The sequence below is a fragment of the Chenopodium quinoa genome, unplaced genomic scaffold, assembly GCF_001683475.1.
Source record: "Chenopodium quinoa cultivar QQ74 unplaced genomic scaffold, ASM168347v1, whole genome shotgun sequence".
Lineage (NCBI taxonomy): Eukaryota > Viridiplantae > Streptophyta > Magnoliopsida > Caryophyllales > Amaranthaceae > Chenopodium > Chenopodium quinoa.
In genome coordinates this window covers 2329925-2402013 of record NW_018743032.1, presented here as the reverse complement: position 1 = coordinate 2402013, position 72089 = coordinate 2329925, and the positions used below count along the sequence as shown (strand labels likewise).

Sequence of the window (72089 nt, the reverse complement as noted above, 5' to 3'; positions counted from 1 at the left end):
CAAAACCCGCTCGTACCGCATGCATAATTAATACAATTAAACAAACAAACATGCAATTAATAGAGTGATAAACACATAAAGAGGGAGAGAGAGAAAGTAGGGAAAAGACATTCTTACCCTCGTAGTGTGCTTCACACGAACCCCAACACGACCCCTGGAAAGCTCAAGACACGTACGCGCGAATCCTCCTACTTCGCACACCCATGCGCCCGAACAAGGTTCCTACCTCGTAGCTTAGACGAGGCTAAACAAAAATCTGAGTTTTACGAACTTAAAGGATTTCTCACACTTTTGGGAGATGCCTTATTTAGTTCAATTCAAAGTGTAAATTTCCAACTCCTAGAGTTGGTATTTATAGGTAAAGCATTCCCAAAAACTACAATCGTCTTTCCATGTGGGAAAATTGGTAAAATGAGAAAAATAAGCATATAATTCAATTCTTAATTAAATTAATTAGCATAAACAGTAAGCAAATGACAAGAGTCAATCCAAGGGAGGGGTTAGTTAAGAACCACAAACCCTCTCCTTGGAGGGCAAGCAAGCCGTCACATCACCCAAAGGCAAGGCAAGCTGGCCGGCCAAGCCTTGGGATCCAAGGCACGCCCAGCTGGCGGCCTTTCCCTTAGCTGAGCTTGCCTGCACATCGCAAGCCCAAGCGAGCTTGCTGGGCGCTAGCGGGACGCTAGCTAGGCCTGCTCGCGTGCTTGCGGGTTGGTGCTAGCTTTGCTAGCATTGTCCTGCTCTCATGCTTGCAAGCTGACGCTAGTGCTACTAGCTCGACCACCGGGCGTGCTTTGCGAGGCTAGTGCTGCTAGCTTGTCTGCTCGGCGAGCTCGCCTAGCCAGTGCACATGCGTGGGTGCTGGGCTTGTGGCCGAGGCTAGCACATGGAAAGCAACCTTGCTAGCCTTGCGCGCCTAGTCCTCGCTAAGTTTGCCAATGCGAGGCTAGGTCTTTGCGCGTTGACTTGTCAATTGACTAATTTTCTTGTCTTCTCGATTCGTTAAATTGACTCGACGTTCGACACTCAGCTTCGATGCTCTAAGCTCGGAATCCGATGTCTGAGTTCGTGAAATCTCTACTGACTTATTCTATCCTTCGGATTCGTCGCCTTTGTTCGGTTACACGATTGGGTGTGACCCATAGGGTTTGAAGGATTTATGTCTTCGTCAAGTGAAATTACTAGATATATCAAGGATCACTATTATGGAGATAATTAGTTCATTCTTTTGGGTCGAAATTGTCTGTTGCTAGATATGATAAATGATCTTTGGGCTAGTTAAATAGTCCAAAGCCCAATAGAATCTCATTAGGTAATGACAATCCATGAAAGGAGTAGGGCTAGTGTAGTTAGAATTGGGTTAAGTGTTTAGGCTTCACATGGACTCTAATTATGTATAGGATATATAAATAGAATCCTTACCTAGGTTTTACAGTAAGTCACAATTAATCATACAGTAAATTGTGAAGCAAGGCAACCAAACTCCCTAACCCTAATCTCTCTCTCACGCACGCCCTCCTCTCTCTCCTCCTCCCTCCTCCCTCCTGTCCGTACGGTACGGACGCCACAAGGTGGTGGCTGGCGGTGGTGTGGTGGTTCGTGGCTCACTCATTCCTCTACTTTCCGTAGATGGTTGATTATAGTTCTCAATCACGACTAACAAGCTTTAGTGGAGGTTCAATTTGTGCCCGTGGACCAAGTAGAGGAATCACGTTTGGGGTTCTAGTTCTCTTATTGTTTTTGCTCGATCACACGTGGAATCACGCTTCAAAGGTACAATTATATGTTCTTTATGTGTTGTGCATAGATCTTGATTATTATATGCTTATGAATATGATTCATGCAATTCCGCTTAGAGTATCTAAGTCCTACAGTGGTATTAGTTAGCCTAATGCATGTACACATTGATATTAATTCTTTGTTGTCCACAAATTTTAATTCAATTAATAGGTTGAATAATTTAATTATGGGTCAATTATTATTTTAAATGTGATTTAACATATGGAATCATTAATGTTGATTTATTTTGCTCGATTTTAGCCTAGAATTGGATCGATTTTCGCCCCCTTTTGTTCGAAAATTTTGACTCCCCCAAACCCTAAATCGAATATTTTCGAAACCCTTACCCTAAAATTTTGATTTTAGGTTGTGGTTTTTTGAATTATTTCGAAACTTTTATATTTCATGAATTTAATTTATTTGATTTCATATATAAATTATGAATTTTGAATTAACAAATTATTTAATTTAAGTGTTAAATTGAATTGGGAATTTATTTCATGAAGAACCCTAATTTTGAGATTGAATGAGATTTAATTTTGAAATTAATTGGACCAATTTAATTTAATTATAACAAGTGTTGTTTAATTAATATTAAAACTAAAAAAAAAAGCGTTGTTTTGGGCGGCAGCCGCGGCTAAGTGGCGCAGCCATGGTGGCTGCCACCGATGGTGGTCCAAGAGGGAGGGATAGGGGCGGGTAGCAGGTCCAGTCCGGGTGGGCAGCAGGTTCAGTCAGGGGTGGTAGCAACAACAGCACCATGGCTTCGGCTGGCCACGCCACGGCGGCTTGGCATATTTAAAAAAAAAATTATTTTTTAAAATTCAGATCTTATTTTTTAAAATTCAGACCTTAAAAAAAAATAAAGAACAGTTTTTTTTATTTTTGAAAGATAATTGTCAAAATTAAAGTTGTTAATTTTGATAAGTTTTAAAGAAATTTTGAGCAAAAGATTTTATATAGATAATAATTGATTAAATAATGAGATTATCCCATAATTATTTTTGGAAATAATTGATTTAAAATTATGTGATTGGCTAAGTAATTAGGATAGAATCTCCTAAATTAGTTAGGAAAATCATGGAGAATAAATATGATTTATCTTTCCTAATTAAAATAAGATTTGATTCTATCTCATACTAAATTAAAATATATGATATTTTATAATTGTTCATGAATAATATATGATATTATCTAATTACAGTTTAAAAATATGAGATATATATTTAGGTACCATGTTTCCTTAATTATGAACATTCGATGTTGTAGTTTAGGAAAGCATGATGAGTGATTTATTATATGGAAATTTTATAATATATGATATTATTTTCTTGTTGTATATAGATAGTATGGCCCATAGATTCTAAATACGATCTGCGCATCGTGATGTATTTTTGTAAACTAAATACAGTCTGCGTACCGTTAAGTATTTTTGTAATTTATTTTATTTTATTTAAGTAGTAGATAGAATAGAATAGTATTCAGGTTGTAGTTAATCCAAGAAGCCAATGGAGTAAAGGCCCAAAGGAGGAAGGTGGATGAGATCCATGAAGGTTCAAGTGGGAGATTTTTGCTTTATTAGTTTTCTTAGGATTAAGGGGTCATACTATGTCATGTTTTATTTATGAATTAGTAGATTATGCATGTTAGATTTTATTGATGCTTGTGATGATGCGCTAGAGTTCACTAAATAATAACAACATAATAAATCTAGGCTCTGGTAATATTGAGATTGTTTTTCCAGTTAGATACCCAACAACCCTTCGATCGTGAGTGGTGGGTCTGCCTCCGCAGGGTGTCACTTGTTATCTTAGGTGATTTGGGGTATATCACGTTCTACACATTTAACTGGTTATGCTCAACAAGGTTGCCTAATGCGTTTAGAACCTTGAAGCAAAGGGTAATATTTAAACATATGATGGGTAATTATTCAACCAAGAGTTACAAGAGTTGTAATCAGTAAAGAGTTTACTCACCTTGAAAATGTAATGCTTGATGTTAAGGCCTTAGTCCGATCAACTATTACACAAATAAAGGATCTTGGAATCACTTAATTCAATTGAGGTCAATTATTATTGAATAGTGTTTTAAAGTAACTAGTTAATTCGCTTTATGGTGCTTTAAATTTTATTAAACATAATTATTGAACTTTGCCTCATTTTTGTTTGTAAATGAATAGCTTTAACAACAACAGTAACTTGCCAACCAAATTGAAAACAAGGCTAAATCTCATAAATTACAAGGATTGGGAAAATGAGCTAAAAAATGTTCTTAAGAGCCACAAGCTCGAAGCTCGGTTATACATTCCCATTGAAAGTAGATTCACAGTGGGGTTAACTCCTAAAAGGCATGCAAAAGATGTTTCAAATGCAGAGAAAATCAGGAATCTCATGTTAGCTTCTATTCCAACCTGTTAGAAGAGAAGGTTTAAGGATTATGAGCCAACCTTACTGCGAGAATGCCTACATGTTATCTGTAGAGGTGGCATAGGGGAATTAGGAAGCGAAGGCATCATTGATAAGAATGTCAAGGAAATTGTTGATTCGATTCCAACGTTATATTACTCCTGGACTGACAATGTAAGGTTTGAGACTTATAATATTCATTGTAAGACAATGGCTAAGAAACTCATACCTGGTCATTCAGTTAGGACCCATGTCAAGGAACTGATTGAGTTACTCAATTAGATGGATATCCTAGGGAGACCGTTTGATGATGATACTGCTCATGACACTATTATGTTTTCACTCCATGCTGGATTTAATCTCGTCAAGCTAATTCATGATGATGAAGGATCTACAGTCACGCTTGTCGATTTATTGATTACCCACACAGAGGAGTACTTGAAGAAAGAAGGAAGTCAGTGCTTTTATTGTGGTAGGTGGTCTTACCACTTACCAGGATGTCCCTACAACATGCCGTTGAAAACGGAAGGTAAGGAGTTACCTAATGTTTATGTTGTAGAAATTAACCTTACTTCCTCTTCCACATGGGTATTCGATACCGGTTGTGGTGCTCACATTGTTAATGACATGCAGGGCTTAAGAGTGAGTAAAGGGCTAGCAAAGGGAGAGATAATGCTTCGAGTAGGAAATGGAGCAAATGTTGTTTCACTTGCTATTGGAAGCTATGAACTCAAGCTCACATCTGGACTTGTTTTGGTTCTTAATAATTGTTATTATGTTCCTGCGATTACTAAAAACATTGTTTCAGTTCTTGTTTTAGATACTGAAGGTTTTTTTGTTGAAATTAAAAAAAAATGTTGTTTTATTTTAAGGAATAATATGTTATATGCTAGCACAAAATTGGTTAATGGTTTATATGTATTGTATTATACAACCCATGTCTATAACATAGATCATAAAAAGCAACGAATAGATGGTTCAAACCCAACTTACCTATGGCATTGTAGGTTAGGTCATATTAACCAATCGCGCATCCAAAAACTACAAAAGGATGGACTCCTTTCATCATTTGATTATGAATCATTTGAAAATTGTGAGTCATGCTTGTTAGGTAAAATGACCAAGTCACCTTTTACAGGATTAGGTGAAAGAGCTAGTGACATTTTAGGACTTGTACATACAGATGTGTGTGGACCAATGAGTTCAAAAGCTAGAGGTGGATTTAGCTACTTCATTACTTTTACTGATGATTTAAGTAGATTTGGTTATATCTATTTAATGAAGCACAAGTCAGAAGCCTTTAAAAAGTTCAAAGAATTCCAGAATAAAGTTGTAATACCCCGTATTTTTTTCAAAGATATTTTCTAAATTAAAGAGTATTTTAGTCTCGTATTTTGACGTATTTTTCTAAATTAATTATTTTTCTAAAGAGTATTTTAGTTTTGGAGCCAAAATGATATTTAAATTTTGGCGCCTAAATCATTTGTCTTATTATTTTACAAAACTAATTAAAATGGATAATCCAATAAATGAAACTATTTTATACCTATGTTATAATAGTATTTTTGATTTCTCAAAAATTAAATAGATAAAACAAAATTATATCAATTCGGTTAAAATAAATTAATTAAATTAATTTCCTTAAACTAATTAAATTGTATTTTCGGATTTCATATAAAAAAAATCTTAATTGTTTTAATACCTTTCCAAATTAATTATTTTTAGGAAATATACCTATAAATTAATTAATAAAATTAATTTCCTAAACTAATGATATTTTCGGATTTTTCATAATGAAAATCTAATTTTATTTATTTTCATAAAATAAACTAAATAAATGTTATTTTCGGATTTTTACAAAATAAAAATCTGATTTTATTTAATATCCTTCTAAGTAAATTATTTTCATGAAATAAATTAATTTTCTAAACTAATTAAATGTTATTTTCGGATTTTTCATAATAAAAATCTTATTTTTATTTGATATCTTGCTAAACTAATTATTTTTATGAAATAAAATAATTTCCTAAACTAATCAAATGGTATTTTGATTTTACATAATAAAAATCTGATTTAATTAATTATTATAGGCCATATTTTCGGCCACCCCAATAATTTAGTAAGAAAATTGATTTTTATTCTTCCAAATATTATAAACTTTATTGAATCATTAATTTTAGACAAATAACTTATTTTAAAAAATCCCTAAACTAACATAAGAGGACCAAAAATATTGAACAATATTTAGCTCAATATTTTCGGCCACTCATGAATTTTCTAAAGGATTTTTAATTTATTTTATTAAAAATAAAACCCTTTCAATTTCCTTATTTCTATTATTAAATCTAAAAATTATTTGATCCTATTCTATACTTGCACTCCAAGCTCAAAATCTACCAAATTAAATTTCATGATCAAATAAAACAAATATCCTTCCATACATTTAAAACCCTAGTTTATATTCTTCAAAACTTCCATAAATCATAAACCCTAAATTGTCATAAACCCATCACCTAAACACCTATAAATACCCCCCTCATACCTCTCATATTCTTCACATAAAAACTCGATTCCCTTCTTTTCTTTTACTCTTCTTTTCCCTCAAACTTTTCCTATTTTTCTTTTCCTCTTTTCTAAAAGAAAATTTGCCCGTATATCTTTGGAGCCAATTTTTGGACACTTCTGGTCAGTTTTTGGATTTTTCTATTTCGCAAAATATTATTCCTCTCGGAAAATAATTGAGTTTAGGCTCAAGAATCACCCAATTCGGAGTTATATCAAACGAGTTATGACCTCTGCAAGTTCTGCCTATCCTTTCCAACGCAAATTCAATTTCCTTTAATCTTATTCCTTTATTTTCTTCATGGTTAGTTTTCTACAATATAATTACCTATTTCACAGTTATAATTTTATATTAAAGTATTATTTTTAAAAGATTTTTATAGTCCATGCACATTAGATTTGGGTTTATGTCTAAAGATGTTGTGATAACCGTATGGTTATGTTAATTGCAAGGTGTATTCGTGATTGAACTTTGAAAGTGTGAAGTGTTGATCGATATTCGGAGTTAAGGTACGTTATGTGGTTTGATACCTTCGAAAGTTGACTATGAAATTATGTTTTAATATAGTTCTTATGAAATTATGTGCCGTATGAAATTATGTTTTACTATATGAAATTGTGTTTTATGATGGCTTGAAATTAATGATTTTGGTTAATCAAAGGGGCTTTGAATTGCGATTAAAATTATTAAAAGGATTGGATTAAAAATGATTTACAGGTTTATTGATGTCCAAGTATAACGGATTTTTTTTTAAAAGGTGCTTTTAAGCAATCAATCGATATGGTTATGAATCCCACTTAGGGAATGGATAAGAGAAGGCTATGGACTTTGCATGACCTAGCCTTTCCTCAAGATTGGCCTTTGTTCATAAAGTAAACCACTTGGGGGGTGTGCACACTTAGTGAGGAAATGGTTTTGGAACGTAATCGATTGAGTTTTAAATTTGTCTTGAAAGCATTGAATTAGAAAAGCTCTTACATGAGTATGGCATTGGAATTCTTTGAATTAAACTTAAATGATTTAAATTATGTTTTACTTATCTTACACATAATCTACTTAGCATAATTTGCTAATACGTGCTTTTGTTTTGGCTTTGCCCTATTTACCACTTATGGTAAGCAGGTGAATGTTTCAAGTGGAAGTTGATTGATGCATACGGGAGTCCACGGGAATTTCATCTAGCTTAGGAAAAGTTGGAGCCGTTTTTGTGTCACAAATTATGAACAAGTTTTATTTAAAGTTTTATTAATAAGAATAAAGAATTTTCCGCTGCAAAAGTATTTTTAAAGTATAAGCCTCGCGTTATCACGCGGCGGTAATACGCCCAAGTCTATCTCTACGGTATTTATACGTATTTTCTACATATTCCGTAGAGGGAGATTTGGGGGTGTTACAAAAGTAAAAAATTAACTTGCGAAGACAATTAAAGCACTACGATCTGATCGTGGTGGTGAATATTTGACTCTAAACTTTGATGATCATCTGAGGGATTGTGGAATAAATTCACAATTAACTCCTCCAGGGGCACCACAATTAAATGGTCTGTCAGAAAGGAGGAATCGAACCTTGCTAAACATGGTTCGATCCATGATGAGTTTTACTGATCTTCACATATCATTCTGGGGATATGCATTAGAAACAGCTGCAAAAGTACTAAACAGAAGCCCGTCCAAAGCAGTTGAAAAGACTCCATATGAGATGTGGAATGGAAAGGTTCCAAAGTTGTCTTTTCTCAAGATTTTGGGTTGTGAAGCCTATGTAAAGCGTTTACAAGGTGATAAACTAGGCCATAAATCAGATAAATGTTTCTTCATGGGTTGTCCCAAGGAAACAAGAAGGTATTACTTCTATAATCGCGAAGATAACAAAGTGTTTGTTGCTCACGATGGTGTCTTTCTAGAAAAGGAATTTCTTTCTACAAAGCCAAGTGGGAGTAAAGTGGTTCTCGAAGAAATTCGAGACGAGCAACAAATGGATGTGGATAACACCACGTCAGAGACGACGACACATGAGTCAACTATTTTGACAAATCATGCGTCGGAGCAAGCTAATTCAACTAGCGATACTCCTATCGTCCCACTTGAATCTAATTCTTCAAAAATCTTCAAAGATTGAAGAGAATATTTCTATCGTTGCTCCTACCCTACGTAAATCTAGAAGAATCAGAAACAAACAGTTCGTTGATGTTCTGTTAACTGAGGATTCCCAAATCTTCCTATTGGAGAATGAGGAACCCACAACCTATAAGCAGGCTTTAGCGAGCCCAAACTGAGAGAAATGGCTTGAGGCCATGAAATCCGAAATGGACTCCATGTTTGAAAATGATGTGTAGGCCCTAGTAGAATTGCTTAATGGGGTCAAACCTATTGGCTGCAAATGGGTCTACAAGATCAAAACAGACGAAGATGGAAATGCCTACATCTATAAAGCAAGACTGGTTGCAAAAGGGTTCATACAAATTCATGGTATAGACTATGATGAAACCTTTTCCCCTATATCAATGCTTAAGTCTATTCGGATTCTTCTACCGATTGCTGCATTTTTTTATTATGAAATCTGGTAGATGAATGTTAAAATCGCCTTCTTGAATGGGTTCTTGACGGAGGATGTGTATATGACACAACCTGAGGATTTTGAAGATCCAGAAAATCCTAGAAAGGTATGCAAGCTTCAGAAATCCATTTATGGATTGAAGTAAGCATCGAGGAGTTAGAACATTCGTTTTGATGAGGCGATCAAATAGTTTGGTTTTCTCAAGTGCGAAGAAGAACCTTGTGTATACAAGAAGTCTAGTGGGAGCAACCTAGTTTTCTTAGTCTTGTATGTAGATGACATACTGCTCATGGGGAACGATATACCAATGCTTGAGTCAGTCAAGGAATGGTTGAAGAGTTGTTTCTCCATGAAAGACTTAGGTGACGCCGAGTACATTTTGGAAATTAAGATCCATCGAGACAGGTCTCGAAGGATGATTGGACTTAGTCAAGAGACTTATATTGATAAGATCCTTGACAGGTTTGACATGAAAGACTCTAAGAAAGGATTTCTTCCCATGTCTCATGGTATTACGCTTAGTAAAACTCAGTGCCCTCAAAAGCCAAAATAGTTGAAGTGTATGGCTAGTGTACCTTATGCCTATACAATAGGGTCCATTATGTATGCCATGATATGTATAAGGCCGGATGTTGCATATGATCTAAGCATGTGCAACAGGTTTTAGACAAATCCAGTGCTCAAGAAGGAATCGAGTTTTTGTGTGACAACAATGGCGCCATTGCTTAATAAAAGGAGATGAGATGTCAAGATGAGAAAAGTTCATACGGATGAGAATATTGTTGATCCACTTACTAAACCCGTTCCACGGCCCAAGAATGAGGCTCATACTAGGGCAACTGGATTGAAGCAAGTGATGTAATTTAAGTTGTATTTGTTTTGAGAAACTTATTACATATGTAATACATTTACTTGCAGAATTATGTTTAATCAGAAATTTATCATTTCTCTTATTTAATTATGGTTTTTGATATTAAATAAAATGTCCAACAAAATTATGAATTGATGGGTTCATCAAGTTGATGACTTGGTGAATGAAACCCCACAGGTGAACTAAATTCATAAATTATTTAAGTTCTTAGTTCGAAATCATTAAATTAGACATAAATGATTTCAATAAATGGACTAACATGTTAGATTGATCAGATAGCGCAGTTTCATGGGCTATAAGGGCATAGAGATGCTCGGTCAATCACATGGATATGCATGATCGAACTATTGACCTACTTTGAAGTTCAAGTATAGAGCTTCCAGATATATTAGTGGGTTTTCATTCAATGATTGATTTAACTGTGGTACATCCAAATGTCATTCCGTAAAAGGGGATTATAAAAGGTGTTTCTTGATTACTTTAAAAGTTGAGTGGGAGCTTTGGTTGCCACAAGATTGGATTGAGTCTACCTATTTAATTAAGAATGGGTCATGGCCCCTTAAAAAGAGAGAATTCAAAAAATGCATGGTCGTGCTCAAATAGATTACATAGTAATTATTTGTTTTGTACTTCTAACTCAGTTTTCAAGATAAGTTTTGTAGATTAATATGATCTTGATATGAGATGCAATCATATTATCAAATTGACACACATTGACTTAAGGAATTTTAATATTGCACACTTGTCTCAGACAAGTGGGAGATTTAAGGATTTTATGTCTTCATCAAGTGCAGTTACTAGATATATCAAGGATCACTATTATGGAGATAATTAGTTCATTCTTTTGGGTCGTATAAGATCACTATAATGGGCCTCATGAGTTAATGACAAGCCGTGAAAGGAGTAGGGATAGTGTAGTTAGAATTAGGTTAAGTGTTTGGGCTTCACATGGACTCTAATTATGTATAGGATATATAAATAGAGTCCTTTCCTAGGTTTTACAGTAAGTCACAATTAATCATACAGTAAATTGTGAAGCAAGGCAACCAAACTCCCTAACCTTAATCTCTCTCTCACGCATGCCCTCCTCTCTCTCCTCCTCCCTCCTGTCCATACAGTACGAACGCCATAAGGTGGTGGCCGGCGGTGGTGTGGTGGTTCGTGGCTCACTCATTCCTCTCCTCTTTGTAGAATGTTGATTTTAGATCTCAATCACGACTAACTAACTTTAGTGGAGGTTCAATTTGTGCCCGTGGACTAAGTAGAGGAATCATGTTTCTCCTATTGTTCTTGCTCGATCACACATGGAATCACGCTTGAAAGGTACAATTATATGTTCTTTATGTGTTGTGCATAGATCTTGATTATTAGATGCTTATGAATATTATTCATGCAATTCCGCTTAGAGTATCTAAATTCCTACAGAGTTCAGTCAAGAGCAAGTTGTAAGATTAATTATACATTAATATTACTGATCGAAAGCGGCCTCCAGATAGGCATTCCGATCACTTGAATTCACTGAATAATTAGCTTTCCTAATTAATTTCGAACTCTCTATCGAAATAATACACTTGTACGAAGGACACCATTCCTTTCAAATTTAATGTACTTGTGCATGTTGATGATCTCATTATTTTTGGTAATAATTGCCCTACTTTAAGGGAATTCAAAGCATATCTTAGTGACTGCTTTCATATGAAATATCTTGGTACTCTAAAATAATTTTTGGGTATTGAGGTTGCTCGTAGTTTTTCGGGCTTGTTCCTTTGTTAAAGGAAATATACTCTTAATATCATTTCAGAAGAAGGATTATTGGAATCAAAGCCAGTCGGCTTCCCTATAGAGAAAAATCACAAGCTTGGTCTAGCTAGCTAGTGGTTCCACCCTCTCTGATTCAGAACCGTATCGCGGGCTTGTTGGTAGGTTAATTTACTTAGCAGTCACTGGAATGGATCTAGCCTACTCAATCCATATTTTGTCCCAGTTCATGCAAGAACCAAAAACTGAGCACTGTGAGGCGGCTCTACAAGTCGTTAGATATTTGAAGGGTACTCCAATTTAAGGTTTTTTTTCTACGCTCTGACAGTGATTACTTAACCTTACAAGGCTAGTGTGATTCACATTGGGCCGCGTGTCCCATGACTCTTAGTTCTTTGACAGGATGGCTAGTACGTATTTCTTGGTCATTCACCTATCTCTTGGAAAACCAAAAGGCATAATACAGTTTCTAAAAGTTCCGCTGAAGCAGAATACCGCTCCATGGCCGCTATTACATGTGAATTGAAGTGGTTAAAAGGACTTCTTTTGAGCTTGGGCGTGTAGCATCCTAAGGCTATCAAGCTATTTTGTGATAGTTAGTCGGCTTTGCACATTGCAAAGAATCCTGTTTTCCATTAACGAACGAAGCATATTGAAGTTGACTGTCATTTCGTTCGTGATACCTATGTTCTTACCTATGAGCAATTGGCCGATACTTTTATCAAAGCACTCGGCAAGTCGCAGTTTGATCTATTACTTCACAAGTTAGGCATCTTCAGTCCACCTGCTCCAACTTGAGGAGGATGTTGGAAAATATTATGAGGATATTTCTCATATATTTATCATATAATTTGGTTATGGTAATTTCCTAGTTTATAGCTACAATTGTTTACAAGATATTATCTTGTGCATCTTTTTTATTTTATCTCGTATCTTTTGGGAATCAATTGTATGCTATATATTTATCAATGAATGAGATGAACGATAATCTTTGAGTCCTTACCGATTTCTACAAACCTCCTTGACACGTTCTCTATAAAAAAATTTTAATATACACCCGGATGCAAGCAAGAAGCACCCAAGGTTATTCTATGCTCATCTATCTATACTAATCTATTAAAAAGCGTTCCTAAGAAGATCCATGTGCCACGTAATCCCCCTCATTATGGCATGTCATGCACTCAATTCCTTATTATGCTACATGATCCACTCAAATCCTCATTATGTCACGTCACCTACACAACCAACAATATTCCATATTGTCTCAACTATATTAAAAAAAATGGATGAGGAGGTTTGAACACTTAACCTCTTAGAAGCTTCATTATTGTTTAACCATCTAGACTAATTACCAATTATACTTAAATTTACACACAAATTAATGTTATATTACAAAAGCATTGAAGACATATAATACGTACAAATTATTAAATTCCTTTAAAAATTAAAGTAGTAGCCTGGGGAAACGCCTGAACTACTCACTAATTTGATGATTAAATAAACTCGTCCAGTCATCAAAATAAGCTAAAAAATACCCCTGGGTGCACTGCGCACTCGGGTATATATAACAATCTTTACACGCTATTTATTTAATAATTGCATAATTAATTTTATAACTTTTAATATGACAAGCCTCCAAAAAAATTTAAATCCTATTATTATTGACTTCTTTATTTTTATTTATTTTTAAAAATAATATCACTTCTCATCATAACTTCCACTATCATCCTCACTTCCAACTACAGTGTATACAATAACTTTCCCTAAATATACGATAATTATTAATCATATCTTTAAAAAATCTAATCATATTTTTTAAAAAAAATGATAATTATAACAAATGTATATGATGATATATACAATAAAATAAAAGTCATGAAATAATCAAAGTAGTCCCAATATAAAAAGGTAATAAGAAAAGGTAAATAGACGGATTAATCTATATATATCAAATCGTAACAATTAAACACTTACTTCTTATTATTGGTATTGATCTAATCTAACCACTTTCTTAATTTGCATGTCAAAAAGAGTGCTGCGTGTTAAAAGAAATGGAGGAAATATAGTTTTTACTAGTATATTTCTTTTGTAACACGTAGCTTGAGAAATTTTGATTACAATATTGTATTGAAAAGGAAAAATTCACTTGATTAATCCCAACTATTATTAGTGTTCTCATACTAATCTCAATTATGGGTTATTATGAAATAATCCCAACTATGAGGTATCTTCGTGAAATGATCCCTGACCTACATTAACTGTTGTAGCAGGTTACTTGGGCTCCATGGCATATCATGATTAGCTTATAATTTTATTTTACCTGAATTTATCAACTAAAAAAAAAAAAGCATTGCCTTAGTAGTGCTTGCTGTTCAAATTGGTATCTCTCAAGCGGTAGTGTCTTTCTTCTTGAATTAAAATTCTGAAAGCTTTTAATATTTTTGGCTGCATCATTAAAAAAAATAAAAAAATAAAAAAAATAAATTAAAGTCGATCTTGACTTTTTAGTAGTTAGTTCATTGTTGAGCTCAGTTCATCAAAAAAATTATGTACTCTTTTCCTGATGTAATTTGAAAAATAAAAATTCTTATATGTGGCTGGTCACATCGTTTGGCCAATTATAATAGGGGTTACTCGGTCAGTAATTGTTGGGCCCGCATTTTCCTAGAAGCCCAAAAGTCACAAGCTGCGCCCTAAAGACTTAGAAGCGAGACAAATAAGGAAGGATCAAAGCAACGACTTGATTGGCACAATTATGGCAAGAAGATCAATCAAGAAGGCAACAAGGAAATTACACCAAAAATACGAAGGGAAAGTCAAAGCAAGGAAATCAATTACGATTATTCTCTTCTTGATTAGATTACGGAATATTTGTGTAAACCCTATGAATCCCTAAGTATAAATAGCTGAAAAAACGATGTAAAGCTCATTCATACATAATCACTCGAATATTTTACTAGAAAACTGAATACAAAACATAGGCATTCTGACCATTGCAGTTGTCCATACTCAGTATTTTCACTTACTTTCTCTAGTTCTTTCTTTAAGCTTTGTTCGTTTATTGTAGTATTGTTCTTTGTTGTTTTGATTGTCTTTTGCATGATTGATTATTAATACCCCTAAAACCTTAAACAGATTCCTAGAACTACCCTTTTAAGGGGGCGTTTGGTTCGAGTATTCTAGGTATCAGGTATGGGTTAAAATGAGTAAAACTCATACCTTGTGTTTGATAAGCAATTTTATAAATTTCAAACTCATACCTCAAACCCATGAGGTATAAGGTTTTGAAACCTTGGGGGGAGGTGGGTTTAGCCCATACCATCCCTCCAAGTATCAAAATAAAAAAGCAGGGGATGAAGAGGATGGGAAAAAAAAATCACATTTGCCGTCAGGTATGCTTTTCAATTTTTTCAATTTTTTTTGCTTAGAGCTATTTTTTACTAAGAGATTTGCGTGAGTTTCTTTGTTGGGTGTATAATATACCAGTTTTGCCGGCGAGATTTCGCAAAAGAGGAAGAAGAAGCATTAATTGTTTAATTGGAGTTGAGTTGTGAACTACAATGGAAAGCAAAAGGGGGTTTTAAGAATGGATATTTGTTACAACTAGAACTAATGTTGAACAAGTTTCCAGGTTGTGGTTTAAAAGCGATCCCTCACATTGAATCAAAGTTCAAATGGTTCAAAGACAAATATGCTATAGTCTCATAAACGGTGAATAAGACATCTGGGTTTCAATGGGATGATGAAACTAAAATGATCCAGTGTGAAAGACAAGCTTATGATGATTTTCGCAAGGTAATGGTTAAATGTTTACATATTATTTTAGATCAATTATTTATATTTCCCTCATTCTTATAATTTGTTAATATGTTTTTTTTTTACTCATCCTAAAGCTACAGGATTATGGAAGACTCCAGCCTAACAAGTTAGATGATATTTTTGGTGTTGATTGAGCCAATGGCTTAGCATTCGAGTTGCCAGAAGACTATCCATTGTCTTGAAAAAGAAACTATTCCCCTCGACAATGAAAGTGATGATGACACTGTTTTTATATCTCAGTCATTTATCTTAGGTACAAATGATGCTCAATCACAACCTCCTCCATCCAAGAGAATGAAAAAGGAAAAGACTCCAAAGCGTAATGACAAAAGGAGTGCTATGTAGTAGAATGTTACAAATGCCAATTTCCTACAATATTTTTTAATTTTTATGTACTAAAATTTTAATATGTTGATTCTTGATTCCAACATTATGAACCAAACACTAGGTAAGGGGATGATGCTCATTCAAGAAATGAACCAAACACAAGATATTAGGAATTAAGTTTCAACCCCATACCATCTGGTTTCATTCCTGATTCCAAACCCATACCACGCACAAGACAGACTATTTGAAAAATTTTGTCGTGAATGTAATTCTGATGTACATCTATTTCATTCATAACAAGAAAGTGGAAAATCATTATCAAAATTATACCAAGAGGCCTTAATCTTTAGTGAAATACCTTATCATTATGCTTTCATCTCCTATTAAATTGCATAAAATAGTTTCCAGGATACTAAATATCTTAGTGTTGGAAGCTTGTATGTGTTATTAAAATTGAAAATTAAAAAAAAAAAAATTACCTGCTTAACCAGTTGCAAGTCATACTGGATCATTTTTGGTAGGCACCCCTCATAATTGGGATTAATATGGAAAGATCACTTGTAGTTGGGATTAAATTGCATAAAGTCCAGTTATTACAATATTACTAAAACGGAAGAAGTATTCCATAGTTGAATTAAAATGGAAAGAACACCCGTAGTTGAGATTAATCATTTGAATTTTTCCTATTGAAAAATATGCAAAAACCAAATTGGACAAAAAAAAAAAGGTCATTTGAGTCTTATTTCTCGCTCTTAACAAATTTGTATACTAATTTATCCGCCTTTAAAACTCGCTTGTCATTGCAAATTTCAACTAACTATTTATTAATTACTAGATTAGTGTCCGTCGATGCACGACAGTAATAATCTTTTCCCATAATTAATTGTGACATAATACAAAAATGAGGCAACTTATGTGGAATAAACAAATGCAATGCATATAGAAAAATAAAAGAATAAGGCAAAAATTATTAAAACTATAATTGAGAAAAAAAAAATTATTGTTGATTATAGTTGTGTTGAAAATATTTAAAAACAGTATACATTATATTACACTAATGATGTATATTATTTCTCAATAAAACTATACAATCTAGTGACTATGTGACTAAGACTTATTTATGAATGCTTTTAATAAACATGAAAATATTAATCAAACAATAGAATAAAATCTACAGCAAAACTATTAGCACAACATACATGTAAGTATATAAATTACAAATAATATATCACCTTTATATCCAATAAAATAATATCAGTGGAAATAAATACTACTTGGATTATTAAAGGCAATTATAATCCACAATTAGGCAGCACTAACCTACATTATTAATAGTACATTTTCATTTTATGAATTGATGCTCTACATGATATTGTCGCTCTTTGTTATTATATAAAAATGTGTTTGGTATCCAATAATTCTAGTTTGATCATTATTTGTTTATTAGCTTAAAATTTTATTTGTAGATGATAACTATTTATCGAAAAAAAAAGGATACGTGTCTATAATTTAGCAAACGATAATAATTTTTTTGTATTTACTAAGATATTAATGTAACAAAAAAATTTGATTGATATTTCACATTTTCCTAGATATAGACCTATGATATAGTTGTTGAACACAACATTTATTTTATAGTCATATCTAATACTCCATTAGTCTAAGAAACAACATATTAGAGGTATTTGAAAAAAAAAATTAAAGTGATGTTTTAAAGTATTTTCTTTAATATCAATTATATAAATCAATTTTATTATTACTTTTTGAGAAAAATTCAATAATACTCCGTCTAAACGGTGTCTAGGCGGTAATGATAGTATCTTATACCTAAACCAGTGGCTTACTTTTTCTAAAATTAAAAGAAAAAAGTTCGAATAATATAGTTTTGGTAAATGTGTATGGAAAAATTAAGAACACAAAATAAAAAGAAATAAATTTTATGTAAGGATAATATATAAGATTTGGATAATTTTTATTATAGTTGTATTATAAAAATATTCCAAAAATAAAAGTTTTTTATTATGTAAAAAATAAAAAAAATAAAAAAAAAAGTTGCTAAAAGGGAAGGGAAGTTTTGGAGCCAGGAAGTGACACGTGTCATTCCTGGTGTCTATTTTAGTATTATGTTATTGATTACTCAATAAAAATTGTAAGAATTTGATATTTGCAAAGTATCAATCAAGATGAATGAGACAAGACATTTTGTTCACAATATCATATTGACCATGCATTAAAAGCAGCAAAAGCTAGGAGTGAAAGTTCAGTGTTTGGTTTGGATTATGGCCCAAACCAAAACCAAACCAAAATAATTCGGTTTCAAAATTTTCAATTCGAATCCAAACCGAAATAGAATTCGGTCCAAACCAAACCGAACCCAATTTCTGATAAGCAAACCGAAACTGATTCATAACCCGAATTTTTCACCTCATAAGCAAACTAAATAATTAAAAGAGAAAATAACACAAATTAAATTGACAAATAACTTTAAAACTATATTATATTATTTATCAACTATTACTGTATTACAAGGCTTAAATTTGCCCACTAATATTAACATTAAAAGACATACAAATTTATAAAAAAAAAAAAAAAAAAAAAAAAACAGATGTTATGCTCATCAACAACTTCAGATTCATCATCAACATTACCTAAAAACGAGTGGTGAGAGATGAGTTGTGTGGTAAGGCCAAAGAAACAAGCGGTGAGAGCGGTGGTGATTGCCTAACTGGTGAGGCCGTGGGGGAGGATCGGTGGTAAGGTCGTGAGGGAGGATCGATGGCTGCGTGAGAATTCTGAGAAAGGGGGAAAACCTAAGAAACTAAGGGAAAGAATGGGGAAGGCTGAAAGGGAAAAGAGGGTAAAGAAATTAGGGTTTTCATTTATATATGAAGGGAAATATGGGTTGGGATATTGGGCTTTATATAAATTCGGTTTGGAAATTCGGTTTTCAGTTTTTGGAAGCCCAAAACCAAAACCAAAACCAAAACCAATCTGCAATTCATATTTTTTTAAAATCCCAAACCGATCCAAACCAAATTCCCAGAAAAACCGAACAGGATTGTTAATTCAGCTTGGATCGATTCGTTTTTCGGTTTTAATCCATATCACTTTCACCCCTAGCAAAAGCTAAAACAAATTAACTAGTTGAACATATTGCACATTTACACAAACAAATCTTTCATAAAAATGTGTAGCATCTAACAATAAATTAAATTATAAATTAAAAACAGTTCCCTGTATGATTTGTACTAAAGAAGTATAAGTACCATATATTGCGATCAATACACTCAATACAACAGTAGCTACCACTAATAACCCCTCACCTCTCATGTAATTGCCTGAAATTTTTATATAGCACAAGCATGGAAGTGTGATTGATGCAGTAATGCTAAGAAATGCTCCTACAAGAGACATGAGATACCCGAAAAACGGAACAACCAATGCTACAATGACTTGAGTAGCAACCAAACTTGTTCTTAACACAAGTTTGAAATGCTTTTTCTTGTGATGATTTGGGAACCAGCTCTCAGTAGAATTCACAACAGGTTCTAACATCAGCGCGTACTTGGATAGAGGATTAACCAAAGTCGTATAGATTGCAATTTTAGAGAACATTTTATCTGTTGGGAGGTTCAGAGTTATTTGTGATTCAACTTCCGAACCATACATCAGGTATCCAATGATTGCCATTGATGCATAACCAATAGTCGAACAGAGAAAACAGAGAAGTAGTACCTGCCATAAGAAAACACAAACTTAAGAATTCAGAGATTTGCACATTCTTATGTAGCATTACTTGCTTGTATATGATTATTGCTAAATTTCAATCAAGTAGGCCTAATTAAGAATTTTCTTTTTAACTATATAGAAATAATCGACGACTACCAGCTCTAACAACAATCCTAACGATGTAAATAATAATAGACAATAGATAAAGTGTTAACTAAAAAAGTTTACCTTAGAAAACTGATGTTTTTGCTGCATTGAGTTGTACAAGGTAGGAAAAACAGGATGCGCGCAATAGCAGAAGCCATACAAGCTAACTGATGTAGGAATTCCTGACCAGTTTAGTAGATCACCCTTGCTTTGAAATCCAATCTCATCAAACGTTCCAACACATAAAATCGACACAATAATCACAACAGAAGCGAGGACACCAGTAGCAGAGATGTACGAAAGAATACTAAGATTATCCAACCAAACCGAGGGAAGAATGATAAGGGCAATAAGCAGCACAAAACTCTCTCTTCCTCCAAGTTGCAGCCAAGAAGTTTCTAATTTCAGACCAGGAAAAAGGTTATGTAGATTGTCGCCTTCTAAGATTAGGAAACCTGTAACGACTAAGTATAACTCTGTGCACATAAATACTGATGTTATTGTTCTTCCGATCTTCCCAAATGCACGCTCCCCTATATCAGGGTATGTTCTTATGCTTGAATCAGCTTCCATGCATCGCTTTATAAGCAAACCCGTGTAGAATGCTGCTGTCGCGACAATGAAGATCAATATCAGACTTAACCAACCACCTGATGCTAGGGCATATGGTACTGATAGAATTCCAACCCCTGATACATTCATATAATAAGATGAAAAAAAAGTTAAAAATGTTTTTCCCCTAGCCTTCCACTTCATCTATTGATCTATTTCTCTGAATTCTCCTCTAACTTCCATAGAAATGAAGTGGACAATTTGCTTTTTGTAATTTATGTCCTATTTTAAGCAAAACATCTATGGAGGGAAGATTTTCAACATAATAAGGACAATTAATGACGAGACATTTCCAAATTCTTTTTGTTTTGTAATGGTGAAAAAAAAAAATCATGCAATTCATTAGTTAGTGGAATTGTTGATTGGGTTTTTTTCCTTAATTATTTGGGAGGGAAACGTACGTGTCACACTGATCAATTACTCAATGTGTAATGGGTATCTATTGATTCATAGAATCACAGCAAATAGTTGATAATTTATCCTTCATCCTGTGTTTATTGAGTATGAATAATGACTGTCAATTTTGTTCTATAGTACTGTATATGAAAGTGATGATTATTGTTTCAATTTTCTTCGAGTATTTATTTTTATTTCTTTTGGTCAAATAAATAAACAGTTGAGATTACTTATATAAAATTTAAGGGTTTAGATTTAAAACAGTTGTAATGGCTACAAATATAGTGTAACCATTGAATAGTTTATACTGTATTTTTTTATTGTAAATAAATAAAAATAAATAAATTAATTAATTAAGGAAAAAAAAAAAGACAAAAAAAACCATCCTAGGAGTATCGGAGGAGAGGGTTTATTTTTTGGGAAACCCCTCCTAAAATTAAGATCTTAGCCAACTAGGTGCTAATGGTCCTTGCATGTCCGGGCAGGAGGCTTTCGTTGCTTTGTGAAACCAGCCTCACACGGTCCCCTCCGCTTTAGCTCCCATGAAGATCGGGGCCTTCGCCCAACCCACGATGGTCCAACTCCTAACTTAGTGTTTAATTATAGTATCATACTAGGTTAGGCCCGTGCATCGCACGGTTTTTACAAAAATTCTGCTCATCTATTTGCAATGTACTTGTAAATGATTTTAAACTTATTTTAAATCAATTTTTTTTATATATAATGTATAGATAGTAGCATTTGCAACAAGTACTTGTGGTGCCATAGGAGAAGTCGTGAAAATAGAAGGGGAATAGGCCTTTAGGATTAAGGAATCTAATACCATGCATATAGAGAATGGAGAGAATATATTGAGGGAAGTTACGAGTATTTATAGTGATTACAAGCAGCATATTTATAGTGATTACAAAAGTATATGATATTAGCAACTATAATAATTCTAGGAGGAAGTTACGAGAGAATATATACAAAGCTATAGCTAGGAGCTTATGGAATAGTAATAAAACAGTTAATTGTTATAAATAAGGATTGACTAGGAATCAGTCAATCGTTATCAAGTGGTTGTGATTATGGACTTGCATAAAATAAAAAATAAAGAATAAAAAAAAAACAAAAAACTACTTAATATACTCAATAAGTGCTCAAAGTAAAATATAATGACATTAAATTTATGTCAGCGGGAAAATTTTTCTTGTAAAGTTGCTACGTGCATAAAATTGACGTCAGCGGTTGCTATTTTAGTGTTATTTACTAGATAATATCCGAGTCATGCTCGGTTTTTAAGGGTAATTGAAATTAAATATAGAAGACTCATGAAAAATGTAATTTGAAAGTCCATCATTAAAATAAATACTCCCTCCGTTTTTTTAAATGAATTATCACTTGGTGATGCACGGAGAATATGTTTTTGTTAAATATAGAAGTATTTGTTCTCTCCATATATTTTAAATATAGAAGTATTTGTTCTATCCATATTTTATATACTTCGTGTGAAAATGTAGGATATGTTTCATTTTAGCGTATATATCATGTTAATGGTATAATAAATTATCAAATTACGTAGCAAAATTTTTACCATTCACTATAAAAAAATTATGTATTGACTTCAAGTATTTTACTTGTTGAATTGATTACCTTAATATTTTGATGATTGACTTACATAAAACAAACTCTGACTAATGATGTTTATGAGTCTTGGTTGAACAGAAAGATTCAGGTACACAAATACATGTTCCGGAGTAGGAACAACAGAGTTTGGAAGACTTGATGATGAATGCAAGCTTTCAAGATGTCCTCACAACTCTATATACTTAGTTACTCAGTGTACGAGCTTAAGAAACAAAAGTGTTGGAAGGAATGGAAGGAATTAAGAAGAAACTCGAAGTTCCTGAAGGAACCTGTAGTTCTCGAAGGAACTTGACGATTGACTCAGAAAGTTTTAAACGAAAGTTTTAAAACAGTTTTCATATCCCTTAATTTAAGGAAGTGATAAAAATCAGTTTTGAAAAAGATTTAAAAAGATTTTATAAATAAATAAATAATTCATTAATTTAAAAAGATAAGTTTTAAATTAATTAATTATTTATCTTTTAATTAATAAATAAATAATTATCTTTTTTATTAAATAATTATCTTTTTGAATAACTGATTTTTTTGACTTGGTAAATACTGGCTCCTAGTATTAAGGAGAACGTTGAACTTGGGAGTCAAGCTAAGGAAATCATGTTCCTAAATTTCCTCTGCCTACATCCCAACTTCTCAGCCAAAGAGAACGTGGGATTAAGGGGGAAGTGGGAATTTGATGGAAGCTTGAATATTCTCTTTATAAAAATAGATCAACGGGCTTTTTGAAAGTGTGGAAAAACAATCTTAAGTATTCTGAGCATAGAGTTTCAAAGTGTTTAAAAGAGAAGTTCCTTCCATCCTTAGTCTCTTAAGTTCTTTAGGAAATACTTGTAATCATTGTGTAATTGGGTTTGGGTTGTGAGAGTTGTAAAGTGTGAGACTTGAGAGAGTTGTTTACACTGTACAAGTGATTCGGAGTAGAATCACAAAGTGTGAGAAACTGTGATTGAGGGATCACAGTTGGGTAACTTGAGTTCCTCACGGAACTTGAGTCTAGGCAACGTATTAGTGATTGTAAATCATTTTTACATAGTGAATTTATTCATTGCCTATCTCAGTGTCTATTCTCTTAGTAGTAGATTTAATTCCGCAAAATTTACCATAGTCTACATACACTACAATTCACCCCCCCCCCCTCTTGTAGTATACATTGTTCTATCAATTTGTATCAGAGCAAGGAACTCGGAAAAGCAGGAAGCCCTGTCGAGTCAAGTTCCTGGAGGAACAATGTCGAAGGACGAGAGACCAGCTGAAGGTTATTCTACACAAAGACCTCCACTCTTCAATGGGAAGTACTACGCCTATTGGAAGACGAGGATGGAGATGTTCATACAGTCCGAGAATTATCAAGTCTGGCGAGCTATCGAGGTAGGAGATTACGAGGTAACAAAGACCAATGCAGAAAACGAGGTAATTCCTAAACCTATTTCTGAATACGATAGAAGCGACTTTGAGAAGAAAGAGATTAATGCTACTGCTAAAAAACTCCTAGTTTGGGGTTTAGGGCCAGATGAACACACTCGTGTTATGGGATGTAAAACAGCAAAAGAAATATGGGATTTACTAGAAATAACCCACGAAGGAACTCATGAAGTTAAACGTTCTAAAATGGTATACTGCTTTCTAAATATGAACGTTTTGAAATGAGTTCAAAAGAAACTATTTAAGAAATGTTTACTCGTTTTAAAAATATTACTAATGAATTAGTTTCTCTTGGTAGAGTTATTCCTATGGATGAACAGGTACGCAAAATTCTAAGGAGTCTTCCTGAAGATGAACGGTGGAGATCCAAAGTGGCAGCTTTGCAGGAATCAAAGGACTTTACAACTTTCAACCTTGAACAACTTGCAGGTTCCTTAATAACTCATGAGCTTCACCAATCAAACAAAAGCCAAGAAAGTTCAAAGAGCCGAGGAATTGCTCTAAAGGTTGTCCAACCAAGTGAAGAGGATTCCGAATCTGGAGAGGAAGAAGCTGCCATGCTAGTCAGGAAGCTAAAAAAGCTGTACCGCAACAAAAGGTTTGGTGACCAAAAGAAAAGGAACTTCAAGAAAAACCAATATTCCAAGGAAACTGGAGGATGCCACAAATGTGGGAACACAAATCACTTCATCAAGGAATGCCCTCTCTGGGAATCAGAAAAAGGAAAAGGCAAAATGAAGGAACACGGAAAATCTAATACTCTAAACTTTTCAAAATCTGATTACAGGAAAGCCATGATAGCTGCGTGGGGAGACACAAGTTCCGAGGATGAAGAAGAATCCACGGAAGAAGAGACAGCAAACCTGTGTTTGATGGCTAAACACAGTGAGTCTGCTAAAAAGTCAGAGGAGGTAAATCTCAAACCTAAATTTCTGAAATCCCTGTCAAAAGACAAATTAATTTCTTTGCTCATAGAAACGTTGGATGAATATAAAGAAATATGTCTTAAACTTGGACAAAATGAAAAAGCTCTAGAAATCTATAAGGATCATATGAAATATTTGAATAGTTCAAAAACAAATGTTCAGGGAAGATTCTTTGATTTGTTAGATAGAAACTCTATGCTAAAGGAAACATTGGAAAGAGTCAAAAATGAAAATATCATGTTAAATGTTGAATTGACTCAGTATAAATTGTTATGCACTAACATTGATTCTAATAATGCTCTTCAATTGCCTTTAGTGACCTTTAATGATGATCTTGAAAATTTGAAAAAAGAATTGCAGGTTACTAAAGACAAAAATGAATCCTTTGAAAAGGATTTAAAAAGAGATAGAAACAACAAAAGTGCAATCCACATGGGAGTTCCAAAGTGGATATCTGAAGCTCAAACCAGAAGGACAGAGGGTTTGGGTTTCAACCACAAAAAGAAGAACAGTGGTAAAAAGAAAAAGTACATGGAACTCCCTAGTGAGACTGTGTGTTCCTTCTGTGGCAAGTCAGTACACAAAGATACTGATTGCAAAAGAAAGGAACTTAAGTCCACTAAAAATATAGCTTATGTATGGCAAAAGAAAAATGAGTTTGCTGTATCAACAAAGGAACCCATGAAAGATGGGGTTCCTGAATCTAACCCTTAGTTTCTTTTGCAGGTCGAAGTGAGGGGGAACAACCAATGGTACCTCGATAGTGGTTGTTCCAAGCACATGACAGGAGATAAATCAAGATTTCTCTCACTGACGGCCTATACAGGAGGAACAGTGACCTTTGGTGATAACAAGAAAGGCAGCATTGTTGCCGTAGGAAAAGTTAGAAGGTCAAGTACCCAAGCTATTGATAATGTTTTTTTAGTCGAGGGCCTCAAACACAGCTTATTAAGCATATCACAATTTTGTGATAAAGGAAACTCTGTAAGTTTTGATTCTGAAAAATGTAGCACCATTCAGAATGACATTGGGAAAGTTTTGCTAGAAGGAACTCGGAGAGGAAACACTTATATAGTGGATCTCAATACAGTTCCGAGGAACAACTTAACTTGCCTCAGTGTCATTGAGGATGATCCTTTACTGTGGCATAAACGTTTTGGTCATGCAAGTTTCTCTTTGATTGATAAGTTAAGAACAAGGAACTTGGTAGAGGAACTTCTTTCAATCAAGTTCCTATGTGACAAAATTTGTGACGCTTGTGTGAAAGGAAAGCAGGTCAGGACATCCTTTAAATCCAAGAACATGGTGAGTTCTGATTAGGGGATTTTTATCCACCAATCACCGTCTGACAAGTGGACCAACCAGGTTCCGCCACGTGTCCTTCACGAAGGCCAACAGGAGCCTGCCACGTGTCGATCACAGATACGTCCTCCACGGACCACTTAAGACACGCCACGTGTCCACCCATGCCAAATGGGACAACCGGCCATCAAGGCCCAATTCAGTCTAGAGGCCCGATCAGCCCTAGGTTTACCTTAAACCTAGAGAGTTGCACGCTTCCCAAGGCTATAAATACTCGATTAATCCTCATTAATCACACAACGGAAAACAACCGAATAATTAAGAGATCAAGCAGAGAAGAACAGACTTATTAGCAACCGGCTAATCTCGCTAACAACGCAGATTACCAACACTAAGCACTCTCACCTAGAGAGATCTGATTACTTTAATTTCTGTATTGATTACTCCTTAATCAGGTACTAACTTGATCGTTGGAGGCGGAGCTCTCAGGAGTCTCCGTTATTTTGCAGGTACAGGCGTCCGGTTCCAGTCTCGGAATTGTAACTCTCCCGCAGGACATCAGAAAACCCCGAAACATTTGGCGCCGTCTGTGGGGAGAGTACTTCAGAGATGGCATCCAAGTCTGTACCGACTCCAGAAGAGAGGCGTCCCCTAGACGACCCTCAAGTTCAGTCGGACCATGATACCGAAAGTGAATTTGAAGTTGAAACTCATACAGCTCCAGACGGGACCCTAAGGGCCCGCCGTACCCGTCATACTGAAATAAGGGAACGGGAGTATCTTCAAACAGGAAGCGAGCCAGCAGGCGCACCGCTTGCTCGGCAACAGCCGACTGATGGGTCTGCTCCCATCACAAGGAACGAACTCATGACCTTCATGAGGGACTTCAAGGGAGAGATCCAAGAGTTGATCAACAAAAAACCGCCTGCTTCAGTCAAAGAGCAGTCGGCCAAGAAACCTTCCACTTCACTGAGGAGGAAGCCAGTTCAAGGGCGAGAGGCGACTCCCCATCCTAAATCCAAGAAGCGGGAACCGTCTGCTCTTGATTTCACAAAATTCCGTTACCCTACGGGAAATAGGAAACCGGTTCGTCATATTCAGGCGGACGGGTCAAAGCAAACGTTCACAGATGCTCGGCACCTGCTAGAGCAGAAGAAGAGTGACCGATTATCAGAGTCGGCTTCTACTTCAAATTTTCAGGACAGTTTGCGAAACGCCTCGATGAGGCCAACTCAGTCGTACCATGAGAGTCAGTCAGGCGGCACCTCCCGTCAGTCCGACTTTCATAGTGCCCAGGCGGTACCAAACTTACCATTTGTGCCGCAACAACAGTATTTTATGCAGCCACCTCCATTTGGTGGACCTGCAGCAAAAAACGTCCAACCTATGGACTGGCAGCTACGGCTGCTTAGACTTGGTGAACAGCCGTCGGCCTTCTCCAAGGAAATTACTGAAGCCGCTCAGCCGGCCAAAGTAAAAAATGTTTTAGTAGGCGCCTATGATGGCACTACTAACCCGGAAGACCATCTGATGGCATTCACCAACCTGATGTACCTTCAAGGGTTGGATGATTCCACTTGGTGCAAGTGTTTCCCAGCGACTCTCAAGGGAATTGCACAGCAATGGTTCGGCAACCTGCCGACTGGTTGTGTAAACAGCTTCAGGACGCTTGCTTACTTATTTGCCTCCAACTTCGCAATGAACATCCCTGCGAAGAAAACGACCCTTGATTTGGGAACAATTCAGCAGGGTGAAAAGGAGGGGCTTCGTTCCTACATCAGGCGGTTCAACCTGATTAGAATACAGATTCAAGGGTTACCGGATGAGGTAGCTTATACTGACTTTTTTAGAGGTCTCAAAGACGGGTCTACCTTCAAATTTGATTTAGTTCGAAAAAGGGTGGCGACTCTTCAAGAGGCCTTGATTGAAGCAGAAGCCTATATACAGGCGACTGATCTGTGTACGATGAAACAGTCGGACGGGAAGAGGTTCGACAATAGAGAGGGACGACAGAAACAGTCGTCCAACAAGGATGAAAAAAGAAAAGGGGTCTGGGCGGCTGATTCCTCTAAACAGCCGGCCCAGAAAAAGAAAAAAGAATTCAAACCATACTCCCCAAAATATGTGTTTAACAAGAATAACCAGTTTATCCTAAAAGAAATAAAGGGACGGCTCTCAATTGAGAAGCCGCTCCCCATGAAGGGTTCTGCGAGCAACCGGAACCAAGACAAAATCTGTGCTTATCATGATGACATTGGTCATCACACCAATGACTGCATCAGTCTCATGCGGTACCTAGACCGATTGGCTGATCAAGGTGATCTTGACACTTATGTCAAGAAATCTGCGGGAAACACTTCCTCAAAAAAGCAGTCGGCCAAAAAGAATCAGCAGGCCGACAGTTCTGATACAGATGATGCAGTCGTCTACACCATTGCAGGCGGCTTCTCAGGAGGCGGCCCCACTATTAGGGGCAACAAAGATAATATAAGGCGGTTAGATGTAAATTCCGTTCACCAAGAACGACCGTCCAAATATACATTTCCTGAGATTGTCATCACTGAAGAGGATCTAGGAGGAATAAGGGGGCCGCATGACGACCCTCTCGTTATTGAATGTAAAGTGGCCAACCAGAGAGTTGGTCGAATCCTCATAGATACCGGGAGCTCTTCAGATCTCATCAGCAGCAAATGTCTATCAAAACTGAAATATCAGACGGACTGCATACATCCGGCCTCCCACCCTTTAATAGGGTTTGGGGGAGGAGTCGTCCACCCACTGGGACGAGTAGACCTACCCATCCGCCTGGGCGAAAAAGGGGAAGGACGACACATGGTAGTCCGGTTCCTAGTGGTAGAGGAACTCTCTGCCTACAACATGATTCTGGGTCGACCAACCCTGAATAATTCCAAGGCTGTTATAATCCCGTCACTTATGCTGCTTAAGTTTGAAAGGGACAATGGAACAGTCGGCTCCCTTAGGGGAGATCAGAGGATGGCCCGAGAGTGCTATCTCTCGGATGTCAAGCCCACTGTTATGGCCACTGGGTCAAGTGGAGAAAAAACAGACCTTGACAATGTCAAGGAAAGTGCGCCTGTTCAAGAAACAGGCGACAAAAAGAGAAAGGCACTCCAGACTGAGTCCGCAAGAAAAGCAAGAAAATAGCAATCATTGGCAGAGGACCGGCCGGATGAGTTCCGCCCTCAGCCGGCTGGTGAACATGCGGACCTGATATTAGACGACTCCCATCCTGACCGAACAGTCAAGGTAGGGACGACTGCTCTGAGAAACCTTGGTGACGACTTTCACAACCTGTTGAAAGAATACAAGGACATCTTTGCATTTGAAGTCCATGAAATGCCAGGCATTAGTCCTGATCTGGCAGTACACAAACTCGCTGTGGATCCGAAAAAGAAGCCGGTACGACAAAAGAAACGGAACCATGGTGAAGAAAGAGGTCAGGCGGCAGCCGCCGAAGTCAAAAAATTACTTGATGCAGGGTTCATTCGGCAATGTTACTTCCCAGATTGGGTTGCAAATGTGGTACTTGTTAAAAAGCCGAATGGCACCTGGCGAATGTGTGTAGACTACACAGACTTGAACAAGGCGTGCCCCAAAGACAGTTACCCTCTGCCTAAAATTGATAACCTGGTCGACTCAACAGCCGGCCATGCCTTGATGAGTTTTATGGACGCCTATTCTGGTTTTCATCAAATTCCTTTGTGGAAGAAAGATCAGGAGAAGACGGCCTTCGTCACTGATCAGGGATTATACTGTTACACGGTCATGCCGTTTGGTCTTAAGAATGCTCCGGCTACCTTCCAGCGAATGATAAACACAGTGTTCTTTGATCAGATTGGGAGAAACGTCGAGGCATACATTGATGATATGATTGTCAAGACTAAACTTCAGAAAGATCATCTGACGGACCTCCGAGAAACTTTCGCCACACTCAGGCGGCACCATGTCATGCTCAATCCCAAGAAATGTGTATTTGGAGTTGAGTCTGGGAAATTTCTCGGATTCCTTATCAACCAGAGAGGAATAGAGGCGAACCCTGAGAAGGTACAGGCGGTCATGGACATGCAGTCGCCTCGTACCGTTCGAGAGGTTCAGAAGTTAACAGGTTGTCTGGCGGCCTTGGGAAGATTTCTAAGCCGATCAGGCGACAAATGCCTATACTTTTTCCAGGCAATTAAGAAAAAGGCAAGGTTTGAATGGGGGCCGGATGCTGAGGCCGCCTTCCAGAAATTAAAGGTTCATTTGCATTCCTTGCCAAGGCTGGTCAGCCCTTTGCCCAAAGAAAATCTCTACATGTACCTGGCCGTCTCTGATCATGCGTTAAGCGCGGTGCTCCTTGCTGAAAGGAACGGCTGTCAACTTCCGGTCTACTTTGTCAGTCACGTACTGAAAAATGCTGAGTTGAGGTATCCCCTAGTGGAGAAATTTGGTCTTGCACTCTTCATGGCTGTTAAAAAATTGAAGCCCTACTTTCTGGCACATGCAGTCGTCGTGTATACCGACCAACCGATCAAGCGGCCCCTTACCACCATGGAGTCCTCCGGACGAATGATCAAATGGGCCATAGAAATGCAGAGTCTCGAAGTTACTTTCGAGCCTAGAAAAGCAGTGAAGGGGCAAGCCTTTGCTGACTTTATTGTAGAGATGACTCGTCCTCCAGACTCTCAAGTTCCAGACCAAGTCTGGAAGGTATATGTGGACGGAAGCTCTACTTCAAACGGTTGTGGAGCAGGCGTCGTATGTCAATCTCCAGAGGGCGACAGGTTCGAGTATGCTCTACGCTTCAGTTTCCAGGCTTCAAACAATGAGGCGGAATATGAAGCTTTACTAGCCGGGATCCGCATGTGTAAGGCGGCCGGAGCAAGGAAAATAGACGCCTGTTCTGATTCACAACTGATAGTGAGTCAGTACAATGGCGACTACGAAGCAACACATCCGGCCATGATCAAGTATTTACAGGCGGTCCGACAAGCAGTCGGCTCCCTTGAGGATTTCCATCTTATCCAAGTGCCGAGATCCGAAAACAACCAGGCAGATGCACTTTCGAAATTAGCATCGTCCGCCTCCTCCGATACTCCTCGAACTGTGTTTTGGGAAGTAATGGAGAAGAGAAGCATCGAGGAAAATCCTATTGGAATTCTAGACAGAAGCTCAACCTGGATGGATTCAATCAGGGCATATCTAACAAACGGTACACTGCCGGATGATCCTCAACAGGCGGCAGCATTGAAAAAACGAGCCTCCTGTTTTGAAATGATACAAGGAGAACTTCACAAGAGGGGGCACCTTCAACCTTTCTTAAAGTGTGTTACTCCTGAAAAGGGACGAGAGATACTAGATGATCTTCACTCTGGTTTCTGTGCTTCCCATATAGGTGGTAGGATGCTTGCTCAAAGGGCAAGGCGGCAGGGCTACTTTTGGCCTACTTTGGAAGCAGATGCAATGGAGATGGTGAAAAAATGTGACAAGTGCCAAAGGTTTGGCAAATTAATTCACCGTCCGGCTACTGACCTCACTACCATTCACAGCCCCCTACCGTTTGCTAAGTGGGGCATGGACATTCTGGGTCCATATACGCCTGCTACAGGCGGCAGAAGGTATATACTTGTTGCCGTTGACTACTTCACTAAATGGGTAGAGGCGGAGGCTGTAAAGGGAATCAAGACGAAAGATGTAATTTCATTCATTTGGAAAAACGTCATCACTCGGTTCGGGGTTCCCATGTCTATGGTTTTTGATAATGGTCCCCAATTTGAGACGCCTGTTCTCAAAAGCTGGTTGGGAGACCAAGGAATTGCACATTACTTTGCATCTGTCGGCCGTCCACAAGCAAACGGCCAGGTAGAAGCCTTTAATAAAATCATCTCAGACGGTCTCAAGAAAAAAATTTTACGAGCAGGCGGCCTATGGGCAGATGAACTACCACATGTTCTTTGGGCCATTAGGACGACTGAAAAAGGGGCGACTGGAGAAACTCCATTCCTCCTAACTTATGGTGCAGAAGCTGTTCTTCCAATAGAACACTACGAGCCGACTCTTCGAGTAATGCTATATGACGAAGAGGCAAACTGGGAAGCTATGCGCCTGGCATTAGACTCACTTCCTGAAAAGAGGGGCAATGCTGTTTTGCGCCATGAGATCTACCGCCTGAGAATGACTAGATCATACAACAAAAAAGTACACAGGCGTCCACTCAAAGTAGGGGACTTTGTACTTAGAAAAATGGAAGCAGTTGGTAGGGCTAATGAGTCTGGCAAACTAACTCCCAACTGGGAAGGACCCTACCGAATCTATGCGGAAGTCAGGGACGGTACCTACCGTCTGGAAACACCAGACGGCCAACCGTTGCCTCGAACTTGGAATGTAGATAACCTTAAAAAATATTTTTTCTGAATGATGTAAAGTAAAGAGCTACTTAATAAAGTTTGCACTTACTATTCAATTTTGTATTACGAGGGGCATGCCATCTGTACCTTTACAGTTGGCTACTCTCCATTGAGTTTTCACTCTATCTTTAGAGGGGCATGCCGTCTGTTCCTTTACAGTCGGCTACTCTCCATCGAGTATTTTACTCACCATACTTAGCTAAAAAGATTAGGGCCTGATCGATCCTGTACCTAACAGGCGGCTACCCTTCTTTTACTTAGCACCTACGTTCACCAAGAACTTACCAAGGCCACTGGCCGAATGATCAGACCAGGCGCCTAGTCAACTGATCCAAACTTTTAAAAACTAATCCGACCTGTCCCAACATTATAGCAGGCGTCCGGCGGCATCCATTAGGATGAAATTCGTCGCAGAGAGCAGCTCCCTTTTGGGTGGAACATTGTTCTATAAACTAATTACACGGCACCTATACGACTGTCCCAAAGGGCAACCACGTAGCCGTTTTTGAGACAAGGATAACTCTATCACTAACCAAACCAGTGGTAGCAGTTGACATCTGAGTCAGATGACCGCCTGTATTACTTGGGATAAATGCAGGGGGTACCTATTGAGTTAATAGCCAACAAACATTGGCGAATCAAGGGGTCTAGCCGGCCTACGCCGCCTGGTACCTCTACTTCTCAAACAAAAGTGACGGCGACTGAGTAACTCCAAAGTTAACTCATAGTCACTCCTTCAAATTTGGTATGGAACCTAAAAGGCTTGAGTCGTCCGCCTGTTTTAAACAAACAAGGGCACTCGAACCCCTATTCCTACTGGATAACCTATTGAGTAAATAGCCAACAAACATTGGTGAATCAAGGGGTCTAGCCGGCCTACGCCGCCTGATACCTTGACTACTCAATCAAGATTGTGACAAAGACTAAGTAACTCCTATCTTAACTTAATAGTCACTCAAACTTAGTATGGAGCCTAAAAGGTATGAGTCGTCCACTTGTTTTTAAACAAAGGCTCTCAACCAATACTCTTGCTAGGTTAACAAATAACAAATTAAAGGCCAACACTGGCAATAAAGGGAAACAACCGGTACCCGCCGCTTGGTTTCCTACTTAAATTCCTTGGCTACTAGGTAATTCAATTTACTTGGTCAAATTGAATAAAGAGTTCGAATATCGATTGATTAAATGGCCGACTGATCATCTATCCTGGAAACAGACAACCAGTCGTCCAGGGGCATAGGCGGCATACTTACTATTTGTACCTGTCTTAACGTTCGGCCATACACAACAGTCGGTCTAGTGAGCAAATTTCAAATACTTAGACAAATTTGAACAAAAACAAAAAATTTGATTAAAATGAGCCGGCCATAAAAGACCAGCAGAATATTCAAAACCCCGGCCCCCTGGCCGGGTAATTACAAAGCAAACGGCACGCAGGCCGTGAAAAGGGAAAAAAAAATAATACTTAAAGCTTAAGAAGGGGGCAGTTCAGTATCAGCAGCAGCCGCCTGGTCAGCACTCTTCTTGCTGGACTCGGCCTTAGCTGCATCATCTTTTGATGCCTTACCCCCAAGTGGCACAAGCGCCACAACCGGCTCTTCCTCCTCCAACGCAACGTCCATCGCCTCTTCTTCAGCAGCCGCCAGGATCTGTTGATTATATATTTCCGAACACTGGCGGTACGTTCTTTCCCATGAGGCAAAGTCGGCACTGGGGAACAGTCGTTCCCAGGTCATGCGTTGGATTTGGGCGGAGTCTTCCACCATCTCCCGGACGAGCTCTTGTTTCTCTTGCTCGGCCTTGTCCGAGAGCTCTTGGGTAAGACTCTTCTCCTGGTTCACCAGGCGTTCTTTTACGTTAGCCAAAGATTTCTCCATGGCTTCGTAAGAGTGCATTTTTTGGCGAAGGGGTTTCAGCTCGGTTTTAAGTTTGGTGACGGTCCCCTCCAGCTCGTCAACCTTCTTTTGGGCCGTCTCTAGCTGAGCCCGAACAGCGGCGGTCGCCTGCGCCTGATAATAAAGAAGATCAAGGGTCAGTACTTCATTTTGGGCAATTTGAAACATTGCCTTATCACAGCTGGAGGCGGCCATAGCCTTTGCGGCCTTTACCTCTTTGTTTTTCCGATCAATCGGCTTGCGAAGGCTGTTGACTCGGAGCAGGGCCTAAGTACAAAGAAAAACAGGCGTCAGTTTCCAATCAAAAGAGTTCACCCTAGTCTCTACTTTGAAAAGTCCTTTGTCTAGGATCTCTTTTTTAGCCTTTGGGGGAACGGGCGGCATGCTGCGACCGCCTGCGAGAAGAGGCGGATCCCTGTTCCACTTGTTAAAACGTTTGTTCAGCTCCGTGTCTGAACTCTCGATAATAAGGAAGGTGTTCCGCCAATCCTTCCATTTGTTTGCCTTACCTCTCGTCATGAGGTAACCCCTATGGCTTGTTAATTGATACCAGCCGGTACCTCCCGACTTAGGGGTCCGGCTGAGATAGTTCATGTGGGCGAAAGCCTCAAAACTTGGCTCCACCCCGTTCAGTTCGCACCCGGCCACATAGCCGAGTACGTTAACCCAAGAGTTGGGGGCTAACTGCCATAACCCCAGATCATACCCATCTAAAATCCGCTGAACAGCCGGATGTAATGGGAAGCGCAGTCCAGCTTTGATGGCCGCCACATAGCAGCCAAAGCAGCCGTCACCATAGCTGGTACCAGCCGGCCAGACGACAGTATCTTCTGGATCCGGCACAAACAGTAAATACTCTGAGCCCATTTTGTGGTTAGCAATAAAGCTCGCCACGTTGTCTCGCATGGTTGCGATCCGGCCCCGGGGCACCCTGCAGTAGTAGGGGGCGTTTTCCTCTCTGTAAGAGGCGGACGGCTCTGCCCAATTATCCCCCTTCTCCACTGCATGGGAACTTCTCGCCTCTTGTAGGCGGCTATGTTTCTCTTCTGAGCCAGAAGAACTATGGTCAGAAGAGCTGGAATCGGACTCGTCCCCTGACGAGTCCGAAGAGGACGACTCCTCCCCTCTCCTAGAGGGGCCCGCCTCCTCTCCCTTAGAAGGAGCAGAAGGAAAATTAGACATGTCCACGGTTAGATGAGAAGGGAACACCTTGGTCCCTCTCTCAGAACTGTCAGCTTGACAGTCGCCTCGTTCTACATCTGGCGCCTGGTCAGATGTTTCGCTAAGGAGCACCCTTTGGGAGGAGCCGTCTGAGTTTGATATCATAGCAGTCTTTTTTGTTCTGGCCATCACGTTCTGCATAGACACAGATTCAGTCGGACTTTGTATAAAGGGCAAAGATGGGTCCAGAAAAGGGCAGGCGGCACTCCTAGTCCTAGATTCAGCCGTCCCCGGTGACCGGCTGATCACTAACTTAGGGCGTGTCGTGTGCTTCCATGGTGCCATTTCGAAAAAGTCCGAAAATGTCAGAGCAAGTTCAGGGGTCCGAATGTTCTCGCAAAAGTTCTCAAATGTGAAAATGACCGAAGTCAGCACTTCCTTTTATAGGCAAAATGAGAAGGCGAAGGGTCGCTTCCAAATTAAAATTTGGGCGGGAAAATCTCTCGGCCGTCTGTAAGGTGACACCTGTACCGGGCCGTCGCCTGTCACCGTGCGACACCTGTCACAGGCGACACGTGACCAGTCGCGTGCCACCTGTGAGGGGCAAATGATTAGGGGATTTTTATCCACCAATCACCGTCTGACAAGTGGACCAACCAGGTTCCGCCACGTGTCCTTCACGAAGGCCAACAGGAGCCTGCCACGTGTCGATCACAGATACGTCCTCCACGGACCACTTAAGACACGCCACGTGTCCACCCATGCCAAATGGGACAACCGGCCATCAAGGCCCAATTCAGTCTAGAGGCCCGATCAGCCCTAGGTTTACCTTAAACCTAGAGAGTTGCACGCTTCCCAAGGCTATAAATACTCGATTAATCCTCATTAATCACACAACGGAAAACAACCGAATAATTAAGAGATCAAGCAGAGAAGAACAGACTTATTAGCAACCGGCTAATCTCGCTAACAACGCAGATTACCAACACTAAGCACTCTCACCTAGAGAGATCTGATTACTTTAATTTCTGTATTGATTACTCCTTAATCAGGTACTAACTTGATCGTTGGAGGCAGAGCTCTCAGGAGTCTCCGTTATTTTGCAGGTACAGGCGTCCGGTTCCAGTCTCGGAATTGTAACTCTCCCGCAGGACATCAGAAAACCCCGAAACAAGTTCCACGAAACCCTTAGAGTTAATTCATATGGATTTATGTGATCCTATGAGAATTCAAAGTAGAAGTGGAAAGAAGTATGTCTTAGTAATTGTTGATGATTATTCTAGATTTACATGGGTTATTTTTATGTCTAGTAAGGATGAGACTTTTGACGAGTTTGTTACATTTTCCAGGAGAATTCAAAAGTCCACAGGTCATCAACTGATACACCTTAGATCCGATCATGGCACTGAATTTGAGAATTTTAAATTTGATGATTTATGCAGGGAACAAGGCTTAAGTCATAATTTCTCAGCTCCAAGAACTCCACAGCAAAATGGAGTTGTGGAAAGGAAGAACAGAACCTTAGAAGACATGGCTCGAACCATGTTAATAGCCAGCGATTTTCCAAGGAACTTCTGGGCAGAAGCCGTGAATACAGCCTGTTATATTATAAATCGTGTCATGCTAAGGCCTATATTAAATAAGACACCCTATGAACTGATGAAAGGCAGAAAACCGAAGATATCTCATCTTAGAGCATTCGGTTGTAAATGTTTTGTGCATAATAATGGTAAAAGAAACATAGGGAAATTTGATGAAAGAAGTGATGAAGCCGTATTTCTTGGATATGCTACAAACAGTAAAGCGTATAGAGTTTACAATAAACGTATTATGTGTGTTGAGGAAAGTGCGCATGTTATATTTGATGAAACTAATCCACTTCCATGTACACAGGAACATGAGGACTATGACTTTGAAATTGGTCTAGTACGTTCTCAAGAACAAGAAGAAGATGCAATAATTCCAAATAAGCAGCCAACTCGAGTAAATGAAAATCATGAAAATCCGGAGAAGGAACTCGACATACTGACTGAAGTTCCTTCGACATAACAGCCTCAGATTGAAGAACCTGCCGAGGAACCAATAACACGAGGAAATCACTGAAGAAGAAGCAACTGGCTCAGAAAATAAGAATAGTCAAGTTACTATCCAAACCTTCCAGCCCAAACCTTGGAAGCACCAAAAGTCACACCCACTGGACAAAATTATTAGTGACTTATGCAAAGGAACTCAGACTAGATCGCAAATGAGGAACTTCTGTGCCTTCAATGCTTTCTATATACTTTGGAACCTCGCAACCATAAAGAAGCCTTAGAAGACCCTGACTGGATTATAGCCATGCAAGAGGAACTTAATGAATTCGAAAGAAATCAGGTATGGCATCTTGAACCTAAGCCACTAGATAAAAAGGTCATAGGTTTAAAATGGGTCTTTCGAAACAAACTTGATGAATATGGTACAATTGTAAGAAATAAGGCTAGGTTGGTTGTAAAGGGATATAACCAACAGGAAGATATTGATTTTGAGGAAACATTTGCTCCTGTTGCTAGACTTGAGGCTATTAGAATTTTAATATCTTTTGCTGCTTTTATGGGTTTTAAACTGTATCAGATGGACGTAAAGTGTGCGTTTTTGAATGGTTTATTAAAATAAATAGTTTACGTCGATCAACCCCCTGGATTTGAGAATCCAAACTTTCCAAACCATGTTTTTAAACTTGATAAGGCTCTCTACGGGCTAAAACAGGCTCCAAGAGCATGGTATGAAAGATTGTCTAAGTTCCTTTTGGAAAATGATTTTAAACGAGGAAAAATTGATAAAACTTTGTTTTCAAAATCTAAAGGAACTAATCTCTTAGTTGTACAGATCTATGTTGATGATATTATATTTGGTGCAACTAACGAATCTTTGTGCAAGTACTTTGCTGACTTGATGTGCAGTGAGTTCCAAATGAGCATGATGGGGGAACTCAATTTCTTTTTAGGAATGCAGATCAAACAAATAGAATCAGGAATATTTATACATCAGCAAAAATATGTCAAGGAACTCCTGAAAAAGTATAACCTTGACAGCGCAAAGACTAACCACACTCCTATGGGAACTAACTCTAGATTAGACGAAGATCCCTCAGGAACTTGTGTGGACCAGACAAAGTACAGAGGTATAATTGGTTCCTTACTATACTTAACTGCAAGTAGACCTGACATTTCTTTTAGTGTTGGTCTGTGTGCTAGGTTCCAATCAAACCCCAAAGAATCGCATCTAACAGCCGTCAAGAGAATACTGAGATATCTCAAAGGAACTGACGACTTGAGTTTATTCTACCCAAGAAGTGACACATATGATCTTACTGGATTTGCCGATGCCGACTATGCTGGGGATTTGGTGAATAGAAAAAGTACATCAGGTATGGTCCAATTCCTAGGATCTTGTTTAGTTTCTTGGAGTTCCAAGAAACAGAATACAGTTGCTTTATCCACAGCAGAAGCAGAATACGTAGCAGCTGCTGCATGTTGCTCACAACTGTTGTGGATAAAACAACAATTACGTGATTTTGGCATAGTTCTTGAATGTGTTCCAATATACTGTGATAATACAAGTGCTATTTGCATATCAAAAGATCCAGTACATCATTCACGTGTAAAGCATATTCATGTTAGGCATCATTTTCTAAAAGACAATGTGGAAAAAGGCTCTATTAAACTAGAATTTGTACAAACTGAATATCAAATTGCTGACATTCTAACAAAGCCTTTGAGTAGAAAAAATTCGAAAAGATGCGATTGGAACTCGGAATGATAAAGCTGAATTGAGCAGTTCTTCTTGGAACCCTAAGGTATGTCTTAGTGAAACGACTTAGCATTGCTATATATAACCTTGGTGTGAAAAACATAATCTCGAATCTTGCAATGAAAGAGTGTGTAATTCTAATGAGTGTGTGATCATGTGATTATGTTGATGAAGAAGACAAATTAAGCCATATTATTTTCCAAGTTCCTTTGTGAAAAGCTCTGTACAGGTCAACCAGTATTTTACTTTGAAGTAACTTACTGGAATTTTTTTTCTTTCGTAATTTTTAATTTTCTTTATCTTTCAATTTTTATCTTTTTATTAATTTTATCTTATAAATTTCAAAACAACAAAAAGATTTTTTTATTTTCTCAATTAGATTTTATCTTATTTTTTATCTTTATCTTTAATTCTTATTTTATCTTAATCATTGTAAGTAAATCACAAAATCCTTTACCTTACCCCACTAAACTCTCAACCATCATTCATCGAGAATTACATTCTCAAGCCTGAACACATCCTTCAAGAAAAATCATTGTTAAAGCTGAATTTAAAAGTGGTGAATGGGAATGTTTTTTTTTGCATCTGATGTGCAAAGTGAGTCTGAGGGGGAACACGGTGAGGGGGAAGGAGAAAAGAAAGAGGAAGATAAGTGAGAAAAAGACAGAAGAAATTGGTGAGAAAGAAACAGAAAAAGATAGTGACAAAGAGGTCGAAGAAGACAAGAGTGATGGGGCAGTAGAAAAGAAGAGTAGCAAAGGAGAGAAAACAGAAGGTGAATCAGAGGAAGCAGGAGAAAAAGAAAAAGAGAAAGATACAATAGAAAAAGAGAGTGAGAGTGATACAATAGAAAAAGAGAATGAGAGTGAGAAAGAGGAAGAGGATGATCAAGAGAAATTAATGAAAGAGTTGCTTCAGGAAATTGGGGGCTCTGTCAAACACACCCCTGTAACAGGAAGAAGAAGGAGAAGTATCAGACTTGCTACATCTAAACCCAGAACCATGCAATCTGAGCTTGTTATTGTTGAGTTGGATGATAATTCAACCAAAGTTTCTGAAGGGTCCCTCCTCATCTGTTCCAGAAGAAACTCCATCACCACCTCCAATTACATCCCCTCCTCACCAAACCACACCTTCTCCACCTGCTTTACAGCCTCGTACTTCTAGTCTCGGCTTCAGTGCTTTTAGCTCTGGTCCAAGTTTCTTGCAAATCCAGGAGGAACTTAAGCTTTTGTCCACTGCACTTACACAGAGTATAACTAACCTTTCTTCTAAAGTGGATAACCTGGCTACTAAAGTTGAGGGGCTGCAAACTCAGATGCTTTCTCTGGAAGATAAAGTAAATGCTCATATGGACTCCTCGGCTCAGAAACTCAAAGCTAAAGTGAAGCAAAGTTGTTACAAGACCATTCTCGATGCGATCAAGGATGTTACCTTACCATGAAGCTACTACCATTTCCTAGCCCTTTGCAAAACAAACCTACCCCACTCTTTCTTGTGATTTATTAAACAGTGATATTGTCCTTCAATTTTATTTTGTTTGGCTTGTTTTGAACACTTTATTTTGTTTTATTTCGGTTTGTATTAAACTGGCTAAGTTTGTCTTTGAATTTGATGTTTTCATTTTGGTTGCATATGAACTGTGTGCGCATGCTTAATCGTTCATGAATTCAGATTTACTACTCCCTCCGTAGTTTAGTACTATATATAGCATGCTCTTTCTATCATTTTGATAATGTCAAAAGGGGGAAGAGAAGAACAAACTCAGAAAGCTGGACTCAAACCGATTCCCTTCAAGTCTTCATCATTTAAGTAAAGGTATAAATTTCACAATTTATTAATTTCATGAATGATGGAGACTTCTTTATCCTTAGTTTATTTTATTGCTTTAAATAATTTAATTGTTTTATTTAAGTATTGGTTACTCTAATTGCTTGGATGTTTGTTTTGTTTAACCGAGTTTGTTTTTGTTTGTCATCATCAAAAAGGGGGAATATTGTTGAATTGACTACCTTAATATTTTGATGATTGACTTACATAAAACAAACTCTGACTAATGATGTTTATGAGTCTTGGTTGAACAGAAAGATTCAGGTACACAAATACATGTTCCGGAGTAGGAACAACAGAGTTTGGAAGACTTGATGATGAATGCAAGCTTTCAAGATGTCCTCACAACTCTATATACTTAGTTACTCAGTGTACGAGCTTAAGAAACAAAAGTGTTGGAAGGAATGGAAGGAATTAAGAAGAAACTCGAAGTTCCTGAAGGAACCTGTAGTTCCCGAAGGAACTTGACGATTGACTCAGAAAGTTTTAAACGAAAGTTTTAAAACAGTTTTCATATCCCTTAATTTAAGGAAGTGATAAAAATCAGTTTTGAAAAAGATTTAAAAAGATTTTATAAATAAATAAATAATTCATTAATTTAAAAAGATAAGTTTTAAATTAATTAATTATTTATCTTTTAATTAATAAATAAATAATTATCTTTTTTATAAATAATTATCTTTTTGAATAACTGATTTTTTTGACTTGGTAAATACTGGCTCCTAGTATTAAGGAGAACGTTGAACTTGGGAGTCAAGCTAAGGAAATCATGTTCCTAAATTTCCTCTGCCTACATCCCAACTTCTCAGCCAAAGAGAACGTGGGATTAAGGGGGAAGTGGGAATTTGATGGAAGCTTGAATATTCTCGTTATAAAAATAGATCAACGTGGCTTTTTGAAAGTGTGGAAAAACAATCTTAAGTATTCTGAGCATAGAGTTTCAAAGTGTTTAAAAGAGAAGTTCCTTCCATCCTTAGTCTCTTAAGTTCTTTAGGAAATACTTGTAATCATTGTGTAATTGGGTTTGGGTTGTGAGAGTTGTAAAGTGTGAGACTTGAGAGAGTTGTTTACACTGTACAAGTGATTCGGAGTAGAATCACAAAGTGTGAGAAACTGTGATTGAGGGATCACAGTTGGGTAACTTGAGTTCCTCATGGAACTTGAGTTTAGGCAACGTATTAGTGATTGTAAATCATTTTTACATAGTGAATTTATTCATTGCTTATCTCAGTGTCTTTTCTCTTAGTAGTAGATTTAATTCCGCAAAATTTACCATAGTCTACATACACTACAATTCACCCCCCCTCTTGTAGTATACATTGTTCTATCATTACTGGACCCGAAAGATTTAGATATTATCGTCCGAAAACTAGCAATTCATAATCAAAACAAAAAACGATTATGCAATGCAGTATGTCTCTTGTACTAGGGTATAATGTGCGTTGAAGAGTACTGTATACAAACTGTTTTAGGAGACAAATTTTCATTTAATTCATTTGAGTATATTTCAAGATTAACTTCTTGTAATTCTACATTTCCAAAGTATCAAACATAGGCATTATGAAATATGAATTCATACTGCATATGTTTATATTCTAACAAGAGGACGTGCTTAAAAAAATAAAAAGTAAATAAAAAAAGTAGTCTGTAAAAACCTAAAAAGAAGTGAAAGTGAAATAACCTGAAAGGGCGTTAAGGCCATTAAAGAAAGCTTTGAAGAAAGAGGAGTCGCCTTCGTTGGTTGAATGCTTGTGGTTTACTTCCCATTCATTCTCATTCTCCAAAAGAGGGTGGCTAAGGCTGACCATAACTCCCTCCATTGCTATATTATTGAACCAATAAAATTACGAGGAGATGGAGAAGAATGACTTCTACAATTTCTGGTATTTGTACTACATAAAATTTATTAAAATTTTAATATTTTTTTAGAATAGTTTATTACAACTTTATATTGGGTGGAATTGAAGTGGAACTTTAACAAACTACCAATAGAAGTACAAGTATAAAAGAAAGAAACTTTAATTATTTGGTAGTGCTTTTGACAAAAGGAAAAATATAGTAGAAATTTATGATAATGTCAATACATCATACATAAGTTTAACTTTAATAGGTAAGAATATATCATAGTATCATACGAAGTATTATATATGGTATTCCCTCCCACACTAAAATATATTGTCTCCTTTTTTTTCTTTTTTAATTGACACACTAAAATAAACTATTTCTTTTGATGTAATATAAATTTAATGTCTAATTTTCTTTTAATTTAATTTAATACGGACCTAGCTTGTAAATATATTATGATAAATATAATCAAATGTAATCTTGAAATAGTTCTTTTTGATGTGGAATTTTGACACAATAAAATTTAATAATTGATATGTATTGATACATTATTGTACATAAATATGTCCTATATAACCAGTCAACAAAAGTTTTGCATGTGTCGGGTGTACAATAAATTTAATGTATATCTGGTTATTGTATACCAAAAGTTACCTATATTATCATAAAAGTTACTCTTATAAATTACCCAAATTATCATGAGTTCGAGCCCCACCAACTACATTCCCCTCTACGTACTCTTAAGCGTTGACCTGTGGAACTGAACTGGCTTAACCTATGAGAGGTGCCGATTTAATAGGATCCTTTATCATACTTTTAAAAAAAATACCCAGCTACTTTTATTTTCACAAAAATTACCCATAAATTATCAAAAGTTATTCATATTATCATATTACTTTAATCACAAAATTACCCATAAATTATCCAAAATTACCCATTTTCTTTCCATTTTTCTTCGGGTCATACAATAAATTACTATAATTTGGGACCGGGATGGCTCAATTTTTTATGGATATCAAGGCAATATTAATCACGTGATCAATTGGATTGGTGAGTTTTATCCACTTTTGTTTTATTGATTGATTGGTTATAGGATCTTTTGCTAGGAACAAAGTTGCTGTGCACCGTAAGAATGGTACAAAGATTTTGGACATATATAGTGCAAATGTGCAATTGGCTAAGCAGACTTTTACGGCTCTTGAAGTTCTCGAAAAATCAATTATTGGAGACTAAAGATATCATTCTATATTATGAACTATTTTTTGTTGGTTAAAAATTGGAAGATTTGTTATCTATTCTTGTCTAAAACATACATTTCTTCTTTGTAACTCCCTAAACCAAAACAAAAACCGAAATACGTCAATATTTATGGTGCAATTAGTTTACAATATTATATAAATAATTTTGGTTATGGTAATATACTAGGTGTGTGATTTAATTAGGTGTATCTTGGTTGTACAATCCTAATCTTCTCTTATATGCTTCTTTGTTTAGCAATATCTTTTATGGAAAGTCTTCATACAAGTATATATAAATAATTTTTTTTTATGCATATGTATATAAATTAATATATAACTTTATGCTTGTCAAATACATATATATATATATATAGAAATGGAATTATATGAGATCACATCCCTTATGTGAGAACCCTATACGTGAGAACATATTACAACCGTTGAATCAATTGCATCCAATGGATACAATTTATCCCAATCAAACATAATTTCAAAGATTCGACACTCCATTTTCTCTCTCCTCCTTCATTCCACACTCCATTTTTTTCTCTCCTCCTTCAATTTCTCTGCTCCCTTTCAACTGCTATTTGCTTTAATTCTCCATCAATTCTTCTTTAAACTACAAAGACTTATTAATTTTGGAGCTTTTGCCTTCAATTGTTACGAATTATCTCCTCAACAACTAATATTTCTAACTAATTAGATGAATTGTATGATTAAAATGATTTTGTGTGATTTGATAGAATGATGATCTGATTGATTAGAGTTGCAGGCAGCAGCTTACTTAATGCGGATTCTTAGTGTTTATGAGTTTAGGAGGGAGTAGTGGGTTGGGCAAGGGGGCATTGTTGTTGGTGGTGGGTGCGATTAGCAATGAGGGAGAGTTGATGTACGGGTTGGGTGGGTGGAGTTGTGGTTGGCTGGACGTGGGTCTTTATCGGTGGGATTATGTGTGGGTTTGGAGGAGGGTGGTGCCGTGGTGGGCAGTGATAGACTAGTCAAAAGAACGAGGTGGGGAGGTTTTCAAAATTTCGAAGGGTCTGCTACGGAGAAATAAGAGAGAAAAATCTCGAGGATTGACGATGAAGACGAGATCGGAGCGGCGAGAGAGAAGATCAGTGGAGGAGAGTGAAAATTCAGGTGGCATTGATGGAGGATGATTCTAAGCTACAATAAACCCCATTCATACTGCAATTCCATACACCATTCTGAGCTGCAATATTTTTTCTTTCATTTTCATTTTTTGTAAAAAAATAAGAGTTAATTTGATGAACTATAGACGAATTTGAAAAATTGTAGATGGATTTTGAAGTAATTTGCAAGTATTTTGGGATAATTTGATAATAATATAAGCATTCTTGTTCTTCTTCCATCTTGCTTGATATGAGGGACTGTTGAGTGAGTGTTATGAACTGGAAAATTGAGGGAGATTAGTAGCAGTAGTTGTACATCCCATCTAATTTTTTTTATTGGACTGTAGGTGGTAATAACATGTAGTGAACGAAGAAATGACTTACTTATTTTTGAATAATAATTATTAGCAGTCACATAGGACATTCCATGTAATAATAGGCTCAAACCTAAATTTCTTTTCATTCCTCAAATTTATGAATTTGTATGCAATGAGCTGTGGGAATCATTTCTTACCAGTCAAAGCTCAATCAATGAAGTATTGTTGTATTGGGCATCAAAAGCTTGCTTGGTTTTGGTAACTGTATGGCTTCACAGGGTCTTAATTAACAACTAAGTATTTGTTAAATTAGCAACTAAATATTTGCTCATTTGACAAATGAGCAACTAACTATTTGCTCATTTGTTAAATGAGCAAAAAATTAATTGCTCATTTTCCAAATGATCAAAGAAATGTTTGCTTATTTTACAAATGAGTAACTAATTATTTGCTCATATGACAAATGAGCAAACTAATGTTTGCTCATTTCACAAATGAGAAAAGAAATGCTTATTGATTTAATGAATGATTACAAAAATGTTTGCTATTTGACAAATGACAACTAACTTTTTGCTCATTTGACAAATGAGCAACTAAGTTTTTGCTCATTTGTCAAATGAGCAAAGAAAATTCAATGCTCCTTTGTCAAATGAGCAAACTATTTAATGCTCATTTGTGAGTGTGTTTGAATGTTTTAAATACGTTAGCCTACTAGCTCAAGGGTAGAGCATTGTGCAAATGCACAAAAGATGTGAGTTTAAATCTCACGTAGGTTCATTTATGTAATGTGCAACTAAGTTGTTGCTCATTTGACAAATGAGCAACTAAGTTTTTGCTCATTTAACAAATGAGAAACAAAGTTGTTGCTCATTTAACAAATGAGTAACTAAGTATTTGCTCATTTGCTAAATGAGTAAAAAATTGCTTGCTCATTTGACAAATGATCAAATAATTGTTTGCTTTTTTTACAAATGAGCAAATAACTGTTGCTCATTTATTAATTGAGCAAAGAAATGTTTGCTCATTTGACAAATGAGCAAAGAAATGCTTGCTCATTTGACAAATGAGCAACTAATTATTTGCTCATTTAACAAATGAGTAACTAAATTTTTCCTTATTTATCAAATGATCAAATTATTGTAGGTTATTTATCATTGATTTGCAACAAAAGATTCATTTGATTCAATGATAGATCAATTGCCGCAAGTTCATTCAATAGCAAGTTCATACAAAAACTAAACATATGTATAAAAATATATATTTTCATTGATAAATTGCTATAATATTACATTTTAATTAAAATGAATAAATATTAAAACTACTGAAGCCACCACCGCACTCTGCTATTCTACCACCGCCACACTGCTATTCTACCACCACGGCATCTAAAGCCTCAACCGCAACGGACAAACATAAAAAAAAAAAAAAATAAATTAGATTAAAAAGTTTACTCATTATGCAAATAAATTGAAACAAATTCATTAACCCATTAATAAATTTACAAACCTTAACCAAATTTTAACTCTAAAAATGCAAATAAACCATAAATCTAACCGATTTAAAGCAATCAAACATAACCTAACAATTCAGAAATGCATATAAAAGATGAAATTTGAAAAACAAAAATAAAACTAGATCTAAATTCTTACCTAAAATAAAATTAGATCTGAAAAACGTTGATGGTGCTCAGTGGGTGTCACCTCGTCAGTGTTGTTGTTGGTATTGCGTTGTTGCTTGGTGGTGCTTGCTCAGTGAGTCGGTGATGCTCGGTGGTTTGTTGTGGTGGGGGCTGCTCGGTCGGTTTGTTGTTGGTGTTGTTGCTCGGTGAGGTCTGCTCGGTGGGTTACTGTGGTTGCTGTAGCCGGTGTTTGTTATGTTGATGAGAGGAGAGATGTGTGAGAAGAAAATGGAGAGGAGGAGAGAGAAAGGAGAGGAGAATGGAGAGGAGAGAGAATGTGAGAGTGGAGAGGAAGAAAGAGAAAGGAGAAAGGAGGACCCGTGAGAATGGAGTGGAGGTATTTGGCAGCTTTGTATTTTAATCTTAGCCGTTGAATTTCATATAATCTAATGGCCGGTATTGGTTCTCACATATATATATATATAACTAGTCATCATACCATAAGATGTTTATTTATTTATTTATTTTTTATGTTCTCACATACATATTGAAAGTAATTTAGAAGATGCTCGTATTTTATGAGTACTCCAACAATTCTAATTAAATACGAAAAGTAAAAAAGAATGGATTCAATCTTGTTTTAAGGAGAAGAGAACGGGTTATATAATCATGGTTGATGGCTAATGTAAAGATACGCCCTTTGTAAGACTTTGGGAACTTGGAATGTGATGCTTATGTAAAAGATGTATTTTTATAGGTTATCCTCTATATTTATAAAGGATACTACTTATATAACTAAGTAGAGCACTAAGGGTTTGTTGCTCATAATGGTGTTTTTAATTTATAAAAGAAAAATTTATATTTTCAAAAAAATCACGTGGGTAAAGCATATTTCTCGAATATTTGAGAAAATCGATCGAAAATAAATGTGGTTCATCCCTCATTTGAGGATATTACACAAAACTATATAGCCAAGACAATAATGTGTCAAAGGTGGTTCATTTACATACACAAACCTTCTTTTGCCCCACTCAAAAGTGTTTTCCAACAAATTTTTTCAATTTATGAATTTTTTATTTTTTGAGATCATTGTCAATTTATGAATTGAATGAGTGCCTTTCTCCTGTTCTAAAAGCCTTACGTAAATGAATAAGTATATACTAAAAAACACACCAAAACTTGATATGTGTAGATTTCTTGTGTGTTCTTAGTATTTCTTTTATTCATTATTATATTTTTCATTCATCATAGGGGGTTACTTTTTCAGTGTTAAACAAGTTATTCCATCTGTATTACATGAGTTACTTCATTAGTGCTTATAGAGGTTACTCGTTTGCTTATTCGATCAGTGTTATAGGGATTATTTTGTTCATTTACAAGCGACCACATGATGTGATGTGACCAGCTGCACACAAAACGCACTAAAATTTCAATATGGAGTTTTTAATAATTCAAAAAAGATAAAATAAAGTGATTCACTTACACACAGTTGGATTACTCTTCTAAATATCACGTGGGTATAGCATATCTCTCGTTATTCGAGAAAACCGAGAATAGATGTGGTTCCTCTCTCGATCATTTGAGGCTATAATACAAAACTATATAGCCAAGACAATGTGTCAAAGGTGGTTCATTTACATACACAAACCTTCTTTCGTCCCACTGAAAAATGGTTTCCAACAAAATTTGTCAATTTATGAATTGAATGAGCGTCTATCTCTTGTTCTAAAAAACCTACGTAAATCAATCTATATCTCTATAAATATTACTAAAATAACAACCGCTGACATCATCCCTTTTTTTAAATTGTACATGTGTCAGCTTCTCCTTCTTTTTTTTCCCGCCTAAACTTTTTTTTCCTTTTCATATTTAAAAAAAAAAAAATTTAAATACTGAGTGCAAAGTAGTTTAATACAGTACATTACACTTTTTTAGTTTTCATTACCTTTTCTTTTAAAAATCTTAAGGAAAACAAATATCAACCTCTTATATAGGCAAATTTGCACCAAAGGATCTTTTAAATGCATTTGTTTGCAAGAAAGGACCTTATAAATCTAAAGTGGCGTAGAAGAACCTTTTAAACGTTTTTTGTAGAGGCTGGGGACCTTGACGTCGGGAAGTGGAAATTGACCACAAAAGTCCGGCGTTGACCACCGCAGGCATGTGACTTCTGAAACCTCTTTTTTTCTTGTTTTTTTCCCCCACGTTTCCCTCCCTTTTCCCCCAAATTTATTTCTCTCTCCTCTGCAAAATCGAAGTGAACCCAGAATTTAATTTCAATTGGAATCAATTACTCCCCCTAATCTACCCCTTTGCTGCACATTGAATTCCACTCAGAAGTGATGAAGACTATACTTGGTGGAGTACGCATATGTTTTTCTCTCTCCTCTGTCATATTCTTTTCCTTTTTTGTACATGCAAAAGCTTCTGGAGTTGCTCTGCCATGGCGAAAACAAAGAAAGGGAAAAAAATTGGTAAAGAATTTGGCTTTTCCATCGAAAAGGACATGAAAACTAGGTAAAGCATGAATTTTTTAACTCCCTTAAGTCAAAATTGCAGAAATTTAGGGTTTCAATTGATTTTTTTTTAATCTGTTACATTTAGTGGTCCATGAGATCCTTTGAGCAACAGGAAGCCCACAATTATTGCACTTTGCTATCTTTCTTCTATGCGAAAACATGCTGCAAGAAGCAATTTCATCAAACAAAAACAATTAATTCCTTAATTTAGATACTTCATAAATAAACCCTAATTTTTGATACAACCTTCGATAACAATAGATTTGAACAAAATAAATGGAAAATTTGTCATTTACCTAGCACTAAATGTCCTAAATTGATAAATTCGTGGCTCAATTATGTTGAAGTATCTGCAAGGGGTGGGAATTTGGGCTAATTTGCGAGTGGATACAAAGAACAGAGGAGAGAGAGAAAAATTTGGGGGAAAATAAAACGGTTAGGGGGAAAAGGGAGGGAAAAATGGAAATAAATAAATAAATAAATAAGGTTTAAGAAGTCATGTGCCTGTTACGTGATGATCAACGCCGGACTTTTATGGTCAATTCCCACTTTCCGAAGTCAAGGTTCCCAGCCACCACAAAAAATGTTTAAAAGGTTCTTTTATGCCACTTTAGATTTATAAGGTGTTCCTTGCAAACAAGTGCATTTAAAGGATCCTTTGATGCAAATTTGCCTATTATATATGTGATTACTCCATCTAATTATAAAGTTCGCTAAATTTTATTGTAGACATGAATTGAATTTTCTTTTGTTTATATTATTTTAGTTTTTGTAGTTTGGTTTATGTAAATAATATTGTATGTAATATAAAGATTTTTTATATTTTGACTGATATGTCTTTGAAGTTTACACAATTATAAATTCTTTTTATTATATCCGTGCATCGTACGGGAGTTAATCTAGTAACTATATATACTAAAAAGACAAAGCATCAAATATTGACACATGTAAATTTCTTGTGTGTCTTTAGTATTTCTTTTATTCTTTCACATTTCTTTTGGAAAAAAAATATTCAAGGAAACTAATTTAAAAATTATCTTTGTTCCTTCAAAAAAAAAAAAAAATTATCTTTGTTATAAATGTGCAATATTATTGGGCCTTTTTTTTAAGAATTATATGCAATTAGTTAATATGGAAACGAGAATAACTTTTAAGAAACTTCAATCTTAACTAAAATTTATTACTTTAAGAATAATCTTATATAACTTTGAAAGAACTAACTTTCAAATCAATATGTAGTATTTTCTTCAAGAATTTGTTATACGGAGTACATACTAAATTTCAATGTGGAGTTTTTCATAATTAAAAAAAAAAGATAAAATTAAGTGATTCACTTACATAGTTGGATTACTCTTCTTATTTATCCCCTCTATTACGTAATATAAAACATATGCTTACTTTGACTATGTTTTTTACCAACATATAAAAAACATATGTTGTCATGTAAAATAATTTTAGATTAGTCTTTAATCATATTTTCATTACATTAACCTTTTATACTTCTTAATAATATATAATTACAAATATTAATGGGCAAAATTGTACATTGACATGTGTGCCGGTCAAAGTGTTGCAATTATTATGAAACGTAAGAAGTACAAAAAATAGTGTCCAACCTATATTAAAACGCATAAATCTATAATGAATCAATCTTCATTATAAACTAAATTCTTACTTACTATTGTAAAGAAAGGACAAACTACTAAGAATTAAAAAAAATATTTTCATGATTTCAAAAAAAATAAAAGTAAAAACTTTTACATTCCCTTTATTACGAAGTATAAGTTTGTAAATACCTTCTTAGATTTCCTCCTTAAAATGTTCTTGTGAAGTTGTGATGTTATTTTTCCATGAAATTAGTAACCACACTTTGGGATAAAATTATGGGATAATCTATAAATATTGAAATACAAAAACAAGCCAATGCAGAAATCATTTAATAACACGGTGTAAAATTCTTATGGAAAATTTTCTCCTCTAAATTACTTAATTATGACATCATTTATTATCTATTTTTTTCACTCAAATTCTAAAACAAAATAAATACTTCTTTATTATGAAATATTGTGTGGGTATTCATTATTCTCCTTTTATCATTCCGAAATATACTAGATCTAGGGTTTATTGTTATCTAAGCAAACCCTTGTTATATTGTATGTATATATATACCCCACTCTATGGAATAAGTGAGACTGATTTATTCTCTCCCCAATTTCTCTCCTATCTCTCTTTATTTCTCTTCCATATTTAACACGTTATCAACACCATAACTCTAGATTGATTTCAATATCAATTGAAGCATCATAAATTGACTGATCTCAAACGACAATCAAAGTAACTCCCCTAAATCCTCAGCTCGTAAACTGCCGTCGTCGCCGTTCACCGCTCCGGCCCCCGTTCTCGCTGTCGGTTGTCCCAGAGGCGTCGCCTCCGGCCTCCCGTGCTCAGTGCTCCACTGCTCCGTCATCCACTCAACCATATTCCGTGACTTTATAGGTGAATTACTGAATTTTTACTTAATTTCTTATATTTTACATACTATTTGTTTTGTTAATTTGTTTACAGATTTATATCTTGAATTCTTGATAATAAATTATGATGTATTGAGTTCATATTGATTGTTTAAGGTCAGTTTTTACTCTAAATTTATCTTCAATTTACTGTATTTAGTAAGATATCTGATGTTTGATCATTGCTTAATCAGTCGAATTAGATACTTTGGTTGCTAGAAATCAAGATCTTAGTTTCTGGGTGTTTGACCAAACCCTTGAAATTAGTAGTTTTGTTGTAATTGATTAGGGAAACATAGAAATCATGTGAATTTGTGGATTTGAGCAACTGGGTTTTGCAAGATTAGTGGTTAATTGCTTTTGCTGAAGTGGGTTTGCTTATTGATATTTTTTGGTTTATTTCTTTCTCGTATCCATTAATCATTGAAACTAGTAAAATTTATTGAGTTACTTTTGATCTTTACATAATTGTATGCAAATATGCAATTTGTATGTTAATGGGTTTGGATTTTGGAAGTTGGAACCTATTAAGGTTTAATAATAAAAAATTAAAAAAAAAATTAATATATATATATATATATTTATTTATTTATTAAGGTTTATATTTTGTTATGATAATTGATTAGTGGACTTAATTGTGGTCTCATGAACAATAACCTTCTCAAGGTTCAATACGCAAATCTTGTTATAATTAATTACTTGAAATTAGTCGCCTCATTTGAAATTTGGAATATATATATATATTTATTATACCACCTTAGTTCCTAATTTATAATACTGTTTTATGTATCAGTGAATCTTGTCAAACCTTGCAAAACTCGAATTTATTGCTCTTGATATTACTGGAAACAACTATCTGTCTTGGGTGTTAGATGCTGAAATACATTTAGATGCAAAGAGACTTGGTGATACTATTAAAGAAAACAACACTGCAACAAACCAAGATAAGGCTAAAGCTATGATATTTCTTCGCCATCACCTTCATGAAGGCCTTAAGACTAAGTACTTGACTGTTAAAGACCCACAAGTCCTTTGGAGTAATCTAAAGGAAAGGTATGACCACCAGAAAATTTTTATATTACCAAAAGCTCGTTATGACTGGTTACATTTAAGATTACAAGACTTTAAGTCTGTGAGTGAATACAACTCAGCCATGTTTAGAATTACATCACAATTAAAATTATGTGGAGAGAAAATCACGAATGCAGAAATGTCAGAAAAAACATACTCTACTTTTCATGCAAACAATGTTGTCCTACAGACACAATACCGTGAAAAGGGTTTTACAAAATATTTTGAATTGATATCTTGTCTCCTTGTGGCTGAACAAAATAATGAACTATTAATGAAAAATCATGAATCACGCCCAACTGGCTCTACTCCATTCCCTGAAGCGAATGCGACATCCCATAGTGGGAAAGAGCAAAAGGCTAGAGATCACGCCAACAGTCGTGGTCGAGGTCGTGGTCGCAGCCGTGGACGTGGACATGATCGTGGTCGAGGTGGTCATTTTAGGAACTCATACTCTCACCAGGACAATAAAGATGGAAATAAGAATGAGAAGGATAAAAATGAAAATATATGCAACCGTTGTGGAGGAAAAGGCCATTGGTCTCGTGTGTGTCGCACATCAAAACATCTAGTAGACCTCTATCAACAATCAATCAAATAGAAAGAAAAAAAAGTGGAAACAAATTTGGTGTACGAGGATGGCGAAGGTGATTTTGATTACGGTGATACCACTAGGCGAAAATACTTAATCCCCACCTGTTCAAACCCCCCATTTAGCACCGATTTTGAACTGGTGGGGATTTGGGGGGGGGTGCTAAAACCCCATACATTTCGCACCGGTTCTGGGGGAGAACCGGTGCCAAAAGTGCTTCAAAAAAATATTGTAAAAAATATTTTAGCACCGGTTCTTTTCCAAAACCGGTGCCAAAAGTGCTTCAAAAAAATTAATTTTTTTTTTTCATTTTTTTCACTTAAATTGTACCAAATACTTGTATATAATACTAATATACATAAAACACATATATTTTGTTCAATAGCTTGTAATATTACACTTTAAAAACTGAAAAAAAAAACATATAGCTGTTTTGCTGGGCCTGGTGCTACAACGTTGTGAACGATAGCGCATGTCAATAAGATAATTATAAAAGCTGCCCAGAACACCTCCGATAACTCCAAGAACTATCACAGCCAGGATATCATAACTACTGTTGTTCTGCTTCTGCTACTATTGTTCTGCTTTTGCTGCTTGCTGTTCTGCTATTGCTATTTTGCTACTGCTTGCTTTTCTTTGTAAACCCATGTTAGAACTCCTTGCTTTGTAAGAACATGTGATCTGATGGTCCAATCTGAATGAATAATAATCTGTCTACTTGATTAAAAGTTCACCTATGAACTTCTGTATTACAGCACCTATAAGCCACGTGTTTTGCATTTTAAGTCACTATATCGTCAATCCTGCTAACTCCCTCCTAAATCCATCATTTATAAATCGATTTTCTCTATTTCTGTAAGAAGGAAAGAAAGCATTTGTTAGTGGCAACATATCTTTTTTAAAATACATCTAAGATTAGCTTTTAATAGATGACATCAGTAATTGGACCTCTTTATATTATCAGGGTAATCATTGCAAAGAAATAGCTAGCAAGGCTTACAAAATTAGAGGGTTCTTCAATCTAGAATTGAAGTTGAGAGCATTTGTATAGTGTTCAAAAAGAGAATGTATATAGTTATATATAGAAAACTAAGGCTGAAGAAAACAACTTTTTTAATAGTAGAAGGGAGAGGGAAAAGGGTAGGAACTGTAAGCAAAGGTAAATTATTAAGCATACCTGCAGCCAACTCTGATCATAGACCAACATAAAGCCGTCCATGTGAAAAACAAGGGGTGTTTAAATATAGGGCAACTTGGGATAGAGATTGGCCTTCAGCATTATTTATATTCATGGCAAAACTAAGCTTAATAGGGAACTGTTTCCTCTGAAATTTGAATGGATAGTTTAATGTCTCAGAAAAATAAAGGAATCTAAGCAAACCAAACCGGAAAAACAACCAAAGGAACAAATCATCACAAAAGCTTAATAAAACGAACCCCTGATAACACAGTACTCAAATTAGATCTTTCCTATTCAATGCCATACTATACAAATTAAACAACAACAAACCTAATTTGTAATTTGAATAGCCAAATCATATAAAATGCACCAAACAAAAACCATTTTAACCAACAAATAGTAAAGTTTGAATTTTTCAAACTAAATTATCATTAGCAAGCATCATTCTGAGTATCACTGTACAGTCCAATATGATTATAAAGTCTAGCATCATAGTAGGGTAGTTTGAAATCTGTTCAGTTTTTGGTGTCCAGAATTAGTAGATTTAGCTTAATATAGGTTCAGTAATCAAGGTTCATTTGTTAAAGTACACTGTATAATTAAAAAAAAAAGTTGCCTCTGAAACACCATATACTTACAGCCAAAAGAAAATGAAGAGAAGACAATAAGACTCTCCAAAACCAAACCACTCTATATATAACCAAAGAGAAAAGAGCAACACAACAATTTCACAATTAAATAGAAAGCCAATAGTACAAAAACAAAACAGCAAGCATTAAAATCAAGAACAAATTACACTGTCATCCTACACTAAATAGTGTTACTATGGGCAAGCCACCCTAAAATAGTCCTTATAGCCTTTCATTATCTACAATTTACAACACAACCTATATACCAAGTTGAGAGAAATTACCTCTGTATAATTTCACTGCTACTGCTATTGCTATTCTTCAATAATTTTGTCAGATTCTTCAGAACGTTTACCATCAAAAGCTGGACCTACGCCCATGGCAAGGTTTCAAGAAAACACAAAAGCTGGGATGAGGCCTCAGAACTCGGATAATAGTTTTTTCATAGGCACATATTGACAAGAGCTCAAAAATACCACTAGTCATCATAGGCCTTTCACACAGCTTTAACAAAAAAGCACTTAAGAAAAACATAAGTTGCTCATGCACAAAGACAAGAATATCAATAGACCAAGTCAAAACTGAACAAGTACACCAAAAGGAAAGCAACAAATTTCAATGTAAGACTAACCTGTTCACATCTGAGGAAGAAGAGTCGATTTTCCTTCGACAATATGGTATCTGAGCTCTTACACCCATTACATAATTCAAAGCTGTCACTTGGTGTCCAAAACAAACAGACCTCGATTCAAGTGGAACTCGGCTGAAGTCAATAAGTACTAGCCAATTAAAATGGAACATCATAACCTCTCTGGCCTTGGTAAATCCAAAAAAATTCCAATATTCACATCTCATATCACCACAAAACAACCTGGTCCATGATTCCCACACATCATATTCTTTCAACATCCACATATCAACTACATATCCACCATTATAATAAGCCCAAGCACACAAGCGATCCTTCGTACGACACAAACTAAAAGCAGAACGAACAATATCAGGACAATCAGGTTCCCCAAAATAGGCATACGACAATTTCATAAATTTGATCCTACGTCGACTAACCAAATCAAAGACAACAATGCATCTGAGATTCATTCCTACATATATAAGCAATACAAACAATCACATAATGAGCAAGCTAAAGCTAAAGTCAAGCTAAAATGTAATAATTTGTCTATCATGACCCTTTTAGACAGAAAAATTACAGAAAAATGTAATAATTTGGGTCATATTTAGAATTTCAGTTCAAATTAGTTTATTAAAGGAAGATTTAATCAGTACTTAGTATCTTCATGCACCTTAATCTATCATGACCGTTTAAATTGTACCATTCCCCTCAAATAAAAAAATAAAAATAAAATAAAAAAAAAAACCCAAAACATATGAACTGTATAAATCATTGTTGTGTACTTCAAATGCAGAAAATAATTATTGAACAATTTACAAGAACAGATAACTTTAACAATCAAATGCCCACAAAAATTAAATAATGGAATATTTTCATATTGATTGAATGTAAATAAATTATATAAAAGAAGATAAACTCACAAAATCAAAATCCCTAATTAGAAATAAACTCACAAACCTAACGATCAGGGCAACGAAAGAACTTTCGACCGCGATTACGCTCCGTATTAGCAGTAAGAACCAAACAACTCCCCAATCCACAAGGACACAGCCTTCTCAACTCCCACCATGAAGAGTATTCGCAGTATTCTACAATATCATCCCAAAAACAATTTCGGAGATTCGGAGTCAAATTAGAAACCCTAATTACAAAACCCAGCAAAAATTATCATAAAAATTGAAGAAAGAGAAACGAACCAGGAGACGTTGAGGAACATTGAAGGAGCAGAGAATATGAACATGTTCGATTTGAGCCGATTTCGGACAGAGAAGGAGAAGGAGATCGAAAGAAAGAAGAAAGAAAAGGGAAAGTGACAGTTATGGAGAAGGAGATCGAAGGAGAGAGAAGGAGATTGAGGAAAGTGCTGAGAGAAAGCTCAGAAGCCCCTTCAATGGAGAATTTCGAGTACCCTTCAATGGAGGAGAGAGAGCCTGATGAGAGAGGAGGAAATATCGAGGAAATGAAAGAGAAAGAAAGAAGATTGACCGTTTTTTTTTATATTTAACAATAGATTTCGCACCGGTTCGAACCGAATCGGTGCGATTTACTCACTTTTCCCACCGGTTTTGTAAGAACCGGTGGGAAAAACAAACTTTTCGCACCAGTTTGATTAGAACCAGTGCGAAAACTCTTTCCCTCAATCTTGACAATTTTTTTTCGCACCGGTTTTTAAAAACCGGTGTGCATTTGGCAGTGCCCATTTTAGTTTTTCTACTAGTGTACAACTCACCTGGAAGCAGCTGATTTCTTTCCTAATCCTGAAGAAAATAATTGAATAAATTATGATCCATTGGCAAATAAACTCTATTAATTAGCTTGCATTTATTATAGAATTTTATCGTACTACTATGATTTAATGCTTTATGGGACATTTGGTTTTGGACAATAATTTTATGTTTTTGGATATTTTTATGTTTTCGGATATTTCATTATTATTATTATCAGTCATTTATTAATTTAAGTCATTTGGTTTAGTGAATCTTATTTTAGTTCCTTTAATTCTATTAGAAATATTAATTTGAGAATTTTTAGTATAAAGATTCATATGAGTTTTATAAGAATCATTTTACTTTGCTTGTTACATGCATTGATAAAAGAATTTATGGCTTAAAAGGTGCAAGAGATTTAAAGGTAGTTGGATTAATTTAATGCCCCCACATGCAAGGATTAGGGGGAGATAGTATTTATTTCATTATTTTATGTAATCCTTGCACATAAATAATAGAAAAAAAAATTGATGGGCAGTTTGGTACATACATTAACTTAAACATTAACGTTTTATTTAATAAAAGTGGCCACATGCTAATTAATATATTTCAAAATGATACCATCCTGAAGATAGATATGAATAGATGTCATTAGCTATATACCAACTGTAAATGCTCTAATTAAAATTAATATCCCAGAAGGACAACATCAATTACTAATGAACCTAAAGCACGCCTAAAGCGTGGTAGCCGTACCCGAGCCCAATAGATTTCAAAGATAAGAATCTTCAAACATGAAAAGAGCAATTATTGATAATAGCAAATTTGAGGAAGTAATGCATTTTGATAGATCCTTATAAGAGATTATACTTAGTAAAATGGATATGTACCATGACTATATAGAGTACTCTAGAAGAGTATAGAATTTCCAACAAGCTTATCATGTATCAAGATTATAATCAAAGCTCCAACAGAGTATAAATTTTTTGGATAAAGTATTAGTTGATTGTCTTGCCAATTATATAAAGAAACACATGTTAGTGTTCTATATCACATCATATTCATGGCCATGCATAAAGTAATTTTAATAAAGTGATCACTAGTGTTGGAATACTGACCAGAGTTCAAATTTAGAGAAGTGACTGGATCTGATAATTAAATTAGGCCATCCGGGTTTAATAATTACCCGTTATGGAAACTTGAAGTTTCATTTGATAATGTGTTGACGCTCTCTCAATGTTGCATATATGAAATGAATTAAATGGAAAGACATAACATTAAGATTGAGCTATTATTGAATAGTAATGGGTGATCAGAAGTTCACCAGAATAACAAACATGTTATCGTTAACTATTAGGTGACCAGAATCTCACCAAATACTCTATTTAAATCTTTAAAGATCTTGAAGATCACTACCTAGCATAATTCCAAGCAAGTGTTTTATGGTTGTATAATAATTCTTTTGATTGGGGCTATTATATGTAAGCACATAAGAAATTGGAAAAGAAAGAAAAACGTACAACTGCACAACACATGTCTCCCCATTGACATTGATTTCCAGAAGAGAACATATTATGGAAAGTGTAACAATAAATACACATGCAATGTAAAGTTAATGAAGAAATGATTCTTCATTGAAATTGTTCTCTAGAAGAGAGAAAACTTGTTTAATACAAATCTTCTGAGATAATTATTTTGATTGTGATCCTCCCGATGAAAAGAATTTCAATGCAAATTTGTATACTAAGTTGGTATAGAATTAGACGCCCCTATAAATGAGATATTTTACCAACTTAGGGGGAGAAGAATTAGCAAAAGTTGGAAATATCGGAAAATATAATTGATGATCCCTATAAAGGTAGTTTGAAAAGTTATATGCCAACTTTTGCCTATATATTATCAAGATATGTTGCACATTTATGATTTGATTTGTATTTAGTTATGACTCATGTTGCATAGCGTTGAAGATACTTTTTGGTCATATTATGTGTATACATTGAGATAAAATCTTGCCAATTATACTTGAATCACTACACCTAAAGTGTCGGTTATATGATCGGTTCCAAAATAAAAATATCTCTAATGGATATGATATATGACAAGATAGTACAGTTAACATTAATAGCGTAATAGTATATAAATACCATAGTGTATGAAATACCCTAAAAGTGGTATAGATATCTGAATTATTACAATAGAAGGCCTATGATGTAAGGAAGTTATGATGGTACCAATAAGAAATGTATTCATATATCATAGTAAAGTAGTATGCGAAATGTACGTTAAAGGAAAATATTATGATACCGGTACACAAGGGAACCGATGAATAATATGCATATGCATAATAAAGTGGACTAGTGCATAAGGGGATCTGAAATATATGTCCATTTTGATGTCGACATAATGATAATAATCATAAGTATATCATAGACCAGAAGTCCAATGAAATATGGATTTTTAAATCCACACTGTATAGTGTCTTGCATTATTTTGAGTCCTATGTATGTTTATATGCATGTATGAGTCATAAGTTAACGAATTGTTCATTGCATATGTCAGTAGTTGTTAGATGCATTACTTATTGTATATTTTGCTTAATATGTTATCATGTTTTATATATCTCATATTGCATGCATTAGTTTCTATACAATAATTGTAGTGTATGTCAATGTTCATTCAAAGTATAGTAAGACATATTTACAACTTTGATGGAAAATTAGAAAGACATATTTATATTCCAACGGACTTATAATTATATATGACGTTGATCTAATATTATTTATGAATCATGTAAGAAAAGTTCCTGAAGAACTTATATGCAACGTATTTATATCCCTACAAATTTTATATCTTGAATATTGCAATTATTATCAAACTCTTGAAAACTCTATGTGACTACATCATTGACATCTCAACCTGAGGTTTGAGCATATGAAAGTTAGTGAGATTTGCTTTTGTATTTGCAAGAGAGCTATTGTGTCAATTATGAAACGTCTAAAGAATATCAATGGAATACTTATGCGTGAGAATGTTTTCTTATGGTCCAGAAGAACCATGATTAGCGTATCTAATTACATGTGTTACATTATAATTCAGATGAGATTGAAGAACGACATTAATAATATCAAGTTTTGTCATCAAATTATTATCAATGAATGTTTGATCAAATAATGATCATCGACTTCTATTATTCACGATCTCCAGAAGAAGGTCTAACCGCATAAGTTTAACTTTTAAAGTAACTTTATTCAAACAGAGGTTTGGAATGATGTAGAGATAAATACATGTATGGTGAAATGAAGACACTTCACATGTTCACTTGAAGACTTGAAGATGCAATTTTAGTTTAGGAGGATCGAAGACCAACGAATGATATTTTACTACATATTAAAAGATATCCAACTATATCGGATTCATTGTTACGGCACTAGAAGATCTCAAGTTATGTATTCATCAGGGGGAGAAAATACGCATTGCACTCTTTTTCCCTTGATCATGGTTTTGTCTCACATTGGGTTTTCCTGGTAAGGTTTTTAATGAGGCAGCATCTCGAGCGTATTACGAATAATGTTGTACTCTTTTTCCTTCATTAGGTTTTTATCCCACAGGGTTTTTCCTAATAAGGTTTTAACGAGGCACACTCTTCGATAATGGACATCCAAGGGAGAGTGTTATGAAATATTGTGTGGATATCCATTATCCTCTTTTTATCATTCCGGAATATTCTAAATTTAGGATTTTTTATTATCTAAGCAAACTCTTATTATATTATATGTATATATATACCCCACTCTATGTAATAAGTGAGACTGATTTATTCTCTCCCCAATTTCTCTCCTATCTCTCTTTTTTTCTCTTCCATATTTAACATCTTTAAAATTATTGAGATTATGAGTGCATATCTTCTAATTAAAGAGTAATGACTACCTTTATTTTGATTGTTCTGCAACACAGGACTAATTAATCTAGTTTCCTTATATTGAAATGTGATTGGTGCTAGTTTGTTATATGAATATCCCTAGAAGTGACTGTGATAGGCTGATTAACCACTTTTCCAGCTGAACCAAGGAAAATATTCGGCTCCTATTTTCAGGAGACTTATATTAACTAAGATAATATTACATATGTTTTCTTTTGTATACTTTTTTCTTTTTCATTATTATAAATTAGCTTCGACTATATTTTATTTTTTAAAACATTTTTTTTTACTAATGTATTACAAAACAAATGTTGTTAGCTAATAGGTTGAACGTACTATGATTAAACTCAATGTTTAGTTTCAAATAAACCATTTTGATTATCAAAGATATGGTCAAATCTGTACAATATGTTAAATAAGTGCAATCGTGCAAAACTCAAAACATTGTGATTGATTATAATTGAATAAAAAGGAAAAACTATCACTTGTAGTTCATTTCAACAAAATATTTTTAACCCATTGTTTTGTTATTCATCAAAATAATCAACATTGCATAAAATAATATACCAATTGGCTATTGGTGTAGTGGTGATTGGGGATACACTTGGTAGGAAGGATCGCGTGTTCGATCCCTCACAACAACAATTGGGAGGGGATAGGAACCTAACCACCCAAAATTGATCTCGAATCCGGATTAGCCCAAAGGGTAAACCAGGTGGAACACCAAAAAATATAAAATAAATAAAATAATATAAAACCAACATGATTTTGGCTAGTGATTAAGATTGAGGGCTTGTGTACAATGTTTGGAGTTTGATTTTTTCTTTCCCAATTTGTGTTATGTATTGCCATTGTGGCTCATTTGCACTAAAGATTAAAGATAAATATAAAATATTACAAGAATTAAATTTACGCTACACAATTAAGCCAATTAAGAATATGGGCGAAATTATTATAAGAAAGATTGGAATAACAAAATAAACAAAACTAATCAATATAAACTTTGCAAATTTTTACAAAAAGAAATGTTGAATGGATAAAAACAAATTACACAAACAAGACTCGATCTTATATAACCTCTCTTTGACAATGAGCTGTGTCATATAACCACTCCTACCACTGTGCTATGGATTACAAGGCATTATTAGTATGCAAATTCATTGTTTATAATAATGTTTTAAGGGGGGCAGCTTTTGATGTTAAAGAAACTTGCAGTTGGGGCACGGGGCCGGCCTCCACCAGCCCCGGGGCTTTGCCAATCAGGACTAAAAGTTACGGAGTATTAATTACACTAGGGTTAATCCGTTAGTTGACAAAACAAACTATTAATAGGCCTCCTAATTAGACAAAGATCAAACCGCTCTTCTAATCAAGAGGAAAAAACAAAAAAGATTGAAAACTAGCAGCCCCACACAATAATATCGAACGAATTCTTAATTCTTTTAATTAGAAAGGTGTTTTCCGTATCAACGAGATTTTATAAACAACTCAAGATGAGATGTTGACTTGTTATTTACACATAAACAAAACAAGAGGATTGTTTTTTCTTCTAATTTTTACATATATATGTATTAGTATATAACTAAACATGAACATTTACGTAGTAGAATGTAAAAAGAGAAAAAACCTGAAAGAGCGTTTAGGCCATTGAAGAAAGCCTCGAAGAAAGAGGAGTTCCCTTCTTTTGTTGAATTATTCTTCCTGTTTGCCTCCAATTCATCCTCCAAAAGAGGGTGGCTAACCATAATATTTTCATTCACTCTACCCTCCATTCCTTTTATCCAACCAAATAAAGGAACGAGGGACTTTTCAAGTAGAAAAAGATAGCTATTATTAACATAAACTTTTTTGAGGTGTTATCAATATTTTTTTATTTTTTTTTCATCCAAGTCATGTGTATCACTTTTTTTTTTCTTTTTTTTTTTTTTTAACGGAGTCATGTATATCACTTAGCGTAGTTATTAAGGTCTTGAAGAAGTAGTCAATACATGAAAACATATCTTATCTACATTAATACGGAGTTACTTTTATTGCTCCTTATATTACACGCCTAAAATAATGAAAATTGATATATACGCGGTTGCATATGTAAAGCCAAAAGTAATTATATATACTAAATAAATTGATATTTTAAAATTAACTCTTAATCATATCATACATAGCTAAATGAGAATTATTTGTAAAATGATTATATATGTACTACTTTGAATTAAGCTTGTATATACCATCATTTGAAAATTTTTGATTTTTGATTTTTTTTTTCCAAAAAGAAAAAGGGATTTCGTTAATAAAATATAGCCAAACAACACTTACATATAATTCCTAAGAAACCAAGAATTTCAACACAAGTACACACCTTAAAATTAAATACATCGTAGATTTGATTAACAATCGCCTTAATAAAAAACTTCATCAGAATCAATACAATCTGTGAGTTCGCACTGATTCGACTTGAAATCCACTTATGCGTAGTCGTTTGAGTGAAAATACTCATGTGGTCCTCCGGATTCTTGTAGAGATTGTGAAACCCTACATCTTCAATATTTGTCATACAAACATAAAAAGAAAATAAATTCAAGAGAAAAATCATCATCCAAGGATGAGATTTATTTATTGAAAGCAATTAAAAGGTTTTTGGGGGTTTACCATCGGTAAGAACACCAGTGAAAACCCCTACAAAGATTCACAACTGAGACTAAGAGGAAAGAGATTGTAGAGAAAAGGGAGAACAGAGAAGGAAAACCTTCAAAAAAAATTGAAAAAAACCTAGCAATAAAGGCTAGAAAAACCCTTCCAAGAGAGAAACCCTAGAGGAAAAAAAAAAAAAACCTTTCAAGGAGAAAAAGCTAAAGGGAATCTGTTTTTCTTCCACTTGAAAAATTATACTATGATTGATTAATAAAATAAAAACGGACAATAGAGATAGAGCCGTCGATAAGTATAACAAATTAATAAGTAAGAGTGTTTTGTATTACCATGATCACCTTTTGATATACTCGTATCTTTTACGGCACAATATTAACCGCATTATTATGCATTTGATCGGCTACAATAGCATGCAAGCTTGATTTTATTTTAGGATATGAACAAAACTTATATGGTAAGAATCATACGAATGTAATGGACATAATGCGTCAGTCCTATTTTAATACCATTTGGCTTGTTGTACCATGCACTAGTTAACTTGCCAAAGAAGGACCATTTATCAACGGTTATTGTGGTCCTTCGCGAAAACAATTATTGGATATTTGTAAAATGATACTTCGTACTTATCTACATATAGGAATAACAGCTGTCACTTTTTTTTTTTTTTTTTACAAGATAAAGAGATGGATCTCATTAAATCAGCACCTTTTTTATGTAAGGATAAGAAAATCAATTTCCATTAAACAACTCCTAGTGGGGATTTGATCGCAAGAGGTGAAGAGGGTCAAGACGTTCAAGTCATGAGACCAAAACCTTATCACTAGGCTAACTAAGCCTTGTTCAGCAAACGCACTTTGGTGGACCATAATTCGTTCTCTTTCAACTGACTACACTTTGGTGGTCAATAACTGGTTCCCTTCCCATACTTGTGCATTGCCTCGTGTTTCCTTGCATCAAGACGAAGTATAAGGACTATGTTTTGGATAAATTAATTAGATATTGATAAACGAATCTATATATTGATAATTAAATTAATTTAAATGAAGTTTATTAAGTTTAGCACCTCCACCTTGATGTTTTTATTAACTACAAGTTTAAAACTACATAAAATCAACACCAACTAATAATACAAGTAATAACTTTCAATTGATCTCCATTCAGTTTCTCAGCAAACTCAATAATCATCGATTTTCATCAAACCTAATGCAGTAGCACAGTTTTTATCCATCGGCAGTACAGGCGCTGTACAGCAACAGTAATGTCTATCAGTTTCAATGTGATCAGCCTACGATAAAACATATTCTTAACTTCTGTAATTCGCATCCAGACTGAGTTAACTGCTGTAATTCGCATCCTATGATAAAACATATTCTTAACTGCTGTAATTCGCATCCAGACTGAGTTAACTGCGTCTTTCTGGGTGTAGATTAGAGGTATCGCTGGGAAAATGAAGCACCCATATCATGTCACCATCAAAGTTTTAAAGCCAGTCAGATGGGCAGTAACATTACAAGTCATCATTCCATGCATTTACACTATTAGCCGATAAATGTAGAATCAGCAACAGTAATAACATTACTGTCGTAGCATAAAGTAGTATCAACAACAAACTAAAATCACTTTACACTTGCAGAATCGGACACACCACATAACTGCGACATGACTTTCATCATCATTTTCCTCATCTCTTCTAGGTACTCCCGCTGACTCCTCTCATTCTCTTCACGCTCCTTCTGCAGCCGCTCTTCCAATTGTCTCTCCATCTGTGCCTTGTAAGCTTCCAACTGTTGTTGATGCTGTGTGCTCAGTTCCTGGCACCTCCTCTCATTTTCTTCTCGTTCCCTTTGTATCTGAGAGGACAATTGAGCAACAGATGGGCAGTAAGTGTTGGATGAGCCGCGAACCAGTCGGGAGCGCTTACCGTTACCGTAGTACATGTCCACACTAGTTCCCAATCCCGGTACCGTCCCTCTCTTTTTACCACCGACCGCATCCAAAAATATTTGATTCGGATCCTTCTGAACACCCTTCTCCTTACATTCCGCCACTGCCTTTAGGTAGGCTTCCTATTATATTAACAACCACAATACAAGTGAAAAAAATTTAGATTCGAAAAATGGCCAAAATGCTTATATCCTTCCCATTTTACATGTTTTTAATTAAATGAATCAACTAACATCCATGACATGCCAAATATACTTAGCTATAATTTTCTATGAATTAAAGCCACATGAATACACTAAATATTGGGAGCATTTATGATAAAAAGGGGTCAAAAATAGCCAAAATAGCCTTTTACCTTTCTCACTTTCCATGTTTTTAGCGAAAAGAATGAACTAACAACTATGACTAACCAAATATACTTAGTTATGAATCTCTATAACTTAATACCACATGAATATACATATAAAATAAACTAAGATTTAAGAGCATAAAAGATCAAAAAATAAAATAGCCAAAATGACTTCTATCCTTCTCATTTTCCATGTTTTTTAATCAAATGAATGAACTAACAACCATCACATGCCAAATATAGTTAGTTGAGTTTCTATGACTTGAAACATGAATATGCTAAGCTAATAAGTATAAGGAGCATATAGAACCAAAAAGGTATTTTTTTTTTAAAAAAAAGGAAAGGACAAAATGGTTTCCACCTATCCAATTATCCATATTTTTAGTCAAATGAATAAATTAATACCCATGGCATGCCAAATATACTTAGTTATGAGCTTCCATGACTTTAAACCACATGAATATGCAAAGTTACTAAGTTTTGGGAGCATATAGGACCAAAAAGGTTTAAATCCGGCCAAAATGGCTTCTATCTTTCCCATTTTCCATGTATTTAGCCAATTGAATGATCTTACACCACTTATGAGAGTATATAGGACCAAAATTGGACAATAATGGCTTTTACCCTCCATACTTTCCATGTTTTTAGCAAAATGAATGAATTAACACCCATAACATCTCCAACATGCTTAATTATGAGTTTTTATACTCGTAACTTAAAACCACATAAAAAGGCCAAATTACTAAGCTTTGTTGGCATTTAGGACCAAAAAGGGAAAAATAAATGACCAAAATGGCTTCTACCTTCCCCATTCTCAATATTTTTAGCCAAATGAATGAACTACACCCACGACATGCCAAATATATTTTGTTATGAGTTTGTATGACTTGAAACCACATGAAAATGCAAAGTTACTCAGTTTTTAGGGCATATTGGATTAAAAGGTCTAAAATGACATGTATCCTTCCTATTTTTCATGCTTTTAATCAAAAGAAAGAACTAACACCCATGACATGTTATACATATATTTAGTTATGAGTTTTTGACTTGCAATCACATAAACATACCACACTAATAAGGTTTGGGAGCACGTAAGACCAAAGTAGAAATAAATGGATAAATGTATGAAACACGAAGTTAACTTAATTACCGTGATTCGCTTAGCTTTTGAACTGCATGGGACACTACCTTTGCCAGGAACTTCCTTAAAATGTGTTTTGAGGTATAGCTCTCCCGCATTAGGAAGTATGCCATTACTCTTGACAGCCTTGTAATTTAAAGTACTTCAAAGTTAATAAAAACAACAATGATACTATAAAATGAGTTATATCTATCTTGATCTTACCAGCCGCCTAGCATGCTCCTTAGCTGAAATAGAACCTTGGAAATGGGACGGTTCAATTGGATTAGATAGGGAACCGCCCCTCCGGTTCTTTTTAGCTTGCTCTGATTTTACTTTGAATGTAGGATCTTCAAGGATTTTCATCCAACCTTCATGTACATGTTCCGCTAGCCATTTCGGCTTCTTACCATTGCACTTCTGAGTGACATAGTAAAACAGCTCCCTCAAGCGTTTTGCAGCTTTAATGGAGTAAACCCTCCTAACCTCAGCGTCTAACTCAGGTTTCCATGTGAATTGACGCTGCAATGTCAAACCACATTCACATCTTCAAAGTTAAACAATAATGAAACTTTGATCATTTGTTCACAATAAGATAAAACATGCAATTAACCTCAAACAAGGTCCACCAATGTGCTTTTGTGACGTCATCAACCTCTGTGTAATTTCTATACGGTTCTCGTAAGCATCCCTGAAATATTTCAGTAATGGACCGACTAACACGGTTGTCATCAAACCTGACATAGAAGGAAAGGGAACAATTAGGGGTGCGTTATACAATTACAATCTTTAAATTACAAAAACACACACAAACCAATTTAAACCATACCAAAAGCCATCGGGGTCCAACTCCCTGGAATTGGGTGAGGATTCTCCTTGCTCGAACTGAGTCTCAGAAACTACGATTTCGGTAGCACCAGCATCCTGGGTCTCCTCTTCATCTAATGATACAATTAGGGGTGTGTTTTGCGCTGGTACAGGCTGGGAACCGCTACGACCCCGTTTCTGACCGCCACCAAAACCTCGTGATCGGCTAAACATATGTACGGTTTCGATAGCACCAGCATCCTGGGTCTTATCTTCATCTAATAGTTGGATGTCCTGTAAATTTTGCGCTGGTATAGGTTGGGAACCGCTACGACCCCGTTTCTTACCGCCACCAAAACCTCGTGATCGGCTTAACATTTGTACCTGTTACAGGGGTTTAAAAAATTGAATGAACACCCAAATATGTTTGCTTGGTTTGTTTCCTTAATCCACACAAACAAAAGGTTTTACAAATATCACAACAATAATTAAGAACTCAGGCATAAACAAAATAAAGGCATTCATCATATCTCAAAAACTAATATATCTATACATATCAAAATTAATGTCAAATTACACATAAAGTCATACAGATGAGCACTACACTCAACAAAACAAATCAAGATCATCGTCCTCATCATCACCACTATCGCTTGAATCAAAACTAGACTCATCCTCTACATCATCCGAAAGGCTCCCCTCGACAACATCATTGTCACTCTGAGCTTCATCATCACCAATGTTTTCCAGTGCAACTAAATCAACAGGAGTGACCTAGCCTTCGTCTTAAACACAGCTAGAGTGCGAAATACACTTGAAATATTCGGTATGACAACACAAACGGATTGTACTTTGAGCATTTCTTCATATGGTTGATATCAACAAGTTTGTATTTTTCATGAATGTTCACTTCTTTTACAGAATCCATCCACTTCAATTTGAGCAACATTGTCATATACACTCCAATATTCTTCGTATGGTTGATCTCGAAATTGTCATATACACTCCAATTTGACCCCCACAGTGGGTGTGAGGGAAAGTTTAGGCTTTTTATAAAAAATGAAGCAAAACTAATTCAACTAAGAACTAATCCCAGCTATTTCAGTACTAAGACTACCCTATACTAGCACCCCTATAAAACCGATAATAAGATGAAACAAAACTTCAACCCAGAAAAATCACAATCTAATTTGATAATTCAATTCTAATATTAAATGGTTCTGCAACACATTAGCAACAAAATTTGATTGTATTATCACATCAATAATTTTAGGGAAGAAAGACATATTTGATTCAATTGTTGGTTATCATCTTAGTAATTAGAACCAATACTTCAAATTTTCGAACCCTAAACTTACTACACCAACAATTAAATTAAATTAGTATCAACGATACACCCTATATTGTAAAATTCACAGGATGATTACAAATAGAAACAAGAAAATACCTCAGAGGCTGCTTCAATGGGGGATATAAGTATCAGAAATGGAGAACGTTGAGTTCGCTTCAATGGAGAACTGCGGTTTTTTTTTCTTTTCTTATTCACAATCAGAGCAGTTCAATACTTCAATGGGTTGGAGCTCCCATTAAAAACCTTAACCCGGCCCATAAAAAAATAGGCAGGTCCGTCCAGTAATAAAATATGGGTACCTTAGCTATACACTTGTGCAGCTAAACTAACTTTAATAACCATATATATGAACAAATAATACTTCAAAAACGAACATATGTTTTTTCTCCCTTCCTTATATTTACCTCTCTCTCTTCTTCTTCCTTACCTCCATTAATTTTCTCTCTCTGTTTTCTTCTCCATTCAAAATTTTCTCTCTCCTTTTTTTTATTCCCCTTTCTTTATAAGTAAATTTTCTTTCTTACCTCACTTTCCCTCAATCTTTAAACTTCTTTTATGCTCCTACTTTGGTTATTCTCTAATTCCTCACCATTGTAACATTCTCCATCATCTTCGTCGCAATCGTCACTATTTTCTTTTCCGTTTGTTTTCTACATTATTATGGATTTGGTTGTTATTCAAAAGAGATCATCAATGTAGGTTAGTTTTTGTGTTGTTGATTTTTAATTAATTTTTACTAGGTTAGATTTGGGCTGAATTTGTAATTGATTTTTCTGATTTTATAATTGGTGAATTTCAATTTGAGGAATTTGATGAATTTCAATTGATTTTTTGATTAATCTAGTAAATTAGACTATTTCAACTGAATTTTTGAAATTTTTATGAATATCAATAACATAATACTAAAACAGACACTAGGAATGACACGTGTCACTTCCTAATGCTGTATTTTCCCTCCAAAACTCCCCCACCCCTTTTAGGAAAAAAAACTTTTATTTTTGGAATATTTTTATAATACAACTATAATATTATTAACTAAATCTTATATATTATCTTTAAATAAAATGTATTTCTTTTTATTTCGTATTCGTATTTCTTCCATACACATTTACCTAAAATATTATTCCAACTCTTTTTTAATTATAGAAAAAGTGAGTCACTGGTTTAGGTACAATATACTATTATTACCGCCTAAACATGTTTTAAACGGAGTACTAGATTAGTACCCGTGCGATGCACGAATTTAACCAAAAAATATTTCGTACAGTTGTATATTATTAAAATTAAATCAGTTTTTAAATAAATAAGCAACTTACTACGATAATAATATTTATACTCTTTAATTCAATGGTAGTTAATTTACCAAAGATAAGGAAGTGTAGCGCTTAAATAAAAATGAAAACAAAAAATGGTGTAACAATTTAAAAAGTTAAGTGATAACAATTGTACTTTGTATGTGTAATGTTGTTTTGTAAGATTAAGTTAAGATATTTCTAATATGAAGTATAAATTAAATTTTGTAAGATTAAGTTAACAATTATACTTTGTATGTAATATATTATTTGTAATTTGTATATTTACATATATCTTGTGCTAATAGTTTTATTGTAGATTTTATTCTGTTGTTTGAGTAATATTTTTATG

The 72089-nt window shown here is 35.3% G+C and overlaps 2 protein-coding genes and 2 long non-coding RNA genes across 7 annotated transcripts; all 4 read right to left on the bottom strand.

The window, feature by feature from the left end:
- Nucleotides 1–18280: 18280 nt before the first annotated feature.
- Nucleotides 18281–43201, bottom strand: LOC110730390 (amino acid transporter AVT1I-like). Its single transcript, XM_021910180.1, has 3 exons — nt 42999–43201; nt 20033–20640; nt 18281–19810 (listed from the first exon to the last, which is right to left on the bottom strand). The coding sequence occupies exons 1-3, from the start codon at nt 43135–43137 to the stop codon at nt 19289–19291; spliced, it is 1269 nt and encodes a 422-aa protein (XP_021765872.1). The 5' UTR covers nt 43138–43201; the 3' UTR covers nt 18281–19288.
- Nucleotides 43202–47039: 3838 nt separating this feature from the next.
- On the bottom strand, nt 47040–47932 carry LOC110730392. 2 transcript variants are annotated; one of them, XR_002513054.1, is made up of 2 exons: nt 47500–47932; nt 47040–47242 (listed from the first exon to the last, which is right to left on the bottom strand). It is a non-coding gene; the product is annotated as an uncharacterized LOC110730392 (long non-coding RNA). The 2 variants fall into 2 exon arrangements; XR_002513053.1 differs by having other exon boundaries at nt 47040–47235; nt 47500–47930.
- Nucleotides 47933–54512: 6580 nt separating this feature from the next.
- Nucleotides 54513–57958, bottom strand: LOC110730391. Of its 3 annotated transcripts, none has more exons than XR_002513052.1 (5): nt 57800–57958; nt 57561–57691; nt 56254–56948; nt 55338–55485; nt 54513–55013 (listed from the first exon to the last, which is right to left on the bottom strand). It is a non-coding gene; the product is annotated as an uncharacterized LOC110730391 (long non-coding RNA). The 3 variants fall into 3 exon arrangements; XR_002513051.1 differs by lacking the exon at nt 55338–55485 and having other exon boundaries at nt 56254–56339; nt 56601–56948; XR_002513050.1 differs by lacking the exon at nt 55338–55485.
- Nucleotides 57959–66308: 8350 nt separating this feature from the next.
- Nucleotides 66309–70763, bottom strand: LOC110730389. The gene is made up of 6 exons (XM_021910179.1): nt 70542–70763; nt 69117–69478; nt 68901–69024; nt 68513–68809; nt 68318–68434; nt 66309–66940 (listed from the first exon to the last, which is right to left on the bottom strand). The coding sequence occupies exons 2-6, from the start codon at nt 69470–69472 to the stop codon at nt 66491–66493; spliced, it is 1344 nt and encodes a 447-aa protein (XP_021765871.1). The 5' UTR covers nt 69473–69478; nt 70542–70763; the 3' UTR covers nt 66309–66490.
- Nucleotides 70764–72089: the final 1326 nt, after the last annotated feature.

Excerpts from the sequence above, each read along its gene's own strand:
- LOC110730390 (XM_021910180.1), bottom strand. The coding sequence starts at position 43,137 with ATGGAGGGAGTTATGGTCAGCCTTAGCCACCCTCTTTTGGAGAATGAG. Across the intron at positions 20,641-42,998 it reads TGGCCTTAACGCCCTTTCAG|GGGTTGGAATTCTATCAGTA; the intron begins GTTATTTCACTT and ends TGAATGTATCAG. Across the intron at positions 19,811-20,032 it reads AAAAACATCAGTTTTCTAAG|GTACTACTTCTCTGTTTTCT; the intron begins GTAAACTTTTTT and ends TTCTTATGGCAG.
- LOC110730389 (XM_021910179.1), bottom strand. The coding sequence starts at position 69,472 with ATGTTAAGCCGATCACGAGGTTTTGGTGGCGGTAAGAAACGGGGTCGT. Across the intron at positions 68,810-68,900 it reads ATTGGTGGACCTTGTTTGAG|CGTCAATTCACATGGAAACC; the intron begins GTTAATTGCATG and ends TTGACATTGCAG. Across the intron at positions 68,435-68,512 it reads AGGAGCATGCTAGGCGGCTG|GCTGTCAAGAGTAATGGCAT; the intron begins GTAAGATCAAGA and ends TTAAATTACAAG.